The 63,475-nt window shown below is 30.9% G+C and overlaps 1 protein-coding gene across 2 annotated transcripts; it reads right to left on the bottom strand.

The window, feature by feature from the left end:
• Nucleotides 1-19,455: 19,455 nt before the first annotated feature.
• LOC126761594 (zinc finger protein rotund) lies at nucleotides 19,456-34,565 on the bottom strand. 2 transcript variants are annotated; one of them, XM_050477907.1, is made up of 6 exons: nucleotides 33,378-34,565; nucleotides 27,209-27,919; nucleotides 26,993-27,109; nucleotides 25,635-25,673; nucleotides 21,447-24,300; nucleotides 19,456-21,377 (listed from the first exon to the last, which is right to left on the bottom strand). In XM_050477907.1, the coding sequence occupies exons 2-6, from the start codon at nucleotides 27,701-27,703 to the stop codon at nucleotides 20,677-20,679; spliced, it is 4,206 nt and encodes a 1,401-aa protein (XP_050333864.1). In that variant the 5' UTR covers nucleotides 27,704-27,919; nucleotides 33,378-34,565; the 3' UTR covers nucleotides 19,456-20,676. The 2 variants fall into 2 exon arrangements, with proteins under 2 accessions (XP_050333864.1, XP_050333865.1); XM_050477908.1 differs by lacking the exon at nucleotides 25,635-25,673.
• Between the last annotated feature and the right edge of the window lie 28,910 nt (nucleotides 34,566-63,475).

Raw genomic sequence — 63,475 nt, 5'->3', positions numbered from 1 at the left:
CAGATATAATGTTCTATACCTTTCTTCGGTTTTCGGAACTTAAACTGAAACTCTGACGTGCGAACCATAAACCAAGGCTTAATATCGCCTTATTCTAGCCTCTATCTAATTATATGGCTTATACTAGATATTAAATTAATGTATGCTCATTAAAGTGCGGAATAAGAAAAGCTTCTCAGAAAGATGGTAAAAGAAGCCATAAAGTTCCTACACCTAATCTTAATTAAAAAAAGAAGAAGATAATACTGAGCTTGTGGCTCTCACGCTTTGTAAAAAACCAATCATCCATTTTTTTTTTTGTGAATTTTTGATTGGTAGTTTGGTGGACGACTCACTCAGCGCCGATTCGCTGTTCAAAGTTTGGGTAATGAACAAAAAACTAATTCGCACTCACCGAGGGCTCTATCGAACGCATAAAAAACGACCAATCCACTGTTCAAACTAATGCGCGAAATATAAAAAAGTGTGTGCCATAAAAAATCACATTTTTCCCACCCCTGACCGTATGCAAAATGCAGCCGCTGCTCACCCTAAACGAACACCCCTCGGTGGTTCAATAAAACCTGATGCAAAACAGCCCTTGTCCGCTAATCGTCACCGTGCAGGCGTTGCAGTGCTTCCCGACACGAGACACGGGCTCACCGTCATTACCGCTTACACAAAACACATTTCCACACACATATTGTATCGTGTGGCCTCATATATGAATGTGTGAGGATTTTTTCTAATGTTTCAAGCAAATTTTGGCAATTCTTGTTGCCTAAGTTGCACTTTGACCGGGACTAGAAACTACCCTAGCTCTCTAAATAAATATATGTATGTATAAATGTATATATGTATATTGTTTTATGTATTTTTAGTGTTTATGATTTTATTCGAAAAATGAGTGAAAGTCGCCCGTCGCACGCCACGCGTCAACAAACAACCAAATGGGGTGGGACGATGGTTTTCCTTACATCCCGTTGTACGCTTTTCAGCCGTTATCGATGGGCTGTCAATTATTTATAATGGCAACCGAAATTCTATTTCCTATTTTTATTATGTGTAAAATTTCTTTCACATTTTCTATTGCATTATATTATATGGTGGGATATTCTATATAGTAAATATACCTAACGGTTTTTGGTAGTTTCTAATATTATTCAGAAATATATGTTCATATTTATTCATTACAAAAGCGTTATAAAATACAAATTTCTAGGTATTTTCGGATATACTAAGTATTAGTCAACCGTACCAGAGAAGCATTAAAAAGCTTAAAACTATACCAACAACTATATACCTTAGAGAGCCTTTTCATATGAGAAAATTTAAATTTTTCATTACTATATATTCTGTCATAGTACTAATCTATATACGGATAACTAACTGTTCACTTTCAACATGCTAGAACAATCAATTCAGTATTTTACGAAACTGCTGAGGTAAAAGTAATTACACGTTCTATGTAAAATATCCTGAATAATCTTGAATTACGAGCACGACGTCCAGCCAAAAAAGCGCTTTTCATTACCCGAATGAAGAAACAGCGGCGAAAGTGGGCAGAGTCACACAAAAACTTGAACTGCATCAGACTGCGGAAATGTTATTTTTTCCGACAAATTCAAACTTAATTTTTTTAGACCAGACGGAAATGCCACAGCGTGTCACAGGAATGGGGAGTGTGTTTTGGAAATCTGTGTTTACCCACCCTAAAGCATTCGACTTATTTAATGGCGTATGGGGCTATAACCAAGTTTGATGCTGAACAGCCTATTATTCTTAAAGCGATCTGTGAATGCCGAAAAATTCATTGAAATTTAAAAGGAGACATTTTGCCATTGAATAGCTGTTCGAACATATTCAAATACTAGTTTATTTTCATGATGATTTAGACCCTTGCCATAAAGCCAAAACGGTAACTAAAGTATAAAAGTATTAAATTAGATTTTACAATAATTCATTAAAAACACTTATAGGTTGCAAATCAAACAGATTTTTATGAAATTGGGTCTCTCGCGTGACCAGGAAACAGTCCAAATTTCAATTCAATAGAGAGCTGTTTGTCTTATAAGAACAAAAGGATAAGAGAAAAGCGTCCAAAAAGTCTAAAAGAAATGAAAAGAATTATTGAAGCTGCGCGGAATGAAGAGTTTAATAAAAATTATTAATTGCCTAAAATAACAGCCGATATTATTAGGAGTAGGGATGCTCTACAAAACACTACTATTTTTTTTAAATTTTTTTTAATTTTTGCTTTTCTATGTATTCATTTATTAAATACAGAACATATAAAATGTAAAATATGTAAATAACTTGTTAATTATATTATTGTTCATACAAAATTTTAGTTCCAGGGTTTTTTATTTCTTTCTCATTGAATTCATTCATTTTCACTAAAATATTCAATAAACTATAAGTTTATTATATGAAAATGTTTTGAACATGTAGTAAATAAAAGTCGTTGTCTCTCAAAAAAAACTATCTAAGTTAAGATAACATGAACCTTAGTTTTGCGCTAAATATAACCACTCTCTTAAAATTCCAGGGTTTTCTTTGCGTACATATATAACAACAGGCATTTAGAGGTATAGTATTTATAAAGTGAGTGTAATTCAAGGCTTGCACTCCGGGCTCCGAGATAGACGAAATCATCTACAACTGGCATATTATGACTGTTACTGTTTCAATTAGTTTATATATACATATGTATATGTATGTATATTATAGTTTTGTTTTTGGATTTGTTTGCTTTAAATATATCACTTTTACTAAATCTCGATCATAGAGACCTCGCCTTGGTAAAAATTGTCGCTTTTTCTTTAAATTGCTGTATTGGAGAACACAACAAATCCTTCGTTCAAGACCTTATAAAACCCATGTAAACTTTAGAATTATATGAGACAATCAAAAAAAATTTGTTGAAGCCATAAAACCCATGTAGCCCCTCAAGACATCCTGCGATTCTGCGAACTGAGGTAGATAACCAAACTATAATCAATAAATTATATATAAAAAATAAATTTTAAGGCTTGGACGATGACAACAACTGATGAGTCGACGTTGCGAGTTTTCAAGAGAGGTTCTGGGAAAGATTTATTCGCGTTGGCCGCGGCGAATACTGCATTCGATGGAACAATGAACTGTATGAGTTATATGACGACATTGACATAGTTCAGCGAATTAAAAGACAGCGACTACGCTGGCTAGGTCATGTTGTCCGGATGGATAAAAACACTCCAGCTCTGAAAGTATTCGACGCAGTACCCGCCGGGGGAAGCAGAGGAAGAGGAAGACCTCCACTCCGTTGGAAGGACCAGGTGAAGAAGGACCTGGCTTCGCTTGGAATATCCAATTGGCGCCACGTAGCGGAAAGAAGAAACTACTGGCGCGCTGTTGTTAACTCGGCTATAATCGCGTAAGCGGTGTCTACGCCAGTAAAGAAGAAGAAGAAGTATCATATTGCGAATAAAACTATTCAGTTTGCGCATCGAAAGTTTCATGGATGTCTAATGTCCAAAAGATGTAGTATTGACTGGTCGGCCAGGTCTCCGGATTTCATTCCGCTTGACTACTTCTTGTGGGGCTATTTAAAAGCAATGATTACGACAGCAATCTTCGCAGCGAACTAAAAGCAAATATGAATACCAAAATCTATACTGCAACGAGTCAACGCAACAAATACCTTCGGTACCAAATTGTCATCTGCGAATCTCAACAAAATCGATCCATATCGGAAACGGATGGTTACTGGTAATGAAATAAGCGCCACATGCGACAACGTCAAGTGAGATCGAAAGCAAAACGGCTTAGTTAGAACTGATTATCGGGAAAGTTTTGCTGTGTGTTTGGTGAGATTGGAAGAGAATGACCTACTAATAGCTGATTCGCTGCCGCCACAATTTAAATTCGAATGTCTACAGCCAGTAGTTGAACCGTCTGAAAGAAGCAATCGTTCAGAAGCGGACAGCTTTAGTCTATAGGAATGAAATTGTGTTCCATCAGGACAACCTCAAGGCGCATACACCGATAGTGACTCACCAGAAACTCCGGGAACTTGGTTGAGCGGTTCTTATAAATAATTTTCGTTAAGGCCAAATCCGGAAATCTCATAAACTTTCAAATACATATTTCTAAACTACTCAATCAAGGATCTGAGAGTCTTTAGTATGTGAGTTGGAAATGGTAAAGGTTTTAAGCAACTTTGTCACCGTTATGCGCGCTAATATGCTAAGCTGCATATGTTCTCCATAACACGCTCGATCGCACTTCTATATACATTTGCATATGCGCAAGGGCGGACGGCGTTTTCACAATTGAAATGAAGCGCGTCAATGCATTTGTTACGATTTGTTTGTCCCTCCTGTCGATACGCATTAATTGCCACTTCGCTGAGTCGCCACAATGCCAGCGTCAATCAAATGTCAATCAAAACGACTGGACAACCTTAAGGACACTTACTAAGCACATCCACAACGCACATACGTGGGTACAACCCACCAGGGACATGTGTCAACAGATTTCCTGTGGCGATTGGACGGACAACCGGTGGGCCGACGCTGACAGACACATGCAAATTTTCCAGCTTTTTACCCCAGATTTTTTATTAGATGCTTTTCCGCTTTGCAAATCACAGCAAAATAATCAAATACGAGGATTTTTTTTATTGTTTTTGGGTTGACAATCACGAACTTTGTTGCATTTGCGCTTTGTTGCATAAATACGCGATTAGTGCAACACAGATTCCATGGAAGTGGTGCTGCATGCTGCTGCTAATTGAAATGCACATGCAACAAACACATACACACACACACATATATACATACACTTATGCATATGCATACATGTTTGCCAGGATGCCGAATATACACAGCCTTTATGAAGTACTGATAACAACAACAACTTGCATTTGCTGGGGTCACAGCAGCCGATCAACACGAGCACCAGTCCGAAATGCATCTGGGCACACGTCTACCATCAGCGCAACCAACAAAAACAACGATAACAGCGCGCATTGTCCACTTTCCCCTCACAAATTATCATGTTGCCTACTTCCGTTTTGCTCCTCGCCTGCACTCGTTTTTGCATTCAAAGCGGATTAAGTCGATCGCTCTGTCGCGCCGCTCTGCGCTCGGCCGTTCCCGCTGTCATATAGTTCTGCGTCGTTGCGATCCCTGCGCTGGACAATGAACGCGCACAGCCACGCAGCGCGCTATCCCGTCGTATGCATATTGCACCCTCGGCTGGCCTTTGTTGGGCCGTCGTAATCCCGTCGCAATTATCGCTGCTGGCGTATACCCCAAAATATTGTAATTAAAGTCTGAAAATTTCGCTCTTTCAATGTTTATCGCTGCATTTTTGATGCGCTCTACTTTTAATGGCCTACATCGTTTTCAATAAATCACGATAAAAAAGGTGGCGGCGCACAAATACGATCGGAAAAAAGTGTGTTTGCTCGTTTGCACTGATCAAGGCACATGGCGCGAGCTCTGGTTTGGGCTTTGTTACGTATTGTTTGCATCTTTTGTTGGTCAACACGAGCTGACCCCGCGATAACCTTTCACAGAAGTGTGCCATTACTTGCCGTTCTCATATTGTTAAAAAACGATACAGTATGAAAAACATATGCTGCATGAATATATATTAATATAAATAGAAGATCTTAATATTTATATCCTGAACAGGGTATGTTAAGTACCTAGAAGTAAACGTCGAATACCCCACAGCAAAACAGGTTAATTGAAACGTCCCCGCCCTGACATACAGACGGCTCTACTAGAAACCTATACGCTTTTTAGTTAGACCTAACCTTCAAAAGGCGCGTGTATAAATTTGACTGCTGTCGAATCATTAGTTTGTGAAGTATATCATTTTGAGTGAAACAACTTTAGTTATTGTTAAAAAACAAAAATGGATGAAATAGATCGAGTGCTGATAAAATATTGTTTTTAGAAGGGAAAAAATACGTTATTTTAAACAAAAACTAAGCTTAATGACGAATTTTCGCACACTGCCCCAGGAATATGAACCATCAAGTATTGGTGTGCTATGTTAGACGTGGTGAAATGAGCACCGAAGACGGTGAACGCAGTGGATGCCCAAAAGAAGTGCTTACCAATGAAATAAACAAAAAAGTCCACAAAATAATATTGGATGACCGTAAAGTGAAGTTGTTCGAGATAGCAGGTACTCTAGAGATATAACTGAACGTGCACATCATATCATTTACGAATATTTGAGTAAGCGAAAACTCTAAGCAAAGTGGATGCCACACGTGCTCTTTTGTCCAAAAACAACGAAAAGTCAATGATTCGAAGTGGTGTTTGAAGATGATCAAGCTTAATAAATCCGAGCTTTTGCGTCGATATGTGACAATGCATGAAACATGGCTCCATCATTTCACACCAAGTCCAATCGACAGTCATCCGAATAGACTACACACGATGAACCCGCTCCAAAGCGTGGAAAAATGCAACGGTCGGCTGGCAAGATTAAGTGCTGTTTCACGAAGACAATGTACCGTGCCACAAGTCAGTGAAAACAAAGTCAAATATCCAAGAATTGGACTTCGAATATTCACCGTATTCTCCAGATCTGGCCCCAGCGACTATTTTCCGTCCTAAGATCTTAAAAAAATACTCCCTGGTAAGAATTTTTATCGAATGAAGAAGTGATCGCCAAAACTGACGCCTATTTTGAAGCAAAGGACAAATCATACTACAAAAATGGTAAATGGAAAAGACATATAGTTATAGATGGAAGGGCCAGCGGAAATTTTGATTTTTTCGTCAGTGTAAATATACTATACGCGGACTAGTTATTCAGATGTTGAGATATGGATCTGAAATTTTGCATACATCCCTTTATCCCCAAAAAATTAATCATTTATCGAAACCGTCGATATCAGATCACTAAACATAAAGCTGCCATACAAACTGAACTAGTGTTTGTATGGAAAACTTCTTCATTTTGCTGGGTATTTTCACGAAATTTTAAGTGGGTTATTATGTAAGTAAGTGCACTCCGCAAGCTGGAGTTTTTTCTCCTCTTCCATTTATCATGATCGCCAGCGATTTGCTGAAAAATATTGACGAACGTAGCTATCGAGTAATTGCCTATGCAGACGATGTAGCGTCGTGCCGTGTACGAGTTGACTTAAAGTTATCTCATCGTCGTAACTAATAAGGCGGCCGGAAGTTGCCTCGCCATTGATCCAAATAAAACTTATATGGTTTTCTTAACTGGGAAATATAAGACTCGGAGGCACCACTGCAGCGGATGGAAAGCATCCGGCAACCTGCGGATGCTGTGAAGTATTTAGATCTCGTCCTAGATAGGAAACCATCATGGAAACATAATATTGAAAGGAGAGGAAAGAAGGCATTAATTGCATTGTACTGCTTCAGAGGAGCTATTGGCAAAAGGTGAAGTCACTCACCGATAGTAGAAATCTGGCTCTACGATACCTTAATCAAACCCAGTGAATTCTCATCATATTTGCAAAGAAGCTCGAGAGCATTCAATGATCGGCGTTCATCAGCTCCAGAATGCAGCCTTCTTCAGATAGCCGATAGTATAGAGTGACTATACTAGCCTTCAGTCATTTCATTATCAGACTAGTATGGGTGCCAAGCCACAGAGGAATCGCAGGTAACTTTAAATCTGATGAGCTGACAAATAAGAACGCCCTAACACCGCTATCGGTAGAATGAGAACGGGTCGGCGCTCCCTCTCAGCGTGTGTTCTATTACTGGATAGCTGGGCTTCGCCCATCAGTTCATGCACTTTCGCAAAATGCTTTTGGCCAAAAATCGATCGTGAGCGATTCAATGAATTCTTTGCCCTCAATAAGGCTAGCCTCTGCCCTATCGACGTACAGTTGGGGTTTTAGGAGTTTTAGGAGCTCACACCGTACTGGTGGGAATAGAAATTAAACACCTCAGTGAATTTTCATTGTGATGAAGGAGCTTTGCTGACTTATATGGTAAGTTCGAATTACGGGAGCTCTAATTTTATCACATCACGAAGGACTGCATGTAGTAGACAAAGTGCTATCATTGGATCAGCCATCAAACCTAATCTAAAGTCAACTAACCTAATCTAAGGCAATGGTGTAATCTTCGAAGAAATTGTTTAGATCGGACTACTGCAGCTGCCTTACAAACTGACCGACCAATGTTCTTGTAATGAATGATGCAACCGAAGTTAAAATTGTTCTTGTTTCTAAAATAAATTTAAATATGAAATTCCAGCGAGTGGCGGCATCTGGCGGCGAATAGCCGAATTTTTACCTTCACAAACTGCCGTTAGATAGCAATTGTTTAATATAGAACTGCCAGTAGATGGCTGTAAAGACAAATGTTATTGCAGTGCCTAAAGGTAGGCAACAATTTTGTTTGAAGAAAATGCTCAACTTCTGTTTGCCAAGAGACATGAATTTTCTAAGGTGTGAGAAGAAGAGAACGAGTTCAAAATTTTAGAAATATCGTTAGTTTCTGCTTGGACATAGTCTAATAATAACGTCTAACTTCAAATAAACACAGTTTTTAGTATTTATATAAGAGTATTAAATTGTGTATCTTTATTTTCTATGGCTACACATAATGAATGATTTACCGTGTCTTTTCGCATAATATTTGACTAACTTATAAGTAAGAAATATATTAAAAACTTTTATGCAAGCATATCAAACAATTACAATAAACTACAAAAAAGGTTTATAGCATAGAAATTAAATTAGAAATTATTTTTTTAAGTGTATACTTTCCCATAAACATACAACTATGTATTATATATATGTATACGTATATAATATAAAAGAGTTACACTTACATATTAATTCTCAATTAACAGGATTTCAAAGGTCTCAAAAATTATTGATAGCTCGGGTATATATGTATGTACAAATTACAAACAAATATTTTTTCGGTTAAAGACGAAGGTATTTTTCTTTTATTTTGTATCGAGAAAATGTTTAAGCACCAACAACAAATTACTTCGTCAATATATAGGTATAATACTATGTATTTATATTACTACTAGTTTGGTTTGCTCTAATAATTTATTTATTCCTTTTTCACAAAAAGAAAAACTTATACTGTTTCATAAATATTTTAACAAAAAGTGTTGCCAATATCGAGTTATGCTTATTATATGTAAATGAGCTCGGTTATGGAAACCAATAAGTACTTGCTTTTTGCTTTTGTTTTTGTATATTAGTGATTATGCATATATCTATGTATGTATGTATGTATCTAAACTACAGTTATTGTATTTTTATTCGCAATGCTTGTTGCCTTTATAAAAATATCAAAAACGTACATTAGCCTTAATCTTTTGCTGCGCTGTGTTATTTGTTATTGTAATGACTAAGCTATTTCCCTTTTGACATTTGTATAGATGTATTTGTGAGTAAGTTGAGTCTTATTCTTATTTCTTGCTTGCCGTTGAGTATATTTGTAGTCTGAAGTTATCTTTTTTTCAATTATTTCTCATTTTTACTTTTTAGCCTATATGTAGTTTTTAGGAGCTTGAGTATTCTTAAATTTAAGAAATGTGGTTTTTTATATTTTTACATATTCAAACGCTTGATTTCCCTTTTGTGTAGATATCTCTTGATTACGAGAAATTGTTTACTTCTTACTCCGCTGCAAACACCCGTTAGCTGCCTTTTGTAGTTATTATGTTTTGCTATATTAACCCTTAAGTGCCTACAGACTATTTATGTGTAAGTACTTTTGTATATATGTACATATGTATATAGTCCTATAAATACTAATATTTTATATAAAACTACGTCTATATGTTTTTCGTGATTTTGTATATAGGAATAAGTAGCGTCAAATATACATAACGATGTTTGGAAATTTGTTGCTCAACATTTCCGTGACATGTGTATATACATATGCACTCTACTTTAGCACATGTTACATACACTTTTGATTAGAAATAAAGAAATTGTAATTTTAGCTCAATATTTTTGTAATTTGTTTGATTCATACTCATGTTTAGCAACATGCTGCGAAAACTTTTATGGAAATTTTGTAAAAATCATTCAATTTGACAACGTTTTTGTGATTTGTTTGACGTATTCGCATGTTAAGCAACATATTTTGCTTGAAATTGTATAAAAAATTTGATTTAAGCCACATGTTGCTCAATATTTTTGTGACTTAAATGTATACTTATCAAGCTTAGCAACATATTGCATAAGCTTTTGAGTAAAACATTTCTATTTTTTTTATTTTCGCAACATGTTGCTCAACATTTTTCTGACTTGAATGTATACTTATCAAGCTCAGCAACATGTAGCATAAACTTTTGACTAGAAATACAGAAATTGTGACTTAAGCGACATGTTGCTAAATATTTTTGTGTTTTTGTTTTTAATACATTCACATATTTAGCAACATATTGCGAAAACTTTTATAGAGATGTTGTACAAAATATTGATTTTAACACCATTTTCGTGGTTTGTTTGATACATTCTCATGTTTAGCCACATGTTTCTAAAACTTTTGCTTGAAATAGTGTAAAATATATGATTTAAGTAAAATGTATCTCAACATTATTGTGACTTGTTTTATATTTATCAAGCTTAGCAACATGTTGCATAAACATTTGAGTAAAATATTTATAAAATTTTTTAGTTTAGAAACATGTTGCATAAACTTTTGGGTAAACATTTTTAAATTTTTTTATTTTAGCAGCATGTTGCTTAAAATTTTTGTGGTTGTATTTATACATGCTTATGTTTAGCAACATGTGGCATAAACTTGTGTTTCGAAATGTTGTAAAAAATTTTGTTTTTAGCAACATGTTGTTCATCATTTTTTGAATATTATATATACCAACTAATTTTCAGCAACATGTTGCAGCAAACTTTACGTTGAAATGTAGACAATTTTAATTTTAACATGTGCTTAGTAATTTTGTGACTTATGTAAATACATATTTATGTTCAGCAACATGTTGCAAGTAATTTTGCTTAGAAAAGTTGTGAATTTTTGTAACTATAGTAGGAATTGTGTGTTAAATAAATCTTGGAGGTAAAACGTTTTAATACATGTTATTGAACTTTATTTTATTTTTATTTAAAATTTAGCTGGGATAACGCAGAAGCTGTATTTACCAAAAAAATTTTTTGTTTGTGAATTCTAGGTCAGATTTTTAGTAAAATTTAGTTCAAAATATAGAAAATTTTAAAAATAATTTACTGTTTCAATAAAATCAAGTGAAAATAATTCGAGCTTATTTACACAGATATAAATATTATATATAAATTATTTATATACAAAGTTATATAATATTTTATAAGGCTTCATTTTTCATATTAGAAGCATATTTACCTATAACTAATATACTTAAGTACATATATTATTTATTATTAGTTATTTGTCTTCATTTATTTTATAATTTTTTTCTTTACTTACGTCACTAAAAGCAGTCATTGTTTCTCCTTAAATGTTATAATTCGTAAGATATTGGAAATTTACAAATTACTTTATTTTATATACAAAAATTTTAGTTGAAAATTTACAAGCAATAAATATTTTGTAATTGAAAATTGAAAACTAAAACAAAATTAAAAAATCAAATACAAATAATAAACTTAATTAAAACATATATAAAAATAATTAAATTTCTGACGAATATTAAATTACTACGATAAGATTAATACTTAACAACTTATTTTATTCTTACATATGTACATAAAATCTGTTATTTGAAACTCTACCTTAGTAAAAAAACGCCAAAAAACAAAAAAATATTTTTACCCAGGCATATTTTTATATACAACTGGCAACTTTATTGTAAAGAAAATGAGTGATTCTAAAGTTACTTTAATGTCCGAAATGAGTTTTTATGCATCAAAATTAAGAGAATGTGTGAAAATCGAAAAATTTATATAAATTGACTTATGCGGTTATTAATTTTTTTGGGAAAAAAATAAAAATTTCTATAAAATGTATAATTATTATTTTTGTTATTTAATTAGTTGAAATTAATTTTTTAAATTTTCCAAAATTTATAAAAGTTGAATTAAGCTTTTATGCGTGATGTCGTCTAAATTTATTAATTTTTCAAAAAAAAAAATTAAAGGTTTAAATTAAATATTAAGAGTAGAAAAAAAATTTTCAATATTGTTTAAAGTCGACTTATATTGTTATTATTTTTTTTTTGGAAAAATATTAAATAAAATACTAAGAAATGTATATATATTTTTGTCGTTAAATTAAAACAACAAAAAATTAAAGTTTAAATGGATTTTTTTTTAATTTTTCAAAACTTACAAAAGTTGAGTTAAGCTTTTATACGTGATTTAGCATTTTTTCAAGAAAAACTTCAAATTAAAATTCAGTGAAAGTGCGAATTCTCAAAATTGTAAAAACCAACTTATGCAGTTATTAAGTTAAAAAAATCAAAAAAATGTATATGTAGCTTAATTTTTTTGTAATTTAATTACATAGAATTGAAATAATATTAGACATTTTTGTGAACCATATTTCTTCTCAAAATTAATAAAAGTTAAGTTAGGCTTTTATACGTGATTTGCATAATTTTTTTAATGTTTCGAAAAAATTAAACATCAAATCAAGGGAAAGTGTAAAATTCCCAAAATTTAAAGAAATTACTTATTCGGTTTTTATTATTTTTTTTCAAAAATTACTTCAATTTTAAAAAAATGCATAATAAATTTATTGGTTTTTTTGGAATAGTATTTTTCATTATTAGAAATATATTTGGACCTTCTCAAAATTTCGCAAAAATTTAAGATTTAAAAATTAAAATGAATTCTAATTTATAAAAAGCATGATTAATTTTTCAAGATATTAATCATATTTTTTGATTTAGTTTTATAAAAGGGACTTTTATATATTAGAAATTTCTCCCATTTTTATATAAATTTGTTGAATTTTTGATTAATATGTTCAGTTTTGAATGATTTTGAATGTATTTTTGAGTTACTTTTGAGATCTTCTAACATAAACCGATTATCACATAAAAATAAATAAAAAGCAACGTTATATGACGAAAACTAGAAAAAATCTTCACAGTAAATAATGCTTTGGATATTTTCAGAACATTTTGAATTCTAAGAAAAAAATATAAAAAAATATTATATATTAACTCAAAAAGCTTACCGTTCAAACAACAAAGAAAAACAACAAAAAAATTAAAGTACCAAATAAATACCAACAAATTTCAATCTGTAGCAAAATTATTTATTTTTATTGTAAAAATCATAGTTCCAGCGCAATTCTCATTTCATAATCGCACACACATATAAACCATGCACAACACAGACACAATTCTGTAAATGTTGAAATTTAGTCTCCACAAAATATTAAAAATAAATTATTACTCAAATTAGCGTATATAAATTAATGGATTTACTTGAATTTATGCACATATTCAAACTACAAGCTATGTCTGTATGTACATATATGTCAAAGGTGTACAGTTAGTTTGCAATGTAATTTTGCACAGTTTAATGCGAATTGGTGTTGCTGATCTTACAGTGACTTTTACCAACTATTTAGTACAGTTATTTAGATTTCTTCGCTTACGCTCTATTACTACTACACACACACACTCGCTCTTGCGCATAATAACATTTTTGATTTCACTAAAAAATTCACATTAAATTTGCTTACATCTTTGTATATATATTTATATAAATGTATGTATGTGTATGCAATATTGGAAGCTATATATGTATGTGTTTCCAATAGTTATTGCTTAGCGCTTAAATACTTAAACTAATCAGCCTCATAGTGTAAGCTTAAATTTATTTATTTTAGTTTATAGAATTTTTTGTTGCTATTTTTTTAAAGTTTTTTTAGAAATTTATTATTTAATTAATTTTTTGTCCTTGATTTTATGGGAAAACTATTTTTTAAATATTTTTTTATAGAAAAAAATGTAATTTTTGAATATTATTTAATTATTATTTTTTGTTCTTGTTTTTTGTGGGAAAATTTTTTTAAGCATTATGTTTTCATTTAATAAATTTTTTTGTGTTTTTTAAAATATAAAATATTTTTCAATAATTTTAATTTGAATTGAATAATTTCGTATGTATTTGTTGAAACTATTTTTTTTTTAAAGCTTCCAGAGAGTTTTTTCTGAATTGAAAAAAATATATTTATTTATAGAATTATTGTAATTATTTAAATATTTTAGTTTTTGTTTTTAAAATTTTTCTATTACAAAATTTTATATTTTTGATTCATTTTCAAATGTTCGTTTTAAGAAAAATGTAGAAAAATTTTTTTGTTGCTTTTACTGATTTTTTTTAAATAAATCGAAATATTAAGTATAAAATTTCTGTGCAAAAATGTTTTTTTTTGTTTCTTTTCAAAAGCATTTTTTAAATTAAAAACTTCTTTGTTAAAAAAAAATCGTTTTTCCCTTTCATAGAAAGTTTAATAAAAAAATTTTTTTCTTTTGATATAATTTTCATAATATATTTATCTTAACAAATTGCTAACTTGAATAACCTCAAATAATATCTATTTTTTTAGTTTTACTTCATTTCAAACATTTTATGGAAAAATATAGATTTTGGGATTTATGAACATTTTTGATTGCTGATTATAGCAAAAATCGTCATAAAATTAGCATTTTCATAAACCTCACAAAAAACTTCGAAAAATCTAGTTTTTCAAGTTTATTTGGCCTAATTTATACTAAATGATCCTTACCACTTACTGTAACTCAAATGAAAATGTTGGTATTAAACAAATTTCAATTGTAAATTCCTTCTTGTCAAAAAAAGTTTCTGCAGATCAGCGAGTCAAATGTACTGAACAGAGATTTTTTGACTAATTTTTTAATGGAAATAATATATTGTAAACTGGACTTCAACATGATTTTAATTCCAATGAATTTACTGTTCACGTTTTGAATTTACGCAGCAAAGTTCAGTTATGAATATTTTCCAAGCTTGAATATAAATTTGTGAATATGAAAAGTAGAATAACTTGTAGGTCCTTTGAGATCGTGCCGAAATATTAATAAACCACCAAAAGCACTCATTTAGAATAGTCTGCTGGTCCAACAATAAATAAAGAATTTTTTTAAGAAACGTGTGAATGGAGCCTTAGCATTTCAAAAGCTTAATTCTCAAAGCAATTACTGTTGAGTTCTCGAAATCCGTCAAAAAAAAAAACATTCATTTGACATACTTTCTTAGGCACACAGTTATTGTTTATATCAATCTTAATTATTATAGCCCCAGTTCAAATAAAAAGTAATAGACTTTTAGGTTTTTTGTCCTCGTAAATCTTTTAAGAAATAGAAGAACCAATTGAAAGTCGATTTTCTTCAGTCTTATATGAGAACCATAAAAAAAAATATATAAATATTTTCCAATATCGTAATTTAAGGTTATGTTAACAAATAAAATACTTTGAATTTAAGTAATATTCAGTTTTAATTAATCATTGAAAGCGGTGAAATGACTGTTTAATATTTTGCTGTTTCCATTAAAATTTTTGAGATAGTTGTGTGGGCGTGTTGATTCAAATTCAATTTGTACTCGAATACATATGTACATATAAATGTACTGAAAATTTTTCCGAATAATCGATTTTTAAATATCGATATTTTTATGTTATCAATTTGTGTATATATATCAATGTACTTAAAAATTTTCCGAATTAGCGATTTATTGTAATCGATTTTTAATAACGATATTTTTAAGTTATCAATTTGTATGTCAATTTGTATGTTTATTGCATAAATAAATGTAATATGGACAATATTTTGTAATTTTTTCAAAATTATCGATACACGCGGAAATTACGGCGCACAAATTTGCATGCAATAATACAATTTTTCGTACATTTTTCAAAATTATCGATAATCGTTATGCAATTTGCAATAGATTTTGCGTTAATATGACAAATTTCGAAAATTTATCAAGTTTTCGTTTTGGTTTTTTGAATTGCTGAATTTTGCTGGAAAAACTTTGTGGTAATTTTTAAAATTGATGTTAATTGATGTTTATATTTATTAATTTTTGCATTTTCGATATTTCCCAAGTTATATGAAAATAATTCATAAAATCTTATAAAGAATCAATTCTCATGTTATCGGTTGTTATCGTGGAGTTTTATGATATCGAATTTGCATCGAATTTATCGATTGTGATAAATTTAGAAAAATTACCAAGTTTTCGTTAAATATGCTGGAAATATCGGTTTTGTGTTATCATTTTTTGAAATTGATTGTATTTAATAAGTTTTGCATTTTATACCAAGAATTTGTAGTGTTTTATAAATTATCGATTACAATTTTACTTCTTACGGAATTTTATGTAATTATTCATTCATTTGTTCAATTTTGAAAATTTATCGATTTTCTTTATAAGTTTTTGGATTTTGCAAACTGGGTCGAATTAGGAACTTTATGTTATCTATTTTTGTGTTACATTTTTGCAATATTTTCCTCAATTTCGCAAGTTAATTTTTCTAACAACTTTTATCGATTTTAACATTAATCCGCACATTTTTGAAAGTTTATCGATCTTTCGTTATAGAATTCACGAATTATCATATCATCGATTTTTACTATCGATATTTTTATCATCATCCACTTTTCCATAATTTATCCGTTGTCGATATTTATTGAGGAATTTTTTGTTATCGGTTTTTGCATTAATTTCCAAAATTTTCTACAATTAACGATTTTTCATCATTTATTTTTGGATTTTGGACCCAAATATCATGTAATCGATTTTTAATATCGATATTTTTTGTTATCCACTTTTTTCAAAAAATTTTTTCATCGATATTTATTAAAGAATTCGTTGTTATCAGTTTTTTATTATTTCCACAATTTCGGAAAGTTAACGATTTTCCATGATTGATTTTTAGAAATTTTTTCGAATTATCAATATCTTTTTGTTATAAATTTTTTCACTATTTTGCGCAGTTCCCCAAGTTATAAAGAAATAAACAGGTCGCATAATTTTATAAACTATCGACTTTTCCGATATCGATATTTTTAACGCAATTTCAAGTTAACGGTTTTTGTATATCATTTTCTGAATTTTTGGAAAACTATCGAATTTTTGATATTATTTGTTTTTTTAATTAGTTTGCACTAATTTTAAAATGTGGTCCATAGAAAACAATTCGTGATAATTTTAAATATCGATTTTTGTGTTATCGATTCCCAAATTGCTTTTCCAAAAAGTAGATTTAGAAAAAAATTGTAATAGCTTAAATTTGTCCAAAACTTGTCCAGCCGTTTAGATCTGCAAAATAATGTCACCTTCAATTCAATCGAAAATCATCAATTGCACCAGAAAAGAAACAAAAACAAACAATTTTTTTTTAGAATTTGGAAAATAGTATTTTTGATACTTTCTCTTGTATTTGTAGTATGTTTTCAAAAGTTTTGGTATAAGTAAGGGTTTTTATGCATGTATGTATATATGTGTATGTATGTATGTATATGCTCTAAGCCAAACATTTCTTTCAGTGTTCCACTATACACGCACACTTGAAGCTTAAATTTAAAATGATTCACTATATAATAATTAAATGTATCAGTACATATTTCAATATTAATTAATTGATAGCATTACATATATGTTTGTATGTAAGTTTTAACAGTAATAATATTAAATATCTCGCTTACATTCTCATTACAGCTATAAACACTTGGGCTCAGTTATGTTTTTGGAAAAATATTCAATTCAAGATTTTCATATTTTTCACATTTTACTTTGTTTCGTTTTTTGTTCTTCTTCTTCTTCGTCATTTTTCATTTTGTTTATAATAATATAATATAATAAAATTTTACAAATAGAAACAGTTCAAAAAGCACCGATCTTCAGCTAAGTTTTGCTAACGTGATCACGTCTGCACGCGTCGCACGTGGCATATGGTTTTTATATACATGTTTGTGTGTGTATGTTTTCTGTGTATATGTGTATATGTGTGTTTGTGTATCTGTGTTCACTATAACTATTTGCTTATGCCTAAATATTCCATATAAAGTTTTGCTTAGAAACTTACTGCTTACGTCTACTTGGTATTACAGTGTTCTATGTACATATGTATGTGTGTGTGGTATTTTGCTATACTATTATATCATATTTTACATATTTACTTATGCTCATTTATTTATATTAAAGTAAAGTCTAAGTTTATGCAATGCGCTTACTAATTAACTAAACTCTTTTGCATGCCTACACGCTTAAGATAAGACAAACCTCGAAAAAATTTTACTACAGGAAATTATAAATTAAAATTTTGTGTTGAGTTAGGTAATAATATTTTTCTTCAATGGTTTTTCATTAATTTAGCAATGTTCTTCATCAGCTGACTGAGTCCATATTTGTGATGATGTTGAAAAACAAGCCTCGGAAATGTGATGCAATGCAGCATGCGTGCAACTTTCACTAAATTGCAAAGAGCTTTCATTGATTTTCGAAGCTTTCGCTTGCTAAATTTTTCTAATTTTGTAGCTTTCGAAATTATTACAACAGATTGCAAAATATTTCGCAAAATTTGAAAAAAGCCTTAACTAAACTGCAAAAAAATTTCATCGATTTTCGAAAGCTTTAATTTTTTTAATTCTTTTAATTTATAGCTATCTCAAAATTGTTGTAATAGTTTGTAAAAAAAATTCAAAAAACTTAAAAAAGCTTTCCAAAATTGCAAATAGCTTTCACTAGTTATTGGAAGCTTTCACTTGCTAAGTTTTACTTATTTATAGCTGTCGCAAAATTATTGCAACAGATTGTAAAATATTTTGCCAAAATTGAGAAAAGCTTTCAAAAAACTGTAAAGAGCTTTCATTGAGTTTTGGAAGTGTTCACTTAATAAGTTTTTTTTTTAATTTTTAGCTATCGTAAAGTCATTACAACTTTCAAACAATATATCTACGTTAAAAACTTTAACAAAATTTAAGAAATATTAAGAAATTATTTTACTATATTGTCGAAAAATTTATAAAATCCTTCATCGGTTTGCAAACAATTTCACAAGATTTAAAAAAACTTTCACTAAATTGTAAAACGCGTTTACAAAAAAACAAAAGCTTTCAGTGGTTAAAATTTTTTCTTTGTAACTATCCAAAATTACGACAACTTCCATGCAACATTCGTAAAAGTGTTAATTTAAATTATAAAAGTTGTAAAAGCTTTCAAAAAAAGTTGAAAACTCTTCCCAGTATTTAAAAACTGTTTTTACTACATTGCGATTTGTAAGATTTTAAAAATTTTAGTGTAAGCATTCACAAAAGTGTATTGGCCTGCCATATAATTTCATTTGAATAAGCCAAAAATTAAAAAAATTAGCGCAAGCTTTCACAAAATCTCTTAAGCTTTCGTGTAATTTTTTTAAGCTTTTAATAAATTTAGAAACTTTAAACAAAATCTAAAAAAATTGGAAAATATCATAGTGAGCTTTCAATAGAGCTTTAAACAAATAATCAAAATCTAAAAAATTTAAAAAATCTTAGTGAGCCTTCACAAAACCTATAGAGCTTTCATATAAACTTTTCCTCCAAATCGAAATGTTATCAGCAAACCCCAAATAATTTTAGTTCAGCTCAAAATGCTTTCATTCATGTCAGTAGAGCTTACACGCACGCATTAAATCCTTGAAGCTTTCACTAATTTTTTAAAACAACTCAATTTTGTTGTAATATCCGCACTTATCAATTTACTAACACAAAGTTTGTCGAAGTTCAGCATGATACCGCAAAACACGCAGTTCTAAATCAAAATAAGGCAACTTGTTTTCTCCAACAGTTCTCCGCTTTCGCTAGCATACTTATTTAAATTTGTTCAGTTAATATTATTTTAGTACAATGCTGATTATAAATGCAATTTGCAATAGAGCTTAGCCAAAAGTTTAAATTTAGAAAATATACTATGTAGATTTGTTACTTCTTTTGCTGTTATTTTGATATTTAAAAACTATGAAGATGCATAATTTGCCACGTATAAAACTCGCGGTTACTTATATACACCACTTTCGGTTCACATAAAGAAGTTTTGAATATTTTTGAATTTTGTTTCATCTTGTTTTTTAATAAAAAATATTTTGTGCAAAGTAATTGGCTGCCAATTTTGAGATCTTTTCAAGAAATGAAAATTTTTTTATTTCAACTACAACTCGAACTCTAAAATGCACTCGAAACTGTGTGAAGCGAGTGACTTTGAACTTGAGTTAAATAATTTTTTTATGATTAAATGTATATTTTAACTAATTGCTTGTAATTATTTATAGCTACATAGACCAATCAATAAAATCACTAATTAATTAAAATGACGTTGTCGACTATTAAATTAATAATACCATTAAAGTTTTAGTTTTTCATCTTAGCTCAGCTGTGTTACGTGTAAAAGCGCTCATCTCCGACAAATCGAAAATGAAAGCGCGCCATTTAACAAAAGCGCCACGAAGTGAGCTTTCACATTTTCATATTGCACTGTTGTTTGTTTCTTGGTTTTGTGAGACATTCCAGCTCAGAGCTGCCACAGCTACGTCAGCGCTTTTGGGTAAAATCAATGAGTGATAATACCATTTACACTCAATGCAATTGAGCGCTCAACTCAACTGCTATGCAAACCGTCACGTGTTCGCCCGCGCACCTCAACCGCAACTTTTCACCTTGATTTTAGTTACTGTTTTTGTTTTTGCTAGCACTTCAGTGGCCGCCAACCGCGCTCTACGTGCACTCGATGATCATCGGCTGACTGGATTCGATCACCGACGGACGCGACTCCTGATTCTGCGCATGCTGATGAGCTGCCGCTGCGTGAGCCGCCGCCGCTGCGGCTGCGGCCGCGGCATGTGCTGCTGCTGCTGCAGCGTGCGCGTGCGAGACGCTCATGTAGGCGTCGTTGGGCGCAACACCGGGTGGGGAGTTGACCGCGCCAGCGCCACTGCTGTTGGCGGCGCCCGGTGGTAGTAAATGCATTTGCTGTTTGAGGCTGGCTTTCAGTGGATGTGCTTGCTGCTGTTGCTGCTGCAGCAGCTGTTGTTGTTGTTGTTGCATGTGTTGTTGCTGCTGCTGTTGTAAGCTGTGGTGGTGTTGTTGTTGTTGCGCGGTTGAGCCAAGCAACATGCTGGCGGAGGCGTTGGGATTCGTCGCGGCGCCGGATAAATGTTGGGCAGCCGCCGCTGCCGCGTGCTGTTGCAGCATGGCGGCGTGCTGCTGCTGTAGATGCGCGTGCGTTTGCTGTTGTTGTGTTTGTTGTTGATGTAGCGGATTGATGGAAATCAGACGTGGCGATGTCGGACGAACGGCACCGTTGGTGTGGCTGCTCGCGCCGCCGCTGCTGGGTGGCAGGTGACGCAGATGTGGATGCATTTGTTGTTGCATATGCTCGAAGGCCTCGCGCGAGTCGGGCTCAGGCACGTATTTATCTGTTTGCAGGAAGAAATGAAGAAGTTATGCATTAATAATTGCATGGCGCACTTTCTACGCAAACTTACCTAAACACTCTGAGGTTGCCGCCGCGGCCATGGCCAGCTCCTCCTCCAGATCGTTGGGTTTACAGCTCGTTGTCTTCCAGTGAGTGCGTAGGCCGGATGCGCTTATGTATTTCTTGTCGCATCCCTGGCAGACGTAGGGCCGATCGTTGGTGTGCAGGCGCTTGTGGAGCTTTAGATGCACGAACTGTGTGAACTTTTGTGGGCACAGATCGCAAGCGTACGGCTTTTGACCGCTGTGCAAGCGCAGGTGGGTCTTCAAGTTCGATGTCGACGAGAAACGCTTTTTGCAGATGTCGCACTGATGTGGCTTTTCACCGGTATGCACCAAATGATGCTTCTGCAAATGCGCGAGCTGTGTGAAACTCTTCGTGCAGACATTGCATTTGAACGGCCGCTCGCCGGAATGTGTGCGCAGATGCACTTTGAGATTGCTCAACTGGCCGAAGGTCTTACAACACACATTGCATTCATAGTGCATTTTGCCGTCTTTCTTCTTTAACGGATATGGCAGTGAACGGTAGCCGCGCGCAGCCAACGAGTTCGGGCTGAGTGGACTGCCGCTGCGCGGACACGAATTGCCATCGGGACTCAGGCTGCTGGGCGGTGAAATGCGCAAAGGTTTCATTAGCATCTGTGAGCTGGACTGCAGTAGGTGCAGATTGGGTGTGGAGCCGCTGGACCCATCCCATTGACGTTCGAAGGGTGAGTGTGAGCTATGTGGCGGCGAGTGGAAGGTGGATGTGGGCATATGTGAGAGTGGATGACCGCCACCTGGCGCGCCACCAGTCACGCTACCGCTGGAATAAGGTGAGTACGCGGAGTATGGCGGCGTTTGATGGCCATCCGAGACGAAGGCGCTGTGCGCAACATGCGCTGGCGAGAATTTCACATCATGGCCCGGTGCTGGCGGTGGCGAACAGTCGTCCTTCAGACTGCCACGGGACGATGCAATTAGCATTTCGGTGTCGTGCAGCGCTGCTGCATGCATATCAGGCGCCTGTGCTAGGTTGGAGCTCGAGTCAGGACTGACTGCATTGCCATAACGGTGCGATTTCTTATAGGAGTAAGCCATCTCTGTGGGTGATGAAGGTGGCGGTGTGGCCGCATTGGCTTGACGGCAAGCTGCCGCCGCAGCGGCTGCGGCCTCCAGCCGATGCTGACCCGTCAATATGGTTTCGAGTATGCTGGAGGAGGGTGGCGTGAAGCGCATGTAGGCAACACCAGCCGCCGACGCTGATTGTGTAGCTGTGGGTGGTAGTGGTGGTGGTGTGGTGGTCTCAGCTTCATAGTACGCCTTGTTCAGTGGCACAATGGTACGTGTCGCATGACCGTTGCTATTATTAAGGCTACGGTCCACCATGATGACGGTGCTTGAAGCGTGTTGTTGTTGCGTCGTTGAACCAGGCATATGGTCCACATCCATCGCTTCATCGTCTAGCTGTGTTGAGGATGTACAAGCGGGTGTGGCTTCATTGGCCGCCAGCAAATCATCTTCGCTGGATGTGGCACCAACTGTGGGCAGTTCGTCACTGGTATTCTGTTTGCTATTATTTGTGTTATTTAGGTGGCACATGGCCTCAGTCTTAATGGCGCATTTGCTATTCTTGAATTCATATTTCAGCGGCATTTTCACCTTGAACTTGCGATACTCGTTCTTATCGCCACCACCAACGCATTCCATAGCGCCGGCAGCGGACGAGACCACTGCGGGTGTCACTGACGTGGCTGTGGCACAGTTGTTGTTAACAGTCGCATTGTTGTTGCTGTTACTGTTTGCCGCAGCGGCTGCCGCGGCCACAGCTGCAGCCACGGCCGCTTTCTGCGGATGCGTGATGACAGTCTCTTTTGGCGCAATCGCTTTCTTCGAACAGTCCAATACGTAGTTGTGCTCACTCTCGCTATCGCTCGAGTCCTCGGGTGGCGTCAGTCCATCCTCGTGATACTCGTTGCTGTGGTAGCCCTCATCGGAGCGCACCGAACGTACGCTTCCGTCGTTTGGCGTCAGCTGATGTTCGTAGTGTGTGTCTTTGTGTGGCAACGGCGAACCCGCCACATCCTTCGCCTCCTTCGTGCCACACTCGCTGTTCGCCGGCGAGCGTTCGCGCACAATGACCGTCGCGCCCGGCTCCTGCTTCAGATGCAACACCGTCTGATGTTGTTGTTGCTGTTGCATTTGTTGGTGGTGGTGTTGCAGCTGTGTGACGGGAAGTTGTTGTGTCGAAAGTTGATGTGCGCCCGGCCGCTGCGTGGACTGCGCATGCTGTATGTGTGGCAGTCCGACCAAATGCTGCGGCATATGACTGGCGTTGGCGTCACGACAACTGGGTGGCGATGGACTGGGCGTAATGGAGCGTCGACTAACGGTGGTCGCATTGCCCGCCACCACCGCCGTTAATGGTGGCATTGGCAGTCCCATCACGTAGGTGATGTGATTGTATGCCACTTCGGGTGGTATCTCGGGCGCTGGCATGCAGTACGGTGAATTCGAACGCAATTTCGCTTTATGGCTCAGCAGCAATGTGCTCGTTGCTGGGGCATTACTCGTTACATCTTCATCTTCGGCATCGGCCTCCGCGTCTTCATCATCGTCCACAGCCTGCTTGCATGCGCCGAAAATCGTGCGTTCCGGATCGACATCGTAGCCCAGCCGTCGTGCGAAATCCTTACAATACCACACCATCAACTCTTCGTTGGGCATTATGTCACGTGTGGTGTAGAAATAGATGTTCTCCTGATGTTGACAGGCGACCAAATTCATCACCGACAAACTGTAGGCGGAGGCGACGTAACGCATCCAATTCGCTTGCGCACGATCCGAGCCGTCCAGATAGTAGAAGTAGTCATCTTTGAAGATCTGTTGGCGAAATGCGTCAATCATGTGAGGGGAAGAGAGGAAAACGAAAAGAAATTGGGGAAGTTTGGTTAGCTTATGGGATATAGCCAAAAATATATTGTCAACAAGTTGAGTTAGTTGAGTAAGAAAAACAACAACAAAAAATATAGTGCGAAATGGTACAAAACACTTATTTGCTGGCATATAGGCCGCAGTGTTGTGCACCATTTTGCCGGTTTCGGAAAAATTTCGACACAAAAGTTCAGAGTTCAGTCTACAAAGTTGCGTTAGAGTTCGCTTTCAATGAGAAAAAAAATTTAAAACAATGAAATTTATTACATTATATGCAAAAAGAGTGTACAACGATAACAACATTGGAAAATTACACATATTCAAAAATATATTTATAGTTATGTATAGCGAAACACCAATTCGTAAAAGACCAATAACAGGCAGTATTAATAAATAAAAATTAAAAGTAAATATCTTTTGCTTATAAAAACTAAAATAATATTAATAAAATAAATGTAAATTAGTATAGGTTTAATTTTTTTTTAATTTTAAGCATTAAATAGCTGAGTATGCGCCTGAAGGTATGCTAAAGTGCGGCAGAAAGTTGATTATAGACGTTGTGCTTTGAAAGCACACTTTAAGTTCGTGAAAACTTGCACAGATTTTTTACGCGAAATTTTATAAAATTTTAACATAATTTTTTTTCTCATAAATTTTACTTTGAAATTTATAAAATTTTAACAAAATTTGTTTTACTAATAATTTTATAATTTTTTTTATTTCATATAAATTAATTTTTTTTTTTAAAAAAAAAATTTATTTCATATAATGTATACTCTTTGTGATTATAAGAGACATAAGGGTACGCTAGGTCCAGAATAATGTTAACTCTAGTATCAGGAGTGTTTTCTAGAAAGCATAAGCAGTGGTTCAATAAATAAGAAAATATATTTTTACTACAAAAGAGACGCTTAAATACTTAGACGACTTAGTTAATAAAAAATATTTTCTCAATATATTCTTATACAAAAACAAAATAATATTAATTGCTTTTGCAATAAAAATCATCTGTAGTCAGCTTAAGGTTGTTAAGTAAATAAATTAGCATACACTCAGGCTGCATGAACTCCAAAATATAAAGTTAAAATACTAGAACCAAAATATTACAGTTATAAGAGAATGTCAAAGAGGGAAATAGAGAGAGATAGAGCTATAACAATATATATAGAGAGAGATAGAGCGAGAGAGCGACAGTGAGCAAGAGTGTTGAACGTCGAAAGTAGTTGTACTTAACGTTTAAGAGTTAGCGGTAAAAAAAGTTGTTAAAAAGCATAAAATAGTACCTTAATGTTCCCGTAGGTTATGTGGCGTGTTTCCTGCACCTGATTATTTCGAATTTTTGTAATTTTATTTTTTTCATTTTTCAAATGCGTATGCGTTTTAGAATTTCGTTTTTTTTTGTTCGATTTTTAGGTTATGTCGAATTTGTAGATGATTGGTAGAGTTGTTGTTATTTGATTTTTGTTTGTTAAGTTGGTGATGGTAGTTTTGGTGGTAGGAATATATTTATAAATATATATGTATGTACATGAAATAAAATGGAAAAAGTTTGGTTTTGGTTAACGGTTAGAAATTTTATAATTTTTATACAAATTATAGTTCTTTTGATAATATAAGTAAGCATATTGAAAATTATAGAAGTCAAGATTGGTTAATTTATAGTGTGGTATGATGGATGGTTTGATGGCTTGATGAATTGGTAGTAAGTTAAAAATGGTTTCAGGTATGTTGGCTTGATTTTGCGATGGTTTTATGGTTGCTTTGATGAATTTAAGGTTAAGTAAACAATAATTCATTTTGAAAAAAAAACTTAATATGCTTTGCCTATAAAAGCTTGAAAATTTTATGCATGGCGCGCTTAAAAGTATGCAACAAAAGCAGCATTTTTTTATAAATGAAATCGATTAGATGATTTTAACAAAAAAAAAAAATATTTCGAAAAGTCTTAGATCATAAAAATATTTTGAAGTAAAAAGCTTCATTGTAATTATTTAATTATAATTAATAATTATAAAAACGAAAAAAAAAAAATTAAAAAAATGGAATTTAAATTTTAAAAAATTATGATATTATAAATTAATATTTTTTTTAATTTTATTAATTAATTAAAATTAATTAAGTTAATTAAATTAATTAAAATTTGTTTCCCAAAAAACATATTTTTTTAAGTCTTAATATTTCTTTTTACTTTTAAATTTTATTGATTAAATACAAAAAATTTTAAACAAATTAAAATTAATTATAAATTAATTTAATGAATTAAATTTTTAATTGCTTCAAAATATTTTTGTGAGGTATTAAACAAAATTTGTTTTATTGTAATTATATTGATTAATTACAAAAAATTAAAAATAAATTAACTAAACAAAATTATTTTTTTAATAAAATTATTACTTTTTAAATTTTATAAAGATAGTAATTTAAATAAAATTTTTCATTAAATTTTTCTTAATAAAAATAATTATGCAAATTAATAAAATCAATAAATTTCTTTTTCCAAAAATTTTTTAATTTATCCTTTTAAATGTGATGCTTTGAGTTACTGAAATGCTTTGAGTGGCCTATAAAAGTGCTGATGACCCTGCTTTCTGTAGCATTAGAGTTGTTGTTTTATTATTATTTTCATTGTTTTTGTGCTTACCCGCCAAAAATAGCGCGCCTTATTCGTATCGTTGGGATAGTTCGGAGTTGGAACGCCTTCAAAGGGACCAAAACGTGTGCCGCGCGGTATCACACCAGTGCTCCAAACTCCTTCAGTCTGCAAAGTCAACAAAAGCAATACAGAATTTTAATTTCAAATCAATAACAACAACATTATACATAGATATGTATAAGAAGTAGGCGCTCGGCGGCTTACCTTAACATTTGGCGTTGAGAAAACCATCGATGGTTTCAGTGTTAGGCTGCGTGGCAGCGTGCGATCAGCCCGATTCGCTATGCCACGCTCACATTGCACATCGGGCACTATGTAAACGGCCAGCCGTTCGAAGTCCTCCTCGCGCATGCGCGTCACATCGTAGTCCTGTGTGCCGTCTGGTGAGGGACTGCGCGCGCTGCGCATTGGCGCTGTCGTCGCTGTGCAGGCGGCCGCAGATGTTGTGGCGGTGGGCAGCGGCGGCACTATAGCGGGACTTTGTGTTCGATGTGACAGCGTCGGCGTCGACGTCGCCGCTGTGGACATTGTGCGATTATTGGCTGGCTGTTGTTGTTGCTGTTGTGATTGTGTGTTGACGGTGGTGTTCATGTTGTTGTTAGTATTGTTGTTACTAATACGACTAATGCTAGTACTACTGTTGTTGCAATGCTTTCTGCTGGTGTGTGCTGCTGATTGTTGCGCTAGTTGCACGTTCATTTTGTGTGTTTTTGTTTTGGTTTTTGATTGATTTTTTTACTGCAGTTTTTTATAAGAGTTTTGGAATTTTCGTACAAAATTCTGTATTTATCGCTTTACTTATGTTGTAGACGAAGTGTGTGTATGTGAATAATTATAGTTTTTTGGTTAGTTATACAGGAGGTTGCAGTTCCCGCGTTAGTCCGTTGCGAAATGACTTTTTGTGATGAAAATTTCCTAGAAAGAGAAAAAAAATTAGTTAGAATTATTGCGATTTTTTTAAGTGCTTATTAGAAAATATATTATTTAAAATATACGTAAATTAAATCTTTTATGACCTAGAATCATTAATATTTAGTAAATCGACTTATAATTCTTTAAGAGCAAAAATTTTTGAAGAAAATGTTTACTAAAATATTTTATATCAAAGAATTTATCATAATTTTTATAGCAACATATTTTAAAAAATTTGCCATAATTTTTTATAGCAAAGTATTTTCAAAAAATGCCATACTTTTTTATAGCAAAATAAATTAAAAAAATATTTTACAGCAAAGCATTTACCATAATACTTTTATAGCAACTTATTTTAAAAATTATGTTCAATAATATTTTATATTAAAACCTTTTTCATTGCCAAATTAAAAAAAAAAGTTTGCCATAATTTTTTATAGCGACATGCATAATTAAAAGAAAAGTTTGTTAAAAATTATATAATAATAATGTTCGAAAATAAAAAAAAAAAAAAATTTAATAATAAAAACAATATTTAACAGACTAAAATTAGAAATAAAATTAAAATATAATGATATGTTTGTAAAAGATTGTAAAAAATGTTTTTTTTTAATTTGTTTTAAACATTTTTTTTTAATTCTTTTTCAAATTTAATTAATTTAATTTGATTTAATCTTGAATTACTTTGTTCAAAAAGAGTTTTAGTGTTTAAGAACTCTTTTTATTTTTTTTTTTCATTTAATTAAAGTTTTTAACAAAATACAACCAATCAAGTGAAGAACAAATTTCATTTCGAAATTTTGCTAAATATTCAACTAACGCTTGAAAATCGTGCGCATTCACGCACACGTCTATCTAAGGTTAAAGTTGAAGGCCTCAGATGTATATCTTGCTATGTGCATATGTATGCAATTGTGTGTGTTTGCGTGAAAATTTCGCAGCAGTGTGCTCGATAACCTTAAACTTGAACTACAACAACACTAGCCGAGAACTAATGACCTTTGGACGTAGTAAAAATAAATTTCACCATGAATTTGCTTCCTCTCTTTTGAGCCTCTTTCCACTTGCCATGAACTCTGCTTCTTGTTGCTTTGCTCAATAAAATATTAATTTTATATTATAATTGTATTAACAGCCAAGGTTAGAGCGTTCGTTTGCAAATTTATTTGCAAGTGTGTGCGATGCATTACTTCACTCACACACACCCACACATACTCACGCTCACACTCTTTCTGAAGAGCATTTGCCCTTTTCGTCGCGCTCATGCAAAGCGTGATTGCCGCCGCTGACCACTCGAGTGCCACTACCCAATTACCTACTTATTGGCGCATGTGTATGTGTGGCAGTGTGTTTGTTGTTTATTAGGTTGGGGGTGTGCACGGACACTTATATATGCACATGTGTTTGTTGAAGGGTTTGAGCGCGCAAACAATGCAAAAAAGTGCTAAATGCCAAGGCTTTATTTGCATGCCAGTGCAAAATATGTAAATATGTATTTGTGTGTGTGTGTATATATACTCGTGTATAGTCTAAATAGCGCTCAGTCGGTATTTGTAGTGACGACAGTTGCAAAGTTTCGCTGCTGCATTTTCACTTTTACTTTAGCTGCCGTCACTGGCCCTGCTGGCGTAATGCTTCATTATTTCTGGCTTGTTGAATTCGATTTTTTCGATCGGAAAAAAGAAAATATTTATTGACTTCCCCAAGTACGTACTTACATATCCGTGTATGTATGTATATGTGAGTAATATTTATGTATTTATATGTATGTGTAGATGCAGTAATGCAGTCGTGCTAGCAGATGGCGTTAGATTAATGAGCTATATTTATGAGATTACAATAAATTTTAACGCAAAATTTTGCAAAATTAATCAGTGTATAATATTTTATAGCAAGAATACATACTATCTGCTTCTGAAAGACCCTTCAATAATAAAATTTTATAGTATATTTGTATAGCAATATATTATATTAATAACATTTAATTAAAGGAATGATAATTAATAATTTAGATTAAATTAAAAAGGGATAAAGCAAATCTTCCTTTTTGATATTTTGAAGTAAAATATAACTTTTTTTCAAAAAATTTTATAGCATATTATGGCAAATTTATGAATTATTTGCATGCAATAAAGTTATAATAAAAAGTTTTTCTCATTTTCTGCTTCAAAAATAAATTTAAAAAAATTATAGCAAAATTATGGCAAAATTTTTAAAATTATTTTTATGCCATAAAGTAATAATACAACTAAATACTAAAAAATTTTGTTTTCAAAATGAATTCAAAAAACTTTGTTGGAAAAATTATGGTAAAATTTATAACAATGCTTCATAAAATGCATTTTTTTATGTTTCATTTTCCCTACTATTAAGCAAAATATTTAAAGAAGATGTATAAAAAATATGCCATTAACATAGATATTTTGAAAACCCTTTTTTTGCTTGCTGGTAAATTTTTACTATTTTAAGTTATATAACATACCAAAAAAATATATAGCAAATATATAATAAACAGTACGCCATAATTATATATTCCTGGTTTTATAGTGTATATTTGTCACTTGTAGATTTTGTAGAAATTGTGAATAATATTTTATAGTAAAATATTTTGAATAATATTTTATAGCAGATTATTTTGAACAAACATTTAAAGCAAAATATTTTGTATAATATTTTATAGAAAAATAGTTTCAATAATTTCTATATTAAAATGTGTTCTATAATATATTATGGCAAAACATTTTCAAAATATTTTTGTACTATATACTATTTTTTTTAATAATTTATAGTTTTTTATAGCAAACATTTGCCATACTATTTTTATAGTAAAACTTTTGCCATAATATTTTATGGCAATATATTAAAGAAAACCTCTGCATAATGTGCTATAATTTTGGCTGTTTTCAATAGAAGTGAAGAAAAGAATTTAGACATAATTATAGCAAAGATTAAAAAAAAATTATAGCAAAAAATTTAAAAAACTATTTTTCCCTAAAAATCTATCCATATATATAATATTTGTATATTTATTTGATTTTTTACATTTTTTGATATATTTGTAGATTTTTTTATATTTAACTATATTTCAAATTTAATAATATACCCTACTTAACTTTAAAATTTATTTCTAATCTTTTCTCTCTGTAAAAACCCCATTAATTGTCAATTAGCAAATCAATATGCCACGCACAAATTGTTCACATTTTATGCACCCCTTTGACAATTCTATCGCCTCTCCAGCATTGCGTTAAGACATCGCGCTCCCATTGTCTCGCCTTATTGGCGACTATTAATAAATAGAATATGTATTTGATATTTGTGCAGAGCAAACCATTCACCCATATATTAACATACATATTCATATATTCTCACACATACACACAAGCACATTGATTGCATTATAAATAAATTTGCATGCAGCACTCAAGCCTTGACGCATTATACAAACAGTTCCGCGTATAAGCAACACTTGTCTGTATGTGTATGTGTACAAACTCTTCACCCTTCCTACTTTGCACACACACTTTCTCCTCTCTTTCTTTATCAACTCAACCTTATCTTATCGCAAGCTTTAAACTTTTATGAATCGATGAGTTCGTGTGTGTATATGTAAGTATGCACCCACACACTAACAAAGTATCATTTCAATCGCTCTACGTATGTATGTGTGCGAGTAATTTGCACGTGTGCGTATTTGTCCATGACCATGTGAGCGCAACCAATTTACGTCTGTTGCATTCTTTGACGTCGCCAATTTTATTTATACACATTATATGCAAATTGATGTGTGTGTGTGTATGAGTATATATATATGTTAGTGCAAACACAGACGATTTTACGTATATAATATTTTTCAGTGTCTTTTTAAATGCAAAGGGTGATTGAGCGTGTATAAAGAGATGAGTAACAGTATGTTTTATACGAAATGTTCTCATTGAGTGACTTTAGTATTATTATTAAGTATTTGTATTCATAATATATTATTTTACGACATCATTTGCCACCAGTTACCATTTCTAGCCACAACTTTTGTTCATTTTCCCATTATAATCCCTTACTATTAAACTCAAAAACCACTCAATTGCTTTACTACTCATTATGCACTATTGAGTAACTTTTTTGTGGCTCTCTTTCTTTACCTTTGCATTTTTCAATGCCAGCCTCATCATTTGTGAGAAAAAAAAGACTCAATTTCAATTCCACTCAAATGCTTCCGTTTGACACTCAAGTACTGCAAGACCCTCCAGCTGTCAAGCGCAACTTGTGCAATATATTTGGTAACCTCGTTAGAGGTTACGTACTTGATTTTGCTGCACAAATGTCCTCTACAGGCAATATATAACCGGCGTGCATGTATATGTGGTGGGGTGTCTTCTTTTGCTCTATACATACAACCATACATAAGTGAGTTGTAAATTGCCTTGAATGCGTCTGCTTGCGAGATTTTTCACTGCAAAATGGTGGCGGTGAAGGTGAAATTAAATGACGCATTGGGTTTGTTAAATCACAAAAAGAAAATTACTGAAAAGCGAAAGTCAATAAAGAAAACTGAAGGTTGCATTTATTTAACTAATTTTTTTTTTTAATTTTCATAACTTTTTTGTATAATTGTTTAATTATAACTTTTTAAAATTTTTTCCTATTTTTTAACAAGTTTTTTGTTTAATAATAAGTTAATTTTTTAATATATTTAATTTTTTTATTAATTATTTTTGATTTTTAATAATTTTTTAAATAATATTTTAGAATTTTCGGCGAACTAATTTTATATTAAAAAAAAAGAATTTAATAATTATTTTTTTATACTAATTTTTAATTTCGATGAAATATTTCAATTATTGTACTTATATTTTTGTTTAGTATTTTATTATTTTATTTTTTTAAATTTCATTGATCAATTATCTTTAAATAAATATTTTTAAATTCTTAATATTTTTTATATTTATTTTTTTTTTTTGTTAAATATTAAATCAATTTTCCCGATAAATTATATTGAAATTCTTTATTTATTTTTTTAACAATAATTAATTATTTTCAATTAAAACTTTTTCAATTTTTTAAATCTGTTATTCTAATTTCAAAAATTATTTCATTTCCGGTTTCGATTATTATTTAATTTAATATATTTATCTTAACTTACACATTTTTATATTAAATTAATATGTTTTCTATTTAATTTTTTATTTTTAATTGTAATTTAATAAATTATTTATTTAATTTTTGCTAATAATACTATTTAAATTTTTATATTTATTTTTACTTATTGGATCACGCCTATGTACCGAAAATTTTATTGGAAAAATTCGAAATTGTGTATATAAATTAAATTTTAATTAACTGATATTAATTATTAATTTTTTAATTTTTATTAATTATAATTTTTAATTATTTTGTTTTTAATTATTTTTACTTTTTAAAATATTTTAACCAAACTTATAAGTCTAAACCCATTTTTGCTTACCATACGCCTACGGCTACTCATATCCATCAGACCCTACACGACGTATGAGTAACCTTTTCCATATGAATTCAAGCTGAAGTGCATATGGCCTGCAGTAAATTATCGCACACAGCTGCTATTCACTTTAATTTATTTGTTTTTTATAAAAATTCTCACATATATATGCGTGCGTATTTGTACTACAAAATATATATTATTTATTTATTTTATTTTATTTGTTTTTATTTAAATTTTTTTTTAGAAAAAAATATGTGTAAAATGTAAAATTTTCACTTTCATGCGAATATTTGTAGGCAACAAATTGACTTTTGACGTTGTCTTTTTGCATTTGACATTGAGCAGGCGACTGTTGCTGTGAAAAATTCTTAATTTTCATATATTTGTGTGCCACTACAATTTTTCACGTCATACAAACTTGCGAACTCGCACTCAATATGCACTCAATTTACAATTTTTTCGCTTTAGAATCGCTCAGTGTGTTTGTTGTATATATTTTTTTGTAAGTTGCTAATTTTGCTATACTTTTACTATATTTGAACATTTACTTTGATTTGCATGCGCGCTTGCCGCTGCTGGCGCTTGGAACTCGTAAGTTTTGCTTCAAGGCTGCGCCGGAAAATAATTTCACTTTTACTAGAAAATGTGCAAAAAAGAAATGCTTTACGCTACAAATTCGCTACAGCATGTCGGCATTTATACTATTTGCTGTTTATTTTTAAACTGAAGGGTTGCGCCGCAAACATACAAACACACAAATCTACTGCTTGGACATTTCCGATGCGAACGTGTGTTGGCGTGCGCCAAAAAATTTTGCGCTTTGCAATTTTTATAAAATTAATTTTCACTATTTTGCACGCAATTGCTGCAAAATTTAAAGAATTTCTTTACACTTTGTACTTTTTCAACTTGTTTTTGCACTTTTTCGGAATTAAATTTAATTTTTATTGATTAACCGCAGCGCTCTGGCCCTTTAGCATGGCAGCAGAATGCAACACAAGTCAACAGTATACAGTTATTGCAAAGTAGATTATTTTATTAAAATTTTTAGTTTAGTATTTGAGGCGCTTTCAACAAGTATTAAAGTAGAAAATTATAATATTTTTTACAATATTTTTTTTAGTTAAATTTTTAGTAAGTTTGTTTCTTGTTCTCTACATCTTGCGCTCTTGCAGCTCGACGTTGACATGCGAGTCTGCATTCAAAAAATGCACTAAAATGTATGTGTAGGCGCTGAGCAGCCAATAGTCGAGCTGTAGGAGCGTTCAAGCGTTGGCGCGTCTGCCGAGCGCGAGCGTTGTCGAGCTGTCAAAGTGAGTAGAATATTGCCTCCATATCTACTGCTGGCAGAAAACGAGAAAACGGCCAAAAACAACAACAATTTAAGGACAATAAGCGACTAAAACTGGTAACACTGCTTAAAAATAAATATTTTTGACTCGATTTAATTGTTGTTAAATATAAAATTCAACATATTGCGTGCGACTCAAACGAAATGCTCAGCGAACTCTCAAAATTATATGCATTTGTATGTAGATTTGTGTGCGCCTGCATATGCGGAAGTGTTGTTGTGCACAAATGCAGTTGCAGCTGCCATCCACTACTGACCCATTTTTCTAGTCACCAACACACATTTAGCACACACGGAGACGAGCGCGCAAAGCTTTTGAGCACCCTTAAATTGCATTGCACTCAAGCGTCAAATGAGTCGGCCAAGCGCTCTCAGCGCACACAAAATATCAAATGAGCAACACATATGCATTTTTATGAGATTTTATGTGTGTTGGAGCGCTTATGTGTTTTTGAGTGTTTGAGACTTTGAGTGCTTTGTTGAATGACTCACTCAGTTCTTATCAAATAGGGGTTGCTGTGCATTCGATTGCCAAGGTAGCGCCTGTAGTGGCCATCAACTGCCGGCTGCAGCGCTCGGCTGCCCAAAAGCCAGAAAGCTTTCGTTAGACCGCCAAAAAGCTCTGGACTTGCCATGGTCAACGCAGCATGGCGGCAACCAGCACTCAACGGTTACTGCGGCATTTGTGCACACAATTTCGAATCTGTTGTGGAAGGCACTGGCGTGCTTGTCATACACTTGGCAAGCAGTCGGCGCCAAATCATAGACACACACATCTACAAACACATGAGCACAATAGGTCCCACTCTCCGCTTGTGCCTGCACTTAATGTCTTTATAAGCTATAAGGATTTCCTTAATATTTTTGCACTTTCGCTCTCACACTCTTGTGTGTTCGTTTGTATTTTTCGCATATATGCATGTATGTATGTATTAATACATGCATTAGCTTATTGTAAATAGCAAAGGGCGCGTTGCTGTCGTTGCACAGGTTGCTTAGCAGGTATTAATTTTGCTTGTGCTGCCATTTCTGCTTCTTCTTGTGTGTCTATGTTTAGCGTTGTTGTTATTGTAATTACTAATTTTAGCAAAGCGCCGTCTACCCACCAAATCTGCTGCATTTCGGTGCAAATTTTTTGCTCTAAGCTGTAGCTGCTAAAATTGGTTTGCATTTTGGTGTATTTTTAGGTTAGTTCGGGTTCGCAATTTAATCGAAAAGGGTTTAAAAATACAGTAAATGTAAATATGTGTGTGTGTGTGCGAATAATTGTATGTTGAATAAGTTGTGTCTGTAGCATTGGCATGCCTTAGTTTCATGACTGTGACTAAATGTAAAAAGACAGTTGTTTACAAGCATCTTTCATCACAAGACGAATGTTGTGTTTTTGTGTTTGTGCATTTTTATAGCCGGTTTGCCGCAGTATTTTTGCCAATTTCGCTTTTATACAATTACATAATTATTATTTTGTATTATTCGTTGTGTATGTGAGTGCTGCACAACACATTTTCGCTCAAAAAGTGAAATTCTTGAATATAATTTTGCTTCCTGGTTGCTTAGATGCGTGTGCAATGTTGCTGGGGTGGTGTATATGTTGCTAAACATGCAAGATGAGCGTGGAAAAATGTTGTTCTTCTGAGGTATTTATTCATTTTATTTGCTAAAGTGCTATAGCGTTCAGTGTATAAATAAGGTTTTTATTTGAAATATAGTCCTCAGCAACATGTTGCATAAGACATGTTTATGATAATGTTGCAGGCCAACATAAGAGCATACATAAGAGTTTATATTGCATAATATACAATTTTGAGTAGAAATTGTTATGAGTTTTGACAAAAAAAAAAATACAAAAAAAGGAAATATTTTTTAAATATTTAACAAGTATCACCTAACAAAAAAATCAAATAAATATTTAAAATATACAATACAGAACTTAATAGGTAATAATTTAAAAATCAAAAATTTCATAAATTAAAATTTAAGCTTGGAAAAATTTTTTTTTGCAATTTCAGAAATTTTTCAAAATTTCAAAAAAGATATATTTAATCGATTTAATTTTTAAGTTTTAATTCTTAAGTACTAAGAATAGAACAAAAATAAATATTAATTATTAAGCAAGTATCTGTATAAAAAATTTTAAAATTAATAAAAAGAAATTATAATAAATAAATACATATATTATTTATTTTCAGGTATTGTCCATTTTAATTATAATTATTTTTCTTTTTACGAGTATTTCCAAAAATGCTATATATTAATTTTTTTAAATTACTTAATTAATATGTGTTTAAAATAATTTTGGATTAACAAAAGCTTACTTTATTTAAATTTTAACACATTTTTGTTGAAGTTTTTAAGAATTTTTTTAGAAACAAAATACAGTTTTCCTATATTTGGTTAAATTGTTGGACAGTTTAAAATAATTTTTTAATAAACAAAACTTTTTTTTGATAATTTGTTTAATGAAAATAAATTGCAAAATTTGTTTTATTTATTTGAAGTACTTTTATAAGTAAATTTTTTTCCATATGATTATATTGAGATATGTTTCGGGATAATTTTTAATAAAAACGAAAATTTTTATTTTTGTAAATAAAGTTTAGAACTATATTATAAAGAAAAAAAATTGGTTTAGCGAAAAAAATTTTATTTTTGTAAAAAATATTCAAAAAAAATTTAATTTTTTAAAAACAAAATTAAAATTACATTACAAAAATGTTAAATTTTCTTTTTCCAAATAATTATAATTTATTTTTTAATATTTTTTATTACGAAAATTAAAAGTTTTTTCTGCAGGAACAGTTTTCGTTTTTATTAAGAATTATTCTCAAAAATATTTCCATAAAAGAAACATAATTATATTAAAAAAATTTTAAATTTTTGTTTTAGAAACAACTTAGATTTTTTATTTTTTCTGTACCCACCTTAGTTTTATTTTTTTTAATTTGTTTGTTATTTTTATTAAAATTTTTGTTCAGTTTTTTGGTTTTAGAAATATTTCTTAAATTTGTATTTATATTTATTTTTTATAATTTTTTGTTCAAGTTTTTTTTTTAATTTTTCATATTTTCTTTATTTTAAAATACTTTTTTATGTTTTTTTGTATTTTCTTCAATATGTTCTTACACAATTTTTGCGCACAAAAAGTAGTTGTATAGTTTTAAATCAGTTCCAGTGCAGAACTGTACTTTTGAGGTTGATGTCTGTAGTCCGTTATGTAATAACAATAATGTTTCTTTTTGTTTATTAAAAATGTGAAATTTTCACTCCAAAAAATGCACTTTTTTACTAGAAGTGTGTTTATTATGAATTTTTTTACAAAAGTTTTATTAAACAGTTTCTATATTGGTTTGCTGTGTACAATTAATGTGGCAGTGTAGATTTACAAGGCAGTTTGCATAATTAACTATTGGAAAGTTTTATACCGTTATTTGCTGAAAGGTTATTTCCTGCGTCGCTTCAATATTTTTCGAGTTGAAAATTATACTCTCTTTAAGGTTTAATGTTTTTAATTATTATTTTTTATTTTCTTTTAAACAAAACGTTTTTATGTATATTTTTTATAATTAGAAAAACTCATTCGTTATTAAATAGTTTAAAGTTTTAAATTTTTAGATTTTTATTTTGAGGTATTTTTTTCGAAATAATTTTTATAAAAATTTTATTATTTTTTTATGATTAGAATAACACATCCGTTTCTAATATTTTAAAGTTTTTTCAATATTTTTTAAATATTTTTTTTTTTTAAATTTTTTTAAATAAAAGTGTTTTGTAAAATTTTTATGCTTTTTTGCTTTTCAGCAGAACACATCCATTAGTCTCTTAGCTAAGTTATTAAAAAAAAATAGTTGTGCATTTCTGTTCTCTGTTCGCAAATAATCTGCCGCTTTTGCTTTCAACTTTGAAATTTGCATATCACTTTCTTCCCCCACGCTGACGTGCTGATACTTAATTTCTCGTGGCACAAAAATGAAAAGAAAATTATCTTGTGAAAGTGTTATTCGATACCGCAAACGTAGGATTTTTACTTTTACTCGAATCCAACCTATCCTATGCTCTTTCTTTGACCGCTAACCGCTACCGCGCGCCATACAAAAATTTCGAAACATAACCGAGCACCAGCAATGACATTCTAAAGTGCAGAAATGCGAAGAACTGCGAACGTATCCGCGGCACACAGTGCGACACAAACACAAGATCAGCGGCTACGTGGCGCAAAATGCAACGCTGAGTGCAGCATGCAGCGGGACGCGGGACGTGACACGAGGGAGACAAAAAGCACATAAATACATATACACATAAGTATAGAGGTATATATGTATGTATTGTTTATGTGCTTATGTATGTATGCATACATAAAAGAGTAACTGAGTGATCCAATGAGGGCGGCGGAGAAGGGTGTGAGCAATTGTTGTCTTCTATACATAAGTATAGATTCATATACATATATATAGTTATATATCTATATATACAGCTATAAATGTCATAAACACTGATGTTTCAGTAATTATATAAGGATATGTATAAATGTGTGCTCACATTAACATTTCAGAGGGGAGAGTGCCGCCCCGTAGCCACTCAGCTCATTTGTATTTGCAGGAGACGGAAGCGTTTAGTGCAACAGGGTGTAAGTGTAGCGCCAGTAAGCACTCACCAGTTGCGGTGTGCCAATTGCTGCGGTAATTTGGCGCTGATGAGCTGTTATGCTGAGCGCTGAGCGTAATGGCATACTAACTAGCTAGAGGTAGCAAGCAGCCATAACAAATGTGGCGGGGGAAGGCATGCCAAAATATTTACTTATTAATAATTGCAACACAAACACATAACAAACCACACTCATACTTACAAACACAGAAGTAGTACAAACACATTGTTACACCTGTGTATATTTTTATAGCTTCCTTGTGTCCTTGCTTATGTCAAATATACACGCCAGCTACGCAATCAGTTGGCATTTTTATATGAGTTTCTGAAAAATTTGCGGGCGCGCTTGTTACGCGCTAAGGGTCGCTGTGGCATATGTTCGCTATCACAACGAGGAAGTGAAAATTCTAATGAACTGAAAACAAAATAAACAAATAGTGAAATATTGAGTAAAATATTAAGCGTATGCACGAATGCAATGAAAAGGAAGAGCGAAAAGCGATTGAAAAACGAAAAGCCATTCGCTTTTAATAACGCAATAAAAATGTTATAAAAACAAGTGTGCTTGCGAAATTGAAAGGTGACCAGCAATAAATGCTGTTGGTGAATTTTTCATATGCGTTTTTGAATAAATTTTTTCTTAAACAAATTTTCCATTCAACTTGTATAACAAAAATGTTAGCAATTTCAATATTTTTAAAAATTAAAAATTAAACGAATTTTAATAAAAAATATTTTTGAAATTTTATAAAAAAAAATTTATCAAATTTTTTGAATTTATGGTTTTTGAAAAAAGTGTCAGCAAATTAAAAAATATATACATAAAATAATTAAAAAATATTAAAAACACGGATAGAAAAATAAAAAAACAATACTTTTTCATATTACTCAAAAATTAAAACAATAAAAATATTTTATTTAACAAAAATTAAATTAATGTTAAAAAGTAAACAAAAATTTAAATTGTTTAATAAAAAAATTGAAATAAAAAATATAAAGTAAAATCACTCAAAAATAAAAAAATGCTTGTATAAATTACATAAGTAATTAAAAAAGTTATAAAAAAAATTAAAAATTTTGAAAAAAAATTAAAATAAATAAAAATCAAGAAGTGTGTAGTAATTAAAATATGAGTGGCTTAATAAAAAAAATTAATAAATCTATAATTAAAATAATTAAAATTTAGAAAAGTTTTAAAACTAAATAAAATTAATAAAATTTAAAAATATTAAAACTATTAAAAAAAACATAAAAAATGAAAAAACAGTTTAATGAAAAATTAAAATAAAAAGGTTATGAAGTAAAACTGATTCGAAAAAGTTAAATATCTGTATAAATTACACAGATAATTAAAAAAGGTTAAAAATTAAAAGTTTTGGGAAAAAAAATTTAAAAATATATATGTATATCAAAAATATAATAGAAAATAATATATGAGTAAAAAAATTAGTAATAATGATAATGAAATTTTTAAAATTAACAAAATAAAAAAAAATAATAAAAGTTAAAAAAAATGTATACGAAAAAATTAAAAAAGTCTTAAATAAATAAATATTAAAAAATAATAATAGAAATATAGTTGTTTTATTAAATAATTAAAAAAAAATATAAAAATAAATGTTAAAACAAAAAAATAAATTTTTTGATAAAAAAAATAAAATAAAATAAAAACTAGGAAAAAAATATAAAAGAAATAATAATTAAAATATGATTTTTTTAAGAAAAAAAGAAATAAAATACCTTATAAAAAATTGTTTAAAAAATATTTGAAAGAATTTTAAATAATTATATATTATAATAAATTGTTCGAGTGAAACATGTAATAAAAAATTGTATGTTACAAACAAATTCAAAATTAAAAACAATTAAAAATTATGCATCTGGTCACCTTGCCGCGACTGCTATACAAGTAGAATTACGGCGCATCGTCGGATTGCTCATCCGCACGCGGCGCTTAGACCGGTAGCGCATAAAAGTTCTATTTCGCAAAGCGCAATGAAAAGTATAAAAATTCACACACACTCACTCATGCATACATTTTTAGTGCATCAGCCAATGTATGTACATTTTTTTGCTTTTTTGTTGGCGCGCTCGTTACGGCGTTAGCCGGTAAAAAGCGCTTCGCGTCTAATCGCAAAATTGCATTTGAAGGACATTCGCTGACGCCGTTGCGAAAGCACTCGAACAACAACGCTTTGCACACACAGCACAAAACACACACAAACACATACAAACAAATTGAAATGCAGGCGACGCGCGTTGCACGCCAGCAGATGCTAATAAAATCTAACGTTGTGGAGGCGGGTGTCAGACAGACGGCGGAGGCAAGGGTGATGACAACAAATATTTGCGTTCGCTCGTCGCGAAGCGACTCTGGCTGCGATGCGGAAAAGCGTTTCTGTTTTTTTGCCGACGCCGCTGGCGGCTTTTAGAAAATTGAGAAAGCATACGAGCGATTGAAGTTCGCTGCGGCGCGGTATACCTAGTGTGGTGGTGGGGGGTAGGGCGTGTCAAATATTATTAAATGCACTACAAAAGCAACAATAACAAAAAAAAATAATATTTGTATGCGCTCAACTCAATTAGCTGTTACAATATATTTACCGAATGTAAGTGTGTAAATATGTATGTATCTGTATATGTGCTAGCGCTGCTCTCTAGCTGTCAGTACGTTTGAGTGTTTAGTGCGAATATTTATTTTTGTTTTCGTTTGCATTTTTCGTGTCGACATTCAACTTGAACTGCAGTGAGCAATGTGGCCGCGTGTTGGTCATCGCCGCATGCCACAGAAAAGGCGCGTGTGTGTGCGTGCGTGCATTGTTATAATTTTCGTAAATTTTGTTGTTGTTGTCAGTATTCATCTTCAAATACGCAGTTGCTTAAATGCTTTGCGTTGCACTACAATTGGCGAAAAATAGTAAAATTTTGCTTTAGGAAACATATGCTTTTAAATATACATATATATGTTTTTTGATCGAAATTAATTGATTCGTTGTTTTTGCTTTTTCGTTGTACATGCAACAAGTGCATGCAGCATACACATGCTGTAATGTCGAAAGTATGCAATTATTTTCCGATTTTTTTTTCTTGTTTTTTGCTATCTGATTTTTTATTTGCATAGGACGACCTTCAGTTGTGCGGCGCTGCCACCTTGTTGGTAAAATGAGCATGCCATTTGTTTGTTTCCTATGTTTTTTATGACTGTGTGTGTGCGTTTATGTGGCTTTCAGCTATGTGCTGAGCATAAACGCTGTGTTTATAAATAACTTAAGTAATTTATTGGTTTAGTTAGACGAGGGGATGAGAAAAAGTGGCAATACACCTTATGAGGGAAAGTGAAATAAAAAAAATTAAATAAAACTTAAAAAAATATTTAATTAAAAACCAAAAAAGTATGAAATTATGAACAAAATTTTTATGAAAACTTAGTTTTTCAGCAATTTAAATTTTTCTAATTTTAATGAAAATTTAATTTAAATTTAAAAAAAATTTGAATTTTTCGCATTTTTATGAAAAATATTTTTTTTTATGGAGAGTATGGTTTCCTCGAAATCTTCTTATGGGAAAAAACAAGTTGCTTAATGAAATGGGAATGCATATTTTTGATTTGAAAACATAGTTTAAATTGCAAATTAAAAAAAAAAATGAATTTGAGAAAGCATTTATAAAATTTTGAATATTTTGTTTAACAGTTTTCAGAGAAAACATGGAAATTTCGAAAAACAATGCAATTTTTTAATAAAAAAAATCCCAAAAAGCGTTTAGAAAGTAAATTTCGAAAAAGTTTTGAAAAAAAGTTAAAAAAATTTGAAAAAAGTTTTTGAAAAATACATTTTGAAAACACAATTAATGGTGTTTTTGAATACTACTTTTCAAATTTAAACATTTAAAAACACATATAAAATAGATTGTTACTTTGTCGAAACGGAATTTGACAATTTTTAAAAAATGTCGAAATTCTCTATAAGTCGAGCTCTTGAACCGGAAATAAATTAAAAAAAAAATAAAAAAAATCGAAAAAATCAAAAATAATTGAAAATTTTATAAATTACATATCCAGATTTTTAAGAAAAATTTTAAAACAATTCAAACAAATTTTTAATATTTTGAAAAAAGAAAATTATAAAAAAAAATTTAAATAAAATTTCAAAATTTAAAAAAACATCATATATATTAAAAAAAAAACATGTGGAATAAATAAAAAATAAAATCCTGAATTTTTAAATAAATAAAATAATTTAAATAATAGAAAGCAAAAATACAAATACCAATTTCTATAAAATTCTTATAGAAAACACAAAGCACAAATGTAGCTTTTGTTAAGTTTTTTCCCTATTTGTTATTTGTAATAATTGAATACTTTGTATTTCCTCTGCATTGCCATATGGGCACATGTCAGTCTAACTAAATTTCAATTGCAGGCACTGCAATCAAGCCTGTTGTTAAATTTACATATTTACAAGTCTATACAAGTACTTTCATACGATAGTTGTTGCTTGAGTGCATTACATTTTGAATTTTTTGAACTTTCATTATCAGTTCAAGGCCAACTAAGTACACATGTACAGATATTAGTAACTATTTGCTTGTTGTGATATACAAACACAAATATTTGCAATGGGAAATTTTTCTGAAAATCATACAATTATTTGAGAGTTAGTAAATAAAATTGTAGGCACAAAATTGTTAAATAGTAATAATTCTTTAAGTTGAAGTGAGAATTTCATGATTTTTTGGGAAAACTTAAGACTTAAAAAATGTTCTAAAATATTTAAGACCATATATTTTCAACGTTCCCAAATTTTAATTCCATTGACATTTTTTCACACTAACTGCCTCCGTATATGCCAACTCTAATCTTAGTCCATAACTATCACTCAATGCAACATATGTAGTGTCACTGTGCCATTTTATGTGTGACATTCGCTAATGTCAATGCTGATGTTAACGACTTACAAACACACACACACAGAGATAAACACATTTAAAAAACTAAGGCAAATCGGAAAGCACAAAGGTACATATGTTTGCTTGCTTATCGCCGCTTATCAGCACTCGCGCTGTTCAAGTGCGCTGTGTACTAGCTCAAGTGGGAGCACTAGCTAGGAGCACACTTACATACATACAAGCACTTGTAATCATATCAGCAACATTAACAAGTCAATATAATTTAGATAATTTCGTACACATACAAACATACAAACATGTGTAGATGCGTACTGTTTCTGCATATGTATATACGTATGTATATCTATGTATGTGTTTGTGCAGCAAGATGAGCGCTCATTTCTATAAATATTAGCGCTTTTCGTAGTTGCGGTATGAGGAAGCGTTTGTGCGTTGCGTATCTTATCAGCTATTTAGCTAAGCGCTATGAAAATATTGCAAATTCTCCCACTTGCTAAATTTTATAGCTACTTATATGTGTATTTAAGGTTTGCTGGCTTGTTGGTTAGTTCTTTTATGATTCAGGAAATAACAAACTTGACGCTTTGCAAGTTTATGCTTAAATATATGTATGATTTTTATATTAGAAATGAAAATATACTGAATGAATTGTATATTAAACATATTATCATATAATTTTAAAACAAAAAAAAAATTGTAATTAATTATTAAAATTAAATTTAAAAAAATTAATATTTTTAATATAATTAAACAAAATAAAGTTTAATTAATTAATTTAACTTAAAAAATTTAAATTTTTTAATTTATTATAAAACTTGTCTCTTATTAATTTAAAGCAAAAAAATTAAAATACTTAATTAAAATCAAAAAATTTAAAATTTAATTAATCAATGAAATTAAAAAATAATAAAATTTAAATTTAATTTAAAATGAGTTAAATTTTAATTACATAATTTAATTTAAAAAATTTAAATTTAAAGTTTAATTCATAATTTTAAAAAAATTAAATTTAAAATTTAAATCATAATTTTAAAAAATTTAAATTTTAATTAATTAATTCAACGTAAAAAAATTAAATTTTGTTATTGTTTAGAAAATTTATCTCTTATTAGTTTAAAACAAAAAAATTAAAATTACTTAATTATATAATAATTAAAAAACTTAATTTAAAAAAATTAATTTAATTAAAATTCAATATGATTTGCATTAAATGAGATTAATTTAAGTAATTAAAAATTTTTTAGGCAAATTTAATTTAATTTTAATACCAATTAATTAATCAAATTTTTTTAAACTGCTTGGTTCTTGTGTTTTTAGATATTTGGCTAATGAATCTTGAACAAATTTGCTACATTTAGCTACTAAACTATATTGAAAACACTTCCGTTATGTAATCCTCTATGAGTTACTCATACGCACTGCCGTAACGTGTCCCTATTCTATGAATATTTGCGTTAATAAATATTTCAGCAAACTTTTTGTAGGGTCAGACTTATTTAATTAAAAATTTCGTTATTCGTTTCTCCTTTTTTTAGGAGCGGACAACGGGGATAGATAATAAGAAAATAATACTTATGATGCGTATACGCCATGGTGAAGCACGATAAAATGAATGTAGTGCAAGTAATATGGATTTTTGAGGCAAATTAGCATTTAAATAATTTTACTAGGCACTTATATAGCTTCAAATTATATATGCTGCTAATATTTTCAGACCAAAAATACATATTTTTATCAAAATTATTTGCTTTTCATACCAACGAAATACTCATAAAGCAAGTATTTATCGCCATAGAATTCGAATGGGCTGACCCAAAATTATTAGTGCGTATGTGAAAAAAAATTCAATTTTCGCCAATACTAAAGCTAAATCATATATTTAAATGTTCGAAATTTAAAATTACGCTACATAAATTTATGTAAAATGAGTACAAAAAGCGTTTTCGCCGAACCAATTACGCTTAAATTTGCAAAAATTTTCGTACGCGCCGCTTAGAGCCCGAAGATAAGCAAATAAATTCGTATTTCAGTTGCTGTTTTTATTTCTCGTGCATTCATATGTTATTGTTGTTGTTTGTTTCTAAAATTGTTTTCCGTAAATAACAAAGCAAGTGCAAGTGCAGCCGCGCAACGACTGCGTAACAACAAAAAAGTGGCAGAAAATAACAACAATTAGATATAAAAAGGCAGAAAACAACAAAAATGAGATATAAAGATGTGTTGCACAAGCAATTGCTGTGTATGTGCAATTATGTATAATTTGTGTGTTGTGGGGGCATATGTTAAGCGAATTTGCATTTCTTGAGTTTTGTTGACTATTGTTGTTGTTCATGTGTAACGAAATATATGAATATATACAACACATATGTATGTATACAATACATGCTCTATAGTTAAACGCTTTGCGCGCTTACTCAGCTTGACCGACTGACCGACTACGCGCAGCTGACAAATGGACAGACCAACAGACATTACTTTTCTTGCGTTACTCACACATAAGTACATAAATATATATACATATATGTATACTCTACAAACTATGTGTAAATGCAACTAAATAACTGAAAAACACCGCTTTTTGTGCACAATTTTGTGGACTGGGATATGTCAGTTTTGTTGTTGTCATGCGCTGCGGCAAACGGCAGCAAACCGCAAACGCAAGTGCGACAACAATAACCGCAATAAAAAATGCAAATGCACACACACTTAGACACATCAATTGCGCTATTTTGCATGCCAATGTTCACCGCCCGCCCAGTCGCTCATCTTCTCACTTTCCGCCTTTAATGACTTGTTGACTGCGCTTGTTGTTTGTTGTTGTTGCTTTATTCCTTTGTTTTCTATGCATTTTTTTGCTATGATAATTCACATGCGCTTTGCTGTTGTTGTTGTTGGCTTTTTGTCGCCACCGTTTGGCGTGCATTGTGCGTTTTATTGCAACCAGGAAGCGTTCGAGCGCGCAAATGCAAATAATTAATTGAAATAAAAATAAAATAAAAATGCGAAGTAGGCAAGCGCAGCGGTGCGGGTGTGTATGGTGGTGCAGTTGTACAATTTTATACAAAATATATGCGAATTTATGTGCGCTTTTGCATCTGTTCGCATATTTATATATTGCGAATTGAGTTGCATTTTAACAAATTGCTCGGAATACACTTGTTGCTGGCGCAAGTCCGCATACATATGAACAAGTACACATGTATATACATATGTATATGGAATATGAAAAATTTTGCTAAGCTAACGATGGGCTAATGTAGTTGCTGTACGCAGGGAAATGACATTGAAGTTGCGTAGAATTATATAAACATACCTATTAACTACATATATGTACATACATACATATACATACATATGTGTGATAGCATATGTATGTACATATACATATATATTTTATATTTAACTATTATTCATTATAATATTATAATACCTTAATACTCTGCGTCACTTTTTTAAAGCTTACCTGAAAATAGAAAGAAAATTTATTGTTAATATAATTTTGCTAAATTTTTTAAAAAATATTTTCTTTTCTCATAATAAGTATAAAATTAAATATTTCCTTGATCCCGAAATTTCGGGACTGCTAAGTAAAAATTTCGGGACTCCGAATATTGTTGTTACTATTTGAGTTTTTTTCTTTCTTTAGATTTTTAAAATAAATATTTTATCAATTCCGCAGTTTCGGGTTTTGCTAGTAACCCTTTCGGGATTCCGAAAAATTTTGTTCCATTTAAGTTAAATAAACTTTCTGGAATTTGTAAGACGAGTTTTAAGATTTAATGAAAAGCTAATTTCGGGATCCCGTGTTTTTGAACTTGCAAGTTAAAAACTAAAATATTTCATTCATTAAACAAGCAAAATGCACACACACACAAAAATTAAAAAATGTTGATAATAAAAAAATATTTTAAATTACATATGCAGCACAGTGTAATCAAGGTACACAATTTGCTAGACAATTAAATATTTTTTTTATTTATTTGTTTCAAAAATTCCACAAAAGTATAGAAACACTCACATATGGCACGATAAGTATTAACCCGCTTGCTGTCCATACATTAGTCTACTTCTATCACATATCCTATGTAGTATCTACATACATATGTATTTATGTATGTATGTATAAATATATATTACATATTTACTTCTGCACTTTTTCATAATAAACACTCGAGAGAAAAAGCAAATGTAAAAATGCATTTAGTGTAGCGTTTATTGCATTTGGCCTTGACGGTTCGTTATCAATTTCGCATATTTACAAACGTCGACAGCGGCAGCGGCAAAAGCGGCGACGACGACAGAGACAGCGGCAGAGTTAGCGATAGAAAACTGCAACTATACGCGCAATGTGCATAATATGTCGGTGTTTGTAGGGGGCTAATTGCGTAAAGGTAATGTAAGTTCAGAAATTAAAGGGAAAAATTAATTAAAAATGTAGGGGATTGTGAAAAAATAATCCAAATTAAAAAAAAAATTATAAAAAGAAAAATATATTTTTTTGGAATAAAATTTATAATTAAAAATATTTTTTTTAATAAAAAATTTTTCTTAATAGATTTTTTATATTTTTAAAATATGATTTTTTTTTTATAAATTTGAAAAACATATTTTTTTCTAAATTTCAAAGTTTTTTTTAATAAATTTTAAAAATATTTTTATTTTAAATTTAAAATTTGCGTTACAGAAACAAAAACAAAGCTGAATTTTGAATTTCATGAAAAATAATTACTTGCATATGTAACCACTTTAGCATGAAAATGGACCACAGCGAGTATTAGTTCTTAGCAGCTTACGTGTTTTTGTTGTAATAATCGAACAAGTGCGCTTGTTATGTAAATACATATATACATACAGAGATTTAGATATGTATGTGTGCATTTATTTACAGTTGTTGGTGGATAAAATATAATGAAAAAGAGAGGGAGAGAGAGATAACATGTATTTGATATTAATAAGTAACAAATATATTTCGAAGGGCGTCTGCTGCCTATTAGTAGACTTGAAGGAGTTTGTATATTGGATTTTCTATAACTTAGAAAATAAAATATTTTTAAATTTTTTGATTATAATTTTTTTTAATAATATTTTTTTTTTTCGAATAAAAAGCTCATATTTCAGCAGTCATTGTTCTATGCAATTATTACTTTTTCATATTTTTAAGACAATGCTAAATATAACTTTGCCGGATGTTAGCGTGTGCTTTCCAGCTTGTGATCGATGATGATGCGGTAATTATTATACAAGTTTCATAAAAAAAATTGCATAACTGCGATTAATAAGACAATAAGTGGCAGCTGATGATGCGCAAGCGTCTGAACAGAAAGTGTGTCTTTTAAAAAAATTATTAAAATTTATTATATGCATAAGTCAAAATGAGCAATATTATCGAGAAGACTTTGTTGAGTTCTTAATAGCAGCAACGCCTACTACTTTTTATTGTTGTTGCTAAGTAAATACATACAACTCGCGTTTAAATATTAAGCAATGCGGAAGCAATGAAAGTAAATATTGATTATATTATTATTGCCTCTTTGTTGAGTTCTGTAGAAGCTGTAAGCAATATTTGTGCTTCGAAGGAACTTAAGAGTGTTTGCATATGCGCATTTATGTAGAAACATACTATATTGTACATATGTACATATGTAAATATATATATGTATGATATGAAAACTAAAAAAATATTTCACCAAAATCCCGATCCCGATTCCTATGTTGTAATATCCGGATTCCGACTTATCGGGATGCAACCTTATTTTCGGCATCATTTAAATTATTGACATGAAATCTAAATAAATATTATACCAAATTCCCGATCCCGATTTGTATGTTGTAATTTCAGAATCCCGACGTTTCGGGATGCAACCTAATTTTTTGCTGTTTACAGTTTACGTTATTAAAAAACATGATATCAAAATTTCGATCCGGTTTGAATTTGCTAATATCGGGATCCCGAAATTTCGGGATTAAACTTTATCTTTTGCAGTTTACATTGAATTTATTAATGGCCGTTACTTTTTAATACCTGTTGAAAATTCAATTCAAAAATAATTTTCAAACTCTGCCTATATAAGCCGTATGTATGTAAATGCCCCAATTAAAAATACAAAAAAAATTACAAAAAAATTTTAGTCTCCGAATTCACAAAACCGCTATTTATCATCAATTTCGCTTTTAATCTCCATTTTAAACGTAATTTACCGCATTTTTTAAAGCAAACGCTTTCACTTGCCGCGCTTTGATTTATGCGCAACCAGCTGCCGCCTACATTTCTGCTCATCCAATTGTGCATGGATACACACATCCATATGTGCATACATATGTATATATGAACAAATTTTTTACACAATATGCATATGTATGTATGCTGATTCGATAATTTGCATGCACTTATGTATGTTTGTGTGCACCTAAATGTCTGATTGCCGACAACTCAAGGTCGCACGACAACAGCTGGATATTTTAATTGATTGTTAGCAATTGTTGTTGTTGCTTTTACCTTTTTTATATTTTGATGATTTGAACATTTTGTATTGATTTTGCATGCAATTTGCAAAGCTTGCAGTCAGGTGTATCTGTGTGTGTATTTGTGTAATGGCAATAAAAATGTGCATGTTTTTTATATAATTGTTTCTTGTTGGTTTGTATTGTTGTTCCTTTATTGTCATTTTCGTGACTTTCGTTTGCAAATTTCATTCTTAACAAGCTGTTTTCGTGCTTTTGTAAAAAAAAGATTAAACTGGGTATGATAAAAAATGTGGAAAGAAAAAAGAATAATGACGAGGAAAAAATTATAAAAAATTTAAATAATTTGAAAAAAATAAAATATTTAGAAAAAATTAATTAAGAAAAAATTAAAAAAAAAAAATTTTAAGTCAAAAAAAAATATAAAATTTGGAAAAATATAAAAAAATTAAAGCTTAAAAAAATGAGAAACCAATAAAAAAAATTTAAAAAATTATTTTAATATTAAAAAAAATTATCAAATAATTATGAAAAAAGTATAAATTAAAATAATATTCAAAATGACAAAAAATACTTAAAAAACTTTTGAAAAATTTTATATAAAAACATGCATTTTTTAAGTACTGTTGTTTGTTTGTGTTGTTATTTTTTTTTTTTTTTTGTTTTTGTCGATGTCGTGACTTTCGTCTGTAAGTTCCACTGCCGTGCTTCTGTAAAAAATTAACAAGTGGTTTTGACAGACAAAAAATAATTTTAAAAAACTAAGAAATTAGGAAAAGAATTTAAAAATTAAACGAGAAAAAAATCAGAATAAACTAAAAATATGAGAAAAGGAAAAATTTTAAATTATAAATTTAAATAATTTCGTATTTAATGTAATAAAATTAAATTCTTTTGAAAAAAAAACTTTTATTAATTTTTTTATTAATTTTTTGAATAATTTTTTAATTAATTTTTTTAATTTTCTAATAATTTATTAATATTTTTTTTGCGCTTGATGTACATTTATATGTATGTGTTAATCATTTTTATATAGCGTAACTTTATTAGAATGAAAAATATTTACATTAAAAAAAAGATTTTTGTCTTATCCTTGTATTATTAATTACTTTTATATACATTGAAAAAATTTATAATTTAAGATTATTATTATCAATTTGTGAATAATTTTTTCTTTCATTATCAACAAATTCTCATTTTCACAAATATTAATTAAAATATACAAAAGTGTCACATATACACCACACTGCCTCATTTATATGTCTTCCACATCGCACTTACCACCCACCAACACATATTCATACAAAAACCTCACATACACACTCCCTCGCCGCTCTAATAGTACTTACTTGCACTCGCCCATTTGGCGATGTCATTGACTGCAACACTTTTACTGTTACTCAACTTATTTTTGCGCACACACCTGCCAACGTGCACAACAACCGGCTGACACACCCACTCACACCGTTTTAGCACAAATGTTATTGCTTTTAACAACCCCGCTGTGCACATAACCTCAACACCAGCACACCAGCACACACACATATATATTTACTCAATGGCCAAGTGCATTGTTGGCGTTTGCGGTTACGTTGCACTTTAACCTTGAAAATTACTTTTTCACGCTGTGCAGCAGATCTATTTTTCTTTGTTGGCCTCCTTCAGCAGGCGACGATTGCTGCCTCGGCGACGGCACATGCGCACACCACATGCAGAGCGCAAGAGCGACAGCGAGCAGCCAAAGAGCAGTGGCTGCAACAAAGTGGGCGTAGTGTGAGTAAATATACTTGTATGCGGTGCAAAGTCTGCAATCGCATGTCCTTAGCTACATAATTGCTCTGCAAGAAATACTACGTGGCGTATGAGTAACCTCTAAAATGTATGCACATATGCGAATACATGTATCTGTGTGTGTGTACAATCAGTGGCAGTCATAATATCTTTCGACTTGCCGTTGGCTAGTTAGCACTGCTTGACTTTGGCGTCAGCGATGATGGAATGGATGTTTGCGTCATTAACATTAAGGGTTGCAGTTGAGCGGCGCTTGCTCTGTTGTTGCTTTGGTGATGACGATGGCATAGCCGTTGGCATAGGTTATGTCAATGCCCTTCTTAAGTGCGCATACATATGTACATATGCATGTCTGTATGTATGCATAAGAAAGTTTGTATGTGGAGATTTTCGCTTATATTTGTGTTTGTGTGTGTTGGTCAGAAAAACTTTCGCTTGCGGTTTGCAATATGCCATTTAATATGACAAGTTTACTTATGTGCCCGCACACTTACATATGTATACATGTACACCTCTTTATGAGTATAACGCAAATCATTTATGCTGCTTGAAAGGTTATGAGCTCACAAATGTGCTCGTATTTGCAAGTGTGATTATATGATGTGTGTCGAAGTGCGTTTTCGGTCACTTTGTAAATAATTTTTTTTAAGTTGTGGATAAGCGCAGACATATTGAAAAATAGTGGTGAGGTATGCACAGATACATATACAAATGTTTATTGATTTTCATTAGAACTAAGTTTTCTCCAAAATAGTTATTTTAAGATAGAACCATAAATGTAAAGATTATTTTTATAATGAACTTCTATGGAGATGAGAAAATGAATCGTTATTCTATACAGAAAGAGGATATAGAATTTTTTTGACTCAAATTTAATTTTATGGCATTTATTTATACAAGACTTATTGTATCCAAATTTTTTTATACAAAAAAATTAATTTTTATTTAATTTTTTAAGAACTTTTTATTTTTTTTTTCTTATTAAAGCAAGTACAAAACGTCTAATTTGAACGCTAAATTACTAAGAAAAATTAATGCAAATTAATTTTTTAAATTATGATTTATTATAATTTCAATAATTAAGTTAAATTAATCAAGCAATATTTTTAAATTATAATTAACTTTATTTATTAATTTTTAGTATTTCTTAAAAAATTAAAATATTCAATAATATAAAATAAAATAATTAAAATATTGTTTTAATTTTGATAAAATGAGATATTAATACAAATAAAAAAAAATTTATATCATAAGTTTTATTTTTAATATTTTCTATTGTTTGTATAATTGCAGTGTTTTAAATATTTAACATTTTTAAATATATTTTTATCTCTTATTCCTTCAGAATTGAGAAAAAAAATTTAAATTTAAGTTTTTATATTTATTTTGAATTGTATAAGTTTTTAAATTTTATTAATTTTTATTTAAAATTTGAAATTTAAATTTTTTTTAATGTTTTATATTTGATTTTTGAAAGTGGGTAGAAATATAAATATATTTTATAATTTGTTTTTAATTTAATTTAATTTTTCATTTTAATTTTATTTAAATGTATATTTTGTAATACATATCTTTTATTAAAAAATTTAATTTGGTTTTACATTTTTTATCTTAATTTTGTTTTAATTTTTTTATATTTTTTTATACTTTACCATATTTTTTTTAATGTTTTTTTTTTTTTAATTTGCATAAAAACTTACAGTTTGGGTGAAAAGTTTAATATTTTAGTTAATACCATTTTTAATTAAAATTTTTAATAACTAATTTTATTCTTAATTTTTTTTTAATTTTATTAATTTTTTATTTAATTTTTAAATTTTATTAATTTTTTTTAATTTTTTTTAATTTTAATAATTTTTTTGTTTTATTAACGATTTTAAATTATATTTTTTAACTTTTCCGTACATATCTGGCCTTATTTGCGAAAATTCTCATCCAAAGCAAATATTAAATTCATAAACCCAGCAATATGTTCCGTTAAACCAAAATGTTTGCAATGCAAGCTATAAGATATCAGCGGATTATAACAACAACAAATCATTGCAGTAAAACTGTAATTTGCAATTATTTCTTTGTGTTGCTACTTTTATTGCATTTCTAATCTGCCTATTGAAGCAGCGCTGTTATCAGTGGTTCTCGCGCTATCAGCTCAAGCGCTAATGCTTAATATATGTATATAGTCAAGTATGTACATGCAGTATAATTTCATATAACATTTTTGTTGTTTTTCAGCGCCTTTTCAAGCCCTTTATTGCCTCTATAATTTTTGCTTTTCGTTCCATAATTTTGTTGTTGCCTTTTTATTGTTTTTGCGCAAATGCAAATGCATTCTTATCTATCTCAAGTGTATTTGCCGTTTACTGGCTTTTTCATTACTATTTTATTGCATTAAAAAATAGCCGAAGTTGTGCGTCAGCTGCTGCATTCGCGTTGCACTCGCCCTTTTTGCTAATTCTATTGCGCAGTGAAAGTTGTATTGCAAAGTACTTTCGTTGAATGCAGTTTTTCGTGTTATCACTAATTATATTGCTATTGTTTGTCTGGCTTTTATTTGCATTTTTTCTCAGTAAACAATAACAGTTACTTAATTGTTATTTACTCAGCTGAGTGTTAGTGTAACCTTGAATTCATTGTAAGTTCACTTGCATGCTGTTTTTGTGGAAATTTATAAATAATAAATTATTTCTAACGATTTTCTGCTAAATATTTGCTTTATGTTGAAAAATTCTATATTTAATAGTTTCAAATGAAATTGGAAGCAAAAGAATTAAGAAATTCGGGAAAATACATATTATATAGATATTTTTGGAATATAAGCTGCAATTTTATTAAGAACATGACGGATGTAGCGGGGAGGAGAATATTTAGAGGCTTAAAATGTGTAGAAATTGCAATATGAGCTTTTATTGAAGCTTAAAGCCAAAAGAATTCTTTCATAAATTTTTGAGCTCAGTTTTGAATTCGGTTCTTTTGATTCATTATCAAATTTGTTTCGGAACATTGTTGTGAAGATCTTAGACCACCCTAATAATAAAAATTACTATTTACGATATCATTAACTTATATAAATAAAAAATACTGATTTTTCAGCGCTTATATCCTTAGCTAAGACACATACCAATCTGTGGTATTTTTTATTGAAAATTCTACCTTTTTTTAAACAGAAAATTGTAACTAAACAATATTTCTTCAATTTTAATGTCAAACGAATTCTAACTAAAAGGTTTGTAGAGCGATACGGTAAGTTCGGTAAAGAAATCTCAATCAAAATTGTTTTGGAAAGTTGCTGTGAAGCTCTTAGAATCACCCTCATAAAGAAAAATGTATATTAAAGATATCATTAACTCAATATATATATCAAAAGTACTGATTTTTCAGCGCTTATATACTTTAGCTAAGACACCTACCAATCTGTGGTATATGTCTCTGATATTTGCAGTATGAAGCATATTTTATTGAAAATTCCACCTGTTTTTGAACAGAAAATTGTAATTAAACAATGTTTATACAGTTTGAATGTCAGAAAAATTAAAAAGATTTGCAGATCCATGGAGGTGAATTCGGTAAGCAAAACTCAATCAAAGTTGTTTTCGAAAATTGTAGTTAAGCTTTTAGAACCATCCTAGTAAAAGGAAAGGATAAAATAAACTCAAGCTAGGTACGAAAACTACAGATTTTTTCTGCAATAACACATTTTAGCTCAGACATCTACCCTCTTTATGGTAAGTGTCTCGACTATTTTCTCTTTGAAACTACGTTTTCATTAAAAACTCAGCCTTTTTAGAACAGAAATACGGTATCATTTTAGGCATGCCAAAGTTGTTTGCTGAAATTTCTGAAAGGGTCTAAAAAGACTGTAATTTTGTAAATATCAGGAAGTTTTATTGTAAATTGAAACCATCGAATATATAACGCTTTACATATATAGTCAGCCAACGAGTTCAATCAACTCCGTGCTGAAAATATTGATATCAATAATAATTGATTTTTCCATTATGCAAAGCCAAACAGTCAACAGCCAAAGTCACTACAAGCATACACACGCCTCTTTCTGACTCCGCTTTCGCACCAAGCCGACGATGTCAATATCCTTTAGCATAGTATTTTGCCTGCCACAGCCTACAACACCACTAATCCTGGTCACAGCAGACACAAACACACGCGCACGCATACCAACAACAAACACCAGCCAACAAAACTGTGTCTGCGAAATGGGTGCATAAGCCTACCACAACAGCAGTAGCAGTGGCAGCAGCAGCAATGTGGCAGCATGGCAATCACGACCTACGACAACTTGAACAACATTTCGCAGGCACAACGACAACAACAACACGCCGAAAGCAGTGCAAAGAGCCGCCAACGACAGTAAAAGCAACAATGTCAGACAAATGGTAAAAGCGTGCACGCGAGCGGGGCGTGCGACGGCGAGCGTCAAGTGGCAAACGGCTGGGTCTATTGCAGACATAAAGGCGAACGACCCTTTTCAGTGATGGCAATGCACTCGGTGCGGCCCTTTTTAGCCAGTCAGCCGGTCGGCAGACTACAGCAGTATATACATATATATGCATATATATATGAGGGTAAATATATTTATGCAAGTCATGTAACTGTTTCTAGAAAGAAATTATGCAACAATAGCCTGAAAAAATTACAAGGATAACGGCTTATACATATGTATGACTGTGCACTCCACCCGTCTAGTCGCACCCATTTTAATGTCAATAACAAGCTAAAGAAAAGATTGAGCCACATTTCACAGGTGATTGTGGAGTTTATGAGGAAGTTAAGGAGTTCAGGCGTAAATATGTGGGGGCGGATGGAGTTGTTTAGGTTATGCTGATGGGTGTGTGTCTTGGCTAAAAGTAATGAATGAAATTATTACTTACTTACTTGAAAGTGGTGGGAGGACTCAAAAATGTTTATATTTCAAATATGATTAAATATGGAGTATTTTTTTGATAAGATTGATTGATTGAGATGATTTTTTTACAAATTTGGGAAAAAATTGTGTTGTTGAATTTCTGAAATAGTAAAAATTTCAGCTGTTAGTATGCAATGAAGTTTATTTCTTTGTGATTATTTTAATAAAATAAATATAAAAATGTGCTAAAAAAAATTTGGAAAGCAAAATTTAAAAAAAAACTTGAAATTATATGAGAAAATTTTTATACAAATTTTCGAAATATTATTTTTAAATCATTTTTGAAATATTGAAATGTTTAGCTCAAATATATGTATATTAAATTTTATTTATTTGATATTTCTTAAGTTTTAAAAAAAGTTACAGAAATTTTTTTTTCGAAATAATTCAAAATTAATTATTTTTTAAACCATTTTTTTTGTATATTTTTACTGTGTTTAGAATTTTTTCAACATAGTAAGGAAAATTAACTAGCTTTATAGAATTATTTAAAAAAAATTTAACTTTTTAAAGTAATCTTATTCTTTATACAAGTATTATTCTAAAATTACTTCCCAAAATAATATATATTCCCCACCACATATAAAAGTCTGACATTCAAATATGACCAACCCATCACTTGTAAAAGACTCTACCATAAGCCACCTTCCTAACAGTCAAGCGTCTACATGTTATCCTTGTCCGCATAACCAGACCCTCCTTGGCCTCGCACAACCATTTCATGTTGCTTTAGCATCGCTTTTCGCTTTTATATCACATAAACGTGGCTCAAGCTCGGCGTTCAATGACCTGCCGTGTTTTCAACATCGTTCTTTTTTTGCGTTTTGCGTTTTGTTTTTGTGCAAGTACGGTCGTCGGCTTTTCCGGCAGCCGCCTTGCGCCACCAGCAATCCAGTCCAGCACCAACTAATACATATGCATATGGTATGTATGTTTGTGTATCCAGCCGTCTGGACTTCAGCATTCACTTGAAACTTTATTGTGCAGGATTGCTGCCGCTGCTGCGCTGCCTGCCGTGGCGGCTGTCGTCGGTATACACACCCAATATGGAAAGCGAAACAGGATTCATCGTACGCAAGTATAAAAGCGAATAAACTTTAGTTGTTGTACTACATATAGGCAGTTGTTGTGATTCATTACCACCACTGCAGGGGCTTTGAAGCTGTTTTGTGAGCGCATTGTGCGCTTTGCAGAAGCTGAAGTTTTTGCTGCATTTGTTGGAGTTGTTGTTGTTGTTGTCGTGTTGATTGGTGGTGCAAGGTCCTGCCGACTGGCTGACAGTTGAAACGGAGTTTAGCGCGAGCCTTGAGTGGATTGTCTGTCTGTTTCGATTGACAGAGTTGCCAATGTGTTGGAAAATAAAAGGGGAGGATTTTGCTTTGGTATAAATGCCATTTGAAGTAAAATACTGTTGGAGATATTGCTTTGTTTTTCAAATTGTTGTGTTTGTAAGCCTTAAAGCTAATTCTTTAATACCGTACACGCCGAAGTGGATGCTATATTTTTCATGTTTGGAAATTTTTTTATATTTAACAAATTCGAGTTTTGACAGGTTTTGTTGTTGTACTGTGTAGTTATAAAGCTCATCATGAAATTTCTTTTCCACGCCAAAAGGTATGCTACATCAATGTCTGTTTTTGAACAATTCATTATGTTTTCAGTGCTTATATGACATGAAAATGGTTTTCCAAAAAGTATTTTAAAAAATTAATTAATTTTAAATTGAAATATCTTTTATATTTATTTAAAAAAAAGTTAAACTATTAATTGTATAGTTTAAAAAACTGATTATTATGATTTTAATAATATTTTGAAATTCAAAACTTAGACTGTAAATTAAAAAAGAAATGTTAATTGGTATTTTAATTTTGAAATTTTTTTTATTAAATTTAAAAAATGTTTTCAAATCCAAAAATTAATTTTATAAATTGTAAAAAATGATTATATCTCTTTTTTTAATTTTGAAATATTTTTTTCTATAAAATAATTTTTTTATAATATTTTGAAATACGAAAATTAATTATATAAATTAAAAATAATTATTTAATTTATAACATTTTTTTTTTAATTTTGGAAGATTTTTTTGTATATTGTTTTTAAGCTTTTTTTATTACTAATTTTGTTAAATTACAAGTTTCATTAAATTAATTTTAAAAAATAAACGCAAAATTTTTTATTAGGTATTCCTTAAATACTTTTTTCTTAACTTTTTTTCTAAAATTCTTAAAATCCTTATACTAAAATTTTTGAAATTAATTTCAACGAAATTCTGATTCTTTAGAAAATCTACCATGCAGCTTTGTTCTATTTCCCACTATTCAGAACAATAAAGGCATCACCACTTCTGTTACAGTAGCCCGTTTCCATCCTGTACCCACTCACTTAGTCATTCATTGCCATTTGTTATGCCAATCCGTGCCATTTCCACACCGTTCCGCCACACTGTTGGCATTGCGAAATGCAAGCGCACGCAAATTGGGGTGCACAATCACTTAGGATTGGTCTTGACTTGTTTGGCTATTGGTGGTCACAGCCACCATGCGACACCACTTGCAGCGCGCTGCACCAACTATCAAGTCACTACCATCACCAACACACCACCACACTGGCTGGTATTGCATGCAACACCACTTGATGATGCCTTGTGCGCTTATTTTGCACAACAGACCGCCAATGTAAGCGCTGCTCCTCGGTGACGGCTCATTTGGGGTGGCTACATGCCTTACACGTTGCTTGCTTGTGTTGTTGACATCGTCTGTGTGCGAAGGCAATGTCTGCAAAAGCGACAGTGCGCTTTTTGTTGTCTGTCAGCGACGTCAACAGCACTGCAGCGGCGACGCAACAGCGGGCAAGGACCTCACTGTCGTCGTGTCTACGATTGCGCGCATACGAACACACACACAGTGTGCGGCGGTTCGTGCTCATGCGTGTGTTTGTATTCGGAAAGTTTCACTTTTAATTTTTTTCAGCCATTCAAAAAGCGCTCGGCATAAACGGCAGCCAGCTAGCAGCTAGTGTCGCTCGAAATGTGCATCGTCGTGTGTTCGTGAAAGGACAAGCGGTGCATTGGCCCTGGGTACGGTCGATAAGCATTGCCAGCATGCTGGTATTGCTCTGTTGTTGCTTTTGCTCTGTGCCCGCATATGACTGTCGGAGCACGGAGCAACCAACAACAAGTGCAAAGCACAGAAAGCTACGTGTATATGTGTGTGTGTGTGTGAGTGTTGGTGCGCCCGGCTGTTTGGTGTAGTCATCCGTTGTTGTGTCTTTCGATTGGCAGTTCGTTGAACTTTTACTAAGCCGCCGCTCGCTGCCATTACCACCGCTGGCGCTACCAAACGTTAAAGGATAATAACAACAAAGGCGTATAATACTCCGGCTTGTAGCAGCATAGACAACCGGACCTACACCAAAATGCCGCCAGCGCGACCCAATGTGTCGGCAGTACCAGACCAGTATAACAGCGTTTGCGTTGTCGTCGTCACCGAAAACGTTGTGTGTTTGGTTGTTGTTGTCGGTTTTTTCGTGTTATTTATTCGCCGCCGTCAGCATTGGTTTATTTGGTTCTATGGAAATTATAATTTTTTTTTTGGGATTTTCATCGTTGATTTTCGGCGTGGGTAGTATTGTGGTTTTTAATTTCGTCTAGCTGCTGCTCGTTTGTGTCTATTTTTATGCGAAGCTTTGCCTTTTAATGCTATTTTATTGCAATAGGTGAGATTGTGATGAAATTGAAAACAAAATTTTTGATGCTGATGCTTACATGTGTGAAAAATTTGTGGTTTTGTTTTTTTTGAAGGTTTTTTTTTGCAATATATAGATAGTTTTAGCTATAAGGATTTGTAAGGACAAGTATTTGTATAAGATTTAGGTATGATAGACCATCTTGACTGCATTGAGTGCAACATTTATTATTATTAAGCTAATTTACCATCTAATAAATTGTCTGTTGGTCCAGTCAAATTTACTAACTGATCAAATTTGACCCGGACTGACTGTCAAATTTACTATCTGATCAAAACTGGTTTATAAGAATATAATCTTTTATGTTTTCATTCTGATTTCATGTATTATTTTATACCAAAGCGTCCTCTAACGGATATTGAAACATTTAATTGTGGATCAGTTAACAATACTCGAAGTTATTTCCAGCTCTATGTCATGTATTGACTATAGTATTAAAGTATTTTAAATGCAGAAAAAATCACAAATATGGTTTATAACATAAACTAACCTCAAATATTTTTTTGTTTATTTTTATAAATTGAGGTTACGGTTCGTCAAATATTTTACATATTTTTAAAAATAAAAGTTCAATTTAAGTTCAAAAAGTAACAAAATTATGTTTACGGAAAAATATAACCTCAAAATTTCTGCTCTTAAATTTTTTTACAATTAAAATATGTAATAAACGTTTTTTTTCTTATTAAAATATTTTCAAAATCCAAACCAAAAAAGATTTTCAAATAAATTGAAAATCAATTTAAAAAAATTAAAAAATTAATAAAAAAAATTAGAAGAATTTAGTTAACTAGAATTAAAAAAGTTAATGATAAATGAGAAAATAAAAAAAAAAACATTTAAAGAAATTAAACAAAAATTAAAAAATTTAGAAAAAATTTAAAAAATAATAATAATTAAAAATTAAAATAATTCTAAAAATTAAAGAAATTAAAACAGAATTTATTTACTAAAATATTTTAAAAATAATTTATGCATAGTATACAAGTATCAAATAGCTGTCAAATCATTTTATATTAATTTTTCTGGTAATTTACTACAACTTATAATGTTTATTAAGCTTTCTAAATCTTAAAAATATTTAATATATTTTACCTTTAATACTTCAAGTAATGACTTAAATTTTGTTTTTGTTTTATTTTTTCGTTTTTTATGCTTGTTGTTGTTCTTTTTCTTAATTATAGGGCTGCGTTTAAATAATCCATTAATTTATTTAATTAATTTTTTTCACTTATAATTATCAGTCTTGTGTTCTCACTTAATTTACATACTTTTTACAGTAGTATTTCACAAAAACAATTGTTTATAAAATTCAACGCGAAAACGGTAAATAATGGAGACTTACATATGCTACACATGCACTTATTTATAGTCATTATACAAACATACATATTTTTTTGGATTATTTAATATTTGTGTATATTTCTATGGAAAAAAATACAACATATACATATGCTTGTGGTTGCCACAATTTAAATTTATTGTTAATTAAAAATATTTTGTTTTTTATTTTGTTTTTATATTTAAATTGTACTTTAATTCTATTTTGAGATTTTTAATTAATTTTATTTAGAGATTTTTATTTAATTAAATTTTTTTTGTATTTTGAATTTACATTTTTTTAATTTTATTTTTTATTTTAAATATTTATTTTTTAGAGTTGTTTTGCTTTTTATTTTATATTTTTCTCTAAGTTGTTTTTTTGTATAAATCTGTCTTGCTTTTTTCGCTCACTTTTATATTTTTAAACGTGACTTGAAAAAATTGACGAACGCAAATATATTTCGAAAATATAACGGATAACGTCGTATCAATTTGTTGCCGATGAATGAACACATTGCGTGGTATCTGCTGCTGCTGCTGCGACAACGGCGGCGGCAATTGCTTCTATACTATATGTGTACGTATGTATGTAGTTGGCGAGTAGTTCAGCTGGTTGCTTGGCGATAGCGTCAAGTTTGCTAAACTTATAATGTTTTTGTAAAATTTTAAAAATTATTTTTGTTTTTGTAATTTTGTTTAATTTTAATTAATTTAATTTTAATTAATTTTTTTATTATTTCTTAAATTTTTATAATATTTTTTAATTTTTAGAAATTTTTTAATATTTATATATTTTATTTTTAATTTTTATTAATTTTGTTTTTAATGTTTATATATATTTTTTAATTTTTCATATTATTTTTTTTAATTTTTAATTTTCATAATTTTTTAATTTTTATGAATTTTGTAAAATATTTCCACACAGTTTCTGCGCTCTACAACACATATGCGCGCACACAAACA

This window comes from Bactrocera neohumeralis, chromosome 6 (assembly GCF_024586455.1).
Source record: "Bactrocera neohumeralis isolate Rockhampton chromosome 6, APGP_CSIRO_Bneo_wtdbg2-racon-allhic-juicebox.fasta_v2, whole genome shotgun sequence".
NCBI classification, from domain to species: domain Eukaryota; kingdom Metazoa; phylum Arthropoda; class Insecta; order Diptera; family Tephritidae; genus Bactrocera; species Bactrocera neohumeralis.
Note: the sequence above shows the minus strand (reverse complement) of the source record. Positions and strands in the feature narration are given on the sequence as shown.

Bases quoted from the DNA above. Each gene is read 5' to 3' on its own strand.
- LOC126761594 (XM_050477907.1), bottom strand. From the start codon at position 27,703: ATGAACGTGCAACTAGCGCAACAATCAGCAGCACACACCAGCAGAAAG. The intron at 24,301-25,634 runs GTACTATTTTAT...TTTCGCCAACAG, and splicing joins TAACCTACGGGAACATTAAG to ATCTTCAAAGATGACTACTT. The intron at 21,378-21,446 runs GTAAGTTTGCGT...TCCTGCAAACAG, and splicing joins GGCAACCTCAGAGTGTTTAG to ATAAATACGTGCCTGAGCCC.